This window comes from Hyperolius riggenbachi, chromosome 4 (genome assembly GCF_040937935.1).
Source record: "Hyperolius riggenbachi isolate aHypRig1 chromosome 4, aHypRig1.pri, whole genome shotgun sequence".
NCBI classification, from domain to species: Eukaryota; Metazoa; Chordata; class Amphibia; order Anura; family Hyperoliidae; genus Hyperolius; species Hyperolius riggenbachi.
The window spans coordinates 177,970,013-178,042,101 of record NC_090649.1 but is presented as its reverse complement, the minus strand read 5'-3'; the positions used below and the strand labels follow the sequence as shown (position 1 = coordinate 178,042,101).

The following is a 72,089-nucleotide window of genomic DNA, read 5'->3' as shown; positions in this document are numbered from 1 at the left end:
TGTATGTGGGTGTAATTTTACTATTTGGCCACAAGATGTCCTCATGCATTACTTTCCTGTGCGTACTATTAGTACATTAACAGGAAGTAATGCAAGGATGTGTCACTTTTGTAATTACAATGACCACAGGCATCTCATTGATGCTGGCGATTTTTGACACAGGGACTTAGATTTATGAGTGGGAACTGTATTCTCATTTATTCATCTCCCCTCTAACGATCGGTAGGGGGGGAGAACGTGTGCAGGAGTGCACAGCGCCAATTGACTAATATATCTACGTCCCTGGGACTTCAAATTAGGTCCTGCAGGGCGTAGATATACTGCACACTGTGCCGTAAGTAGTTAACCTTTCCAGTAACTTGGAAACAATTTATATCTTTTTTGCTATTCGTTTTATGTTGTGACCATAGATGAGATTTGAGTTTCATTTCACTTTAAGGCAAACCTGATGGGAAACTACCACATTCAGTCGAGTGGCCACCCATGCAGGAATTACCAACCCCTATTGCAAACAGACACAGTCATCAGGGCCGGTTTAAGCAACAATGGGGCCCCAGGGTAAAATAAACCTGGGGGGCCCACCAACAGATAGGCCGGAACAAAAATCGGCATTAAGGGACCTTTCTTGCAGCTGGTATAGTCAGGGTGTGAAGCCCCAATCGGTCGGAGCTCCACATTCTGGCTACCCCAGCCTGCATGGGGGACAAGGGGTTAAAAAGTTTCAAGAGGGGGGACCCCACATAATTTTTAAAAAAAAAATTCCCACACTCTAAACATAAAAAAAAAATTCGGAAAATAGGAAAAAATGCCAGGAATCTTCATGCAGCCATATTGCGGCTGTATAGCGATCCCTGGCCAAAGCGATGCGGCTGCGTATGGACCCCCTGGAAACCCTGCCAGGAAATGTAATGCTCTTTCTTTTGATGCATGTAAAATTACACTACCGTTAGGTTTGCTACTAAAAGTGACATTTACCGCATTTAAAGAGACACTGAAGCGAAAAAAAAATATGATATAATGAATTGGTTGTGTACTATGAATAATTACTAGAAGATTAGCAACAAAGAAAATATTCTCATATTTTTATTTTCAGGTATATAGTGTGTTTTCTAACATTGCATCATTCTCTAATATGTATAGATTACACAACACTATGCATTCAAAATGATTCTTTCAGAGCAGTCTGTGAACCAATGACCTCTCCTCTGGCAGATAAAAAGAAAACTGTTCACTTACAGTTGAGATAATAAAAGTCAGAAGACAGCTCTCTCCACGACTTTGAAAGTCGTAGAGATTAATGGCTTTTTTGCATAGAGATAACAACTGGAGTTTCTTAACTCTTCCTGTACTGGAAACAATTACACTGATGTATCTGACCTTAATGGTTTATTTCTTAGCTGTGCTACACATACAAATCATAATATCATAATTTTTTTTTCGCTTCAGCGTCTCTTTAAAAGTATACTTTTTTTCCTTTGAAACTTTAAAATCGATTTTCTCAAAAACTATAAGGTCTTTTTGAAAAATTGTTTTTTTCCACGTATTCCCAATGATCTCCTTAACATATCCTGCAAATTTAGGGTTTCTAGCATTTAAGGTGGATTTGCTATTAACCATTAAAGTCGGCAGGTTTTTAAATGTGTATTTTTTTCCTTTGAAACTTTAAAATCGATTTTCTCAAAAACTATAAGGTCGATTTGCATTTTTTTTCCTCTTGTAGCCACTGGGGGCCCCTAAAAGCTCTGGGGCCCTGGGGCAATTGCCCTCTTTGCCTCTATGGTAGCGCCGGCCCTGACAGTCATAGCACTTACATCCAAATTGTGTGGTTACCTCCCTCTTTAGTGACTTTACCCCTTGTAAACCCCCTGGCTCTCCATGAACAGACAATATATAGTATAGTCTCAAAGAAATAATAATAATAAGGGCCACGTAGTGCATATATGGCCACTTGAGATTTCTCTTCGTTCCCAGTATTTTACCCGAGCAGTTATACAATGTCTTTATTAAATTATTTACACGTGTGCCAGTTTTAGAGCAAGTGTCCACATGTTTAACCACTTTACCCCCGCGCGTACGTATTTCTCCGCCCCTTTTTCCATCCTTTAAAAACCAGGGATGGAGAAACACGTACTTTCCGCGTTCCCGACGCTGCCCGCGCTCCCGCTCGTAAACACGCCGCCCGCCGCTAGTAAAACCGCCGCCGCCCGCTCGCCCAGAGATCAATGAACGGGAAAATCCATTCCCGTTCGTTGATCTAAGCCCGGCAATGATCAGCTGCTCTCCTATGGGCAGCGCGATCATTGTGAGAAAAAACTCACGTGTCCAGCCTCCTTATTCTTCCTCCAAGCTTCCGGAAGGAAGCTTGGAGGTCGCATTAAAACAAAAAGTTACTGTGGCCATCTTGTGGCCAAATAGTAAACTACACCCTACACATTTTTCACATACAAATAAATGACTTTTACACATAAAATTAACTCATTACCTCCCACACTCCCCATTTTTTTTTTTTTTGTAATTAAAAAAAAAATTAAAAAATTTACAATTAAAAAAAATACATAAATAGTTACCTTAGGGACTGAACTTTTTAAATATTTATGTCAAGAGGGTATAACACTGTTACTTTATAAACTATGGGCTTGTAATTAGGGATGGACGCAAAACTGAAAAAAATGCACCTTTATTTCCAAATAAAATATTGGCGCCAAACATTGTGATAGGGACATAATTTAAATGGTTTTATAACCGGGACAAAAGGGCAAATACGTTTCATGGGTTTTAATTACAGTAGCATGCATTATTTAAAAACTATAATGGCCGAAAACTGAAAAATAATTATTTTTTTCCCCACATTTTTCCTATTTTCCCATTAAAACACATTTAGAAAAAAATAATTCTTGGCATAATGTCCCACCTAAAGAAAGCCTAATTGGTGGCGAAAAAAACAAGATATAGTTCATTTCATTGCGATAAGTAATAATAAAGTTATAGACGAATGAATGGAAGGAGCGCTGAAAGGTGAAAAATGCTCTGGTGCTCAGGGGGTTAAACCCCTCAGTGGTGAAGTGGTTAAATATAATAGACTGCTTTAATGCAGTTCAAATTATAAGATTTATATGGATTTACTCCCTGTAGATCCGATCATCTGCCTCCAAACCTTTTTTTAAACAAGACACAAGAAAAACAATTCAAAGCTTATTGTAGATGTGTACTGCAGCTTTAAGACATTCCGCTTTCTCAGTTTTCTGAAATCCCTTTAAGTCTTTCTAGGCTTGCTGCTCTTTATTTTTATGATTTCCCTTTAGACCAGTGTACTGGGAATTAGCCTCACCTTCACAGGGAAAGCAAAAGAAGAAAATAAGATAATTATCATTTCACATGTTTAGCCCTAGAATACTGTTGACCTCCGTATAACACTGCATTTCCAATGAGACACTAGAGGATGGTTGTAATCCTTGTAAAGATACGCTTGGAGGTATAGAAGACTCACTTTACCAAACCTGAGCCTAGGTGCTCTTTAAACAGGTGTTACAAAAAAAAGGAAAAACTTGCTTGAAGATATGAATGTATGTATATGAAGGTGTTATACAAAATGTTACTCTATCCAAAATTCACTTTTGGTTTGAGGTTGATAATCACAGACTAAATAAGTGCACCTTAATTTTATTAAATTGTTTTACCTTATAAGAAAGAAGTTTCTTTTACTGACGCCTAACATGGTACAATACTCTACCTTTCCATTATAAAGAAGACAGATTTTAAAGTAGCCCATATTATGGGGAATTACCCCTATCACAAGTATTTCTACCGTCTAATTTTGCAAACATTTTAAAAAAAAAACTTATATTACTAAAATGTTTCCCCAAACAATTAAATGCCTTCAGACAGTATTTATGTATATAATATAAAGTGTTTCAATGTTTTCTGGGCTTAGCAATTAAACAACAAAAGAGTTATAGACAACTTAGTTCATGCCTAATTGATCTGCAAGTGTAAAATCATTATCACACAGCTGTCTGCCCATATAGCAGATAATTCAGGTCACTGATCCCTCTGGGAAAGAGGAGGTGCAGCAATGCAAAAGAGGGAGGGGCGAAGCTTCTCCACCAGCTTTCTGTGTGCTTCTGAAGAACACTGTCAGAAAAGACAGAAGCGTATCCTTCAGATCCAAATAAGCGGCTTTGGTTTCATCATATGCACTATAATGGTTTTATGACCTATTTAGATGTTATTAAAGAAAGCCTAAGGGGGATAGGAGGGAAACAGAAAATGTAGGCACCAGAGGTGGCGCAGAAGATTCGGCGCACCACAGGTGTCCATATAAATTGCAGCTATGAGGGTAAATTTCTGTGCTGCTATTTGTAGCTGCAGTTTCTATAGTTATTTTATGAAACACCTCCTGTGCCCCAATTTCCCCTAATAGCCACAATTAACATGGGTACCTAAGGGGTGTCCAAACTTCCGTGTCGTCTGGTATTTTATGTTTTCTTGCAGCATTATTGTGGCAAAGGCAGTGCAGGTATCAGGGAATTTGCGGTGAGGGACAGTGTGGTAAGGCACGGGGGGTCGAATAGGGTTAGGCATCGGTGTAAAGGATCGGTTAGGGTGATGCATCATGGAAAGGGTGGCAGTGAGGGTTAGGAATCGGTGGGGGATTGGTTAGGGTGTGGTGTAATGGGGGCAGTTAGGGTTAGGCATTGGTGGGGGATTGGTTAAGGTGAAGTATCATGGGAAGGGTGGCAGTTAGGGTTAGGAATCGGTGGGGGATCGTTTAGGGTGAGGCGTCGTGGGGGTGGCAGTTAGGGTAAGGCATTGGTGGGGATCGGTTAAGGTGAGGTATCATGGGAAGGGTGGCAGTTAGGGTTAGAAATCAGTGGGGGATTGGTTAGGGTGAGGTGTAATGGGGGCAGTTAGGGTAAGGCATCGGTGGAGGATCGGTTAGGGTGAGGTATCATGGGAAGGGTGGCAGTTAGGGTTAGAAATCAGTGGGGGATCGGTTAGGGTGAGATGTAATGGGGGCAGTTAGGGTTAGGCATCGGTGGGGGATCGGTTAGGGTGAGGTATCATGTGAAGGGTTGCAGTTAGGGTTAGGCATCAATGGGAGGATCGGTTAGGGTGAGGAGTCGTGGGGGGGCATTTAGGGTTAGGCATCGGTGGGGTCATTCAGGGTTAGGCATCAGTAGATGGAGGGCTCATGTGAGATTAAAGTTGGGTTTAGTAAAGAGCAGACATGTTGATTTGTAACCAGAAGTCTTGTAAGATTTTGAGAAACTAAGCACAGAAACTGCTTCATGCCTGAAGAAATGCACATGAACACTGTGATAGATGGACATAATATTGTACATTTACTTAGCTAAAAGGACACTGGGCTTGATTCAATTGTACACATAACAAGTACTAAACAGGTGCATATGGAGTTTGATTGGAAATACAGTTATCCAGAACCAATTGTAAAAAAAAATGTCTGTATGGAAGATGAATAAACATTTAAAAATCGAAGTTTAAATTCTCACTGTCTCAGGCACATAAAGGTAATTTTTAAACTGTAACACCAAAATAAGACTGTAAAATACCAGGAAAGTACTATTTAGGATTAGGACTATAGATACAATTATTTATGTTAGCTGCTGAGTTCCACTTCAGGTTTGCTTTAAATGTAAACTTTTGGAGGATGAGAAAAGAGTCCTTTCTGTCTGGTATGATGAATTTCTTCATGCACAGATTAGAACCAGGAGGTAGTATTCAATTATTGGACATGCCACATTAACTCCAGGAGAGTTGTGCCCCCCCCCCCCTCAAAAATGAAGTAAAATGTATGGATTTGGAAACAGAAGTGTTGTGTATATACAGTAATCTTACATTCCTATTAGTATATAGCAATTTAAAACAAGCATTAAATGAAGAATCTATGATTCCCTAATAGTACTATCTAAGAAAAGGGCATGCATGGCTACCTCAATACTACTATCTGGGGGGAACACCTAACTACATAATAGTACTGTCTGGCAAAAACACATACCTGGCTATACAATAATGCCATCTAGGTGAACGGCATACCTGGTTATACAGTACTACTATCTGGGAGAAGAGGAACCATGGCACTCATTGCTGTTTTCCATCACCTGCAGAACTGGCCCTGTATGGTATTGATCTGGCTCTGCTAGGAAAATGCAGATCATTCACATATGAATATGAAGCTTGTATGAGATCTAACAAGTAGAGGTATATTATTATCTTTATGCACTTATATAACGCTAACAATTTCCACAGTGCTTATCAGAGTATAGTAACTATGTCATAATCTCACAATCTAATCCTTACGTACTAGTCTGAAGTTTTTAACATAGTATAAAGCTAGTTTTGTGGACAGCCAATTAACCTATCAGTATGTTTTTGGGTTGTGGAGTAAACTGTACTGTTCATCCTATATTATATGGTAATAATTAAGCAAAATGAGTGTGTAATCTGTACAGTATTATTTCATTATTTTGCACAATCTGAACTGTGTCTGATCACAGTAACTGAGATGCTGAGGCGTATCTAGGTAATATGGTGCCTATGGCAAACACCTCCAGATAAAATATTTAAGCAACCAGGTGCCTCAAGATAAACAAATTAAATAGCCTGGTGTATCAAAATAAAATAATTAAGTAGCCAAGTCCATCCTATATACATAAATTAAGTAGTCATGCTCACCAGATAACAGAATTAAGTAGCCAATTGCCCCAATTTAGCAGTATTAGGTAGCCAGAAGTGCCCCTAGATATTAGGTATCCATAGTTGTCCCTGAATTAGCAGTTATCCTCTGACTCCCCTAATTAGCAGTATTAGGTAGACAGATGTACCCATCATATAGTATTAGGTCACTAAAATTACCCTCAAAAGTATTTTGTACACAGGCCCACCAATACCCATAGGTAGTCAGGTGTGATCCATCAGTATTATGTAGCTAGAGGTGTCCCCAGTAGACGCCGTCCATCCCCTGTTTAGGCAGTTACAGGTGCTTCCCCAGGTTAAGTAGAGACAGGGCCAGCCAGTTTAGGCAGTGACAGGTGCCTACCCACCTTAAGTAGTGACAGGGGCCCATCAGTTTAGGTAGTGACAGGTGACCCCCCCCCCAGGTTAGGTAGTGACAGGGATGCCCAGTTTAGGCAGTGATAAGTGGCTCCCCAGGTTAAATAGTGACAGGGACCCCCTAGTTTAGGTAGTGACAGGTGCCCCCAGGTTAAGTAGGGACAGGTGCCTCCCCAAGTCTGGTAGTCATGGGGACCACCCTGTTTTAAGTAGGGACAGGTGCCTCCCCAGGTGATGTAGTGACATAAACCCCTGGTTAGATAGTGGCAGGTACCCCCAGGTAAGGTAGTGGCAGGGACCTCCAGGTTAGGCGGTGACAGGGACCACCAAGGTTAGGTAGTGACAGGGACCACCAAGGTTAGGTAGTGACAGGGATCATCCAGGTAAGCTAGTGACAGGAACCCCCTAGGTTAGGTAGTGACAGAAACCCCCTAGGTTTGGTGGTGACAGTGACCCCCTAGGTTAGGTAGTGACAGGGCCCCCTAGGTTATGTAGTGACAGGGACCCTCTAGGTTAGGTAGTGACAGGGACCCCCATGTTAGGTAGTGACAGGGACCCCCTAGGATAGGTAGTGACAGGGACCCCAAGATTAGGTAGTGACAGGGACCCCCTAGGTTAGGTAGTGACAGGGACCCCCTAGGTTAGGTAGTGACAGGGACCCCCTAGGTTTGGTAGTGACAGTGACATGGACCCCCTAGGTTAGGTAGTCACAGGGACCCCAAGATTAGGAAGTTACAGGGACCCCAAGATTAGGTAGTGACAGGGACCTTCTAGGTTTGGTAGTGACAGGAACTCCCTAGGTTAGGTAGTGACAGGGACCCCCTAGGTTTGGTAGTGACAGGGACCCCCTAGGTTTGGTAGTGACAGGGACACCTAGATTAGGTAGTGACAGTGACATGGACCCCCTAGGTTAGGTAGTGACAGGGACCCCCTAAGTTAGGTAGTGACAGGAACCCCCTAGGTTTGGTAGTGACAGGAACCCCCTAGGTTAGGTAGTTACAGGGACCCCCATGTTAGGTAGTGACAGGAACCCCCTAGGATAGGTAGTGACAAGGACCCCAAGATTAGGTAGTGACAGGGACCCCCTAGGATAGGTGTTGTGAGGAGTGGTGCGGTGCCCCCTACTCACAGTACTAAGTAACTAAGTGCCGCCGCCGCCTCCGTCATCAACCGCCACCCGTCCATGCTGCCTTGATGTTATCTGAATTAATCAGACGTCCGATAGGCAGCGAAGTAAGGACTGAGGAGAGGACGTGTGGTGCACATAGTTCGCACACACTCGGCTGTGCTCCACATACAGGAAATTATTAAGGACATCACTTCCGCAAGTGCAGTCAGTGCTTTGTTTGCATGCCATGTGCCCTCTCCTCACTTCGCCGCTGATGATCGGAGGTCTGACGGAAGGCAGCGGGACGGGATGGGACGGACGGGCAGAGACTGCAATGGTGGTGGGCGCAAGAGGAAACAGCGGCACAGGATGGGTGCAGGCATGGCGCCCATGGGTGCTATGGTGCACATGGCTCTAGCCATGCCTACACCCCTTAAGATACGCATCTGCTGAAATGTCAACTATGGCATATCACCTCCCCAAGAACTGTACAGCCTGTTCACACTTGCGTTTCTGTAAAGAACGGACCGGATGACCAGACCGGATCCGGATCGGAACCGTACGGTTCCGATCCAGATCCGATCCAGATCCGGTCCGTTTGCATATGTATTGATACGGCTGCGATCCGGATCCATTTGGTAAAAGAGATAACAAACTATATAAATATTGTTGGGGTCTGGGAGGTCAGCAGAAGGTGCACATGTAGAATCAGGTCCTCCGCTGTGTAGGGCCTCAACTCCACGTCCGACATACTGCCAAACAGCTCCAGCACAAAGTCACTGCTGGTCCACTCCAGAAATGCTGGGCCCATGTGTCCCCATCCAAAATGGCCGCTAGAAAACGCATAGGAAGTGGGGTAGAACGTCAGGTTTTTATAGGCAGTGTGTTCTGTGCTTTCCGTTTCCCATTGGTTTCTATGCATGGATGGTGCAGTCAGGCTCCGGTCCGGGTGCGTCGGCCGGATGATCCGGACCCAAAAATAGAGCATGTTGGAAAAATGTCCGGAGTCAGGATCCGATCCGGCTCCGTTCCGTACGGAACGGACGCGTGTGAACGGCCACATAGACTTTGCATTGCTATGCGGAACGTCCGTTCCGTTTGTACAGTATACGGTCCAGATCCGATCAGGCGAATCCGGACAGCGAACGCTAATGTGAACCGGGCCTAAATGTCATAGGTTATGTTTAATGATCAAGACACATACTTTCAGTTGTGGCATTTACAGCAGAGAACTCAATAACCTGAGAGTTCAACAATTCCTTATACCTGCACATAAGCCCACCTACAGGAGCTAACATTGCCCTCCACCTTTAGTGTTTCTTCAGATGAAAGCCCACACTGTATTATATACTTTTTAAAGTGCTAGTGTATTCATGTTGATTAAATGTCTTTTTTATGTCCATTATTATTATTATTATTATAATATGTTGTCATCGTTATGAAAGTAATGATAAGTGATATCTTTGTGCAAGCAGTCTGAGTAGCTTGCTAGTATATTAAAACAGAGCTAAAATTGGTAATACAAGAATACTACATTACTAATCAGAACATCATTTTAATATAAGTACTGTAGCAGTTATTGGGGAAGAGAGTCTGGAAAAACTGGATCATTGATATAAATGTATGTCCCAGATTTCTCTCATCTGCACTGTTCGGTATGAAGCTAGCACCCAGGAGAGAGAGTTGGTTGATGTGCCCCTGACTCCCAATATCTCCACACTCCGATATTCCAGTCACCAATCCACAGTGGAGTCGGCACCATCAAATGTATTAAAGCTCTTTATTTAAAGCAGCATGATAAGCAATCTGTAACAGCGACAGCCCTGCTGTTTCGGTCTATGCGACCTTTCTCAAGCCGTTCAGCATCACATCTACTGACAACTAAAATCATTCCTCCTTATATACTCCACCACCTTTAAAACACCAATCAATTCAAAGATCCTTCAGCCAATCAGGAGTTGCAGAGGTGTCCACGGACCTGATAGAGAACTGCAACACCTAACATGCTAATTCAGTACCTCCCATAGCGCTGTCACTCAAGCCCTTCTATCTTACAGACTTCCCTCCCCCGCATGCAATATGCCTGGGAACCTCTCCATTAAACAAACATCTGTGTATAAGGCTTCCTTACCCAATCACCATGACGCAAGGAGCAGCCGTATGTTCTCCGCCCCCAGCCGCCTCTCCTTCCGTCCATCTCACTACGGTGTTAGCATGCGTGTGTAGTCATGTGACTAACCAGTCACATGACCTCCAACATCATCGTCGAGCAAGCGTGCAATAGTCACACCCCCATCTCCATAGCGACGTTTGTATGTGTAATTCCGGCATCCATGCCAACATAATCACGCATCTTACTCATTAAACTTCGCTATCATGCTTTCATATAAATATAAGTAAGCGGCTTTGAGGGAAAAGACTCACCAACTGCCCCCCGCTGCACGGTAATGGTACTACACCTTCGCTTGGGATACCAATTTCTCTATGGGACAACCAATGTAATCCTTCAAGCTTCTGGATCTCTTGATAATGTGCAAACTGCAAAATATAAATACAATATTATATTACAATCTTATGTATTCACAAGTAAATCAGCAGCAAGAGCCTTTTCATCAAACCCCCTTATATGCAAGGTAATAAGTCATATTCCTTATTTAATCCCCCCCTCCCCAAAGTACCCAATCTCCGTATCCATCCTGCCTCCTTAATCAGTAACATTTTGTTTCTATCGCCCCTTCTCATATTAAAGGGGACATGATCTATTACCTGTACCCTCAATTGTGCAACTGAGTGTCCAAATTGTTTAAAATGTAGGGAGACCGCTTGATCCTCATCCCCTCCCCTTATAGCAGTTTTATGCGACGAGATCCTATCTTTTAGTGGTTGGGTGCTTTGGAAAGGGGAATTATTGACCATGAGTGTTCTCGTTTTTTGATTAAGTCATGCCCTAGAACTCCAATACTGTACACTCTATCAAAGATTCACAAAAGTTTAGAGGCTCCCCCGGTAGACCTATAGTCTCCGGGGTGGACTCTGTCTTTGTACCCCTTGCGCAATTTGTGGACAGACTTTTACAGCCATTGGTTCGATCCATTGATTCCTATCTGAGAGATACCAATATGTTCATAGAGAAATTAAATGATTTATCTGCATTGACAATGGACTCATTGTTGGTGACATTGGATGTAGAGAGCCTCTACACCTCCATCCCACATGATGGAGGTGTAGAGGCTGTGGAGTGGTACCTTATGGTATATACGGATCTCTCTGAACCCCAGAGGAAATTTGTGGTCTCACTCTTGCGGATCATCCTGCAGGATAATTACTTTCTTTTTGAGGGACAATTCTATGTGCAACGCCGTGGCACGGCGATGGGGTCGAACGTGGCTCCTTCCTACGCAAATTTGGTTTTGGGCCAATACGAAGAGGCTTTTGTATATAATAGTGCCATATTTAAAAAGTATGCAAAATGTTGGCTTAGATTTATTGATGACATATTTTGCGTGTGGGCGGGGCCGCGTTCGACCCTAGATGATTTTATAGCTGAGTTGAAAATAAAGTGTCCATGTATCGGACTGACTGTAGAAGAGAATGTGTAGCACTTCCTCTTAGTATTAGATTAGTCTGACGTGCCAGGCCAAGATCCAGCAGCACTCCGGATCACACTGCATGAAATGGAGAGACAGCCGGCACCATCCAAGTCAATAATGCTCTTTTATTGAGATAAAAACATCTCAGCAGGTCACAGCGACGTTTCGAGGAAATCACCTCTTTATCAAGCTCATGCTGAGGACAAGTCACAAATGAACAATACAAGTTGGCGCTTATATATCAAACATGGAAATGCAGCAGCCAATCACATACACTTTACATAATGCCCAATCATAATAGTCCGTAAGTTGCCGGACCTGATGGGGAACTTAGAGGCTGCTGCCTCATAGGTACATTCAAATGGGGTCCCTCCCATCCCCCGACACCCACCTTGGTAAACCGCCGCGGCCCCTTCCGCTCGTCAATCACCACAATCTCCTTCCATCCATCCGCCCATGGCGGACCTGACAGGGGACTAAGTGGGATGGACGCCTGTGTGTCCGCGCTCATGCGCAGACACTCTGCATCCAGACGGGCGGATGGTGACGTAGGCGGCTAGAAAAGCCGCCATGCGTCACACGCTGGTAGGGCGGGGCAGCGGTGGCGACCAATAGGAGCGCTCAAAATTCAATGCATAGTGCAATACGTGTCCATGGCGTACACGGCGCATTAGCATATGTAAACAGTCATACTGTAAGGCACAGTGCATAATATATATGTAGCAAAAGAACATACATAGGGCACTAAGATCCATATACATATAAGCACTATCGTAGAGTCACATGCTCTCCCTACTAAGTACATGCCCAGGGTGAAGAGAATGCAATAACGTTATATGAGCCCAATAAAAATGGTATGGACATATGGAGAAAGATCAAACAGGGGAAAACAGGGGGGCATAAGGGAGGGGGAAGGGGGGGGGGGAAGAAAAAGGAAAGAATAACCCAACAATACTAAATTGTAGAGACAATCAGATGCTAGCATTGGGCAGGACACAATGGAGCCTCATGAAAGCTTTTCATGAGGCTCCATTGTGTCCTGCCCAATGCTAGCATCTGATTGTCTCTACAATTTAGTATTGTTGGGTTATTCTTTCCTTTTTCTTCCCCCCCCCCTTCCCCCTCCCTTATGCCCCCCTGTTTTCCCCTGTTTGATCTTTCTCCATATGTCCATACCATTTTTATTGGGCTCATATAACGTTATTGCATTCTCTTCACCCTGGGCATGTACTTAGTAGGGAGAGCATGTGACTCTACGATAGTGCTTATATGTATATGGATCTTAGTGCCCTATGTATGTTCTTTTGCTACATATATATTATGCACTGTGCCTTACAGTATGACTGTTTACATATGCTAATGCGCCGTGTACGCCATGGACACGTATTGCACTATGCATTGAATTTTGAGCGCTCCTATTGGTCGCCACCGCTGCCCCGCCCTACCAGCGTGTGACGCATGGCGGCTTTTCTAGCCGCCTACGTCACCATCCGCCCGTCTGGATGCAGAGTGTCTGCGCATGAGCGCGGACACACAGGCGTCCATCCCACTTAGTCCCCTGTCAGGTCCGCCATGGGCGGATGGATGGGAGGAGATTGTGGTGATTGACGGGCGGAAGGGGCCGCGGCGGTTTACCAAGGTGGGTGTCGGGGGATGGGAGGGACCCCATTTGAATGTACCTATGAGGCAGCAGCCTCTAAGTTCCCCATCAGGTCAGGCAACTTACGGACTATTATGATTGGGCATTATGTAAAGTGTATGTGATTGGCTGCTGCATTTCCATGTTTGATATATAAGCGCCAACTTGTATTGTTCACTTGTGACTTGTCCTCAGCATGAGCTTGATAAAGAGGTGATTTCCTCGAAACGTCGCTGTGACCTGCTGAGATGTTTTTATCTCAATAAAAGAGCATTATTGACTTGGATGGTGCCGGCTGTCTCTCCATTTCATGTATCGGTCTGACTGCGCATGTGGCATTGGACGAAATATCCTTTTTGGATACTTTGGTGTACAGGTCTGGTGATAGGTTACTCACGGACCTGTACACCAAGCCTACAGATCGAAATTCTATTTTGGAATACGGTAGTTTCCACCCTAGGCATGTTAAGGATAGTATCCCTAGTAGTCAGATTAGGAGAGTGGAAAGGTTGGTGGTGGATCCTGAGAAGCGTACAACCAGAATAGAACAGATGCAAGAAAAATTTCAGAGGAGAGGCTATCCAAGGGAGATTTGCTTAGGAAAGAGGAAGCAGAGAAGTGGGGGGCCTAGTGGTCCAAGAATTCCATTTGTAACAACTTTTAACAGTTTAAGCCCACAAATAGGGATAGCGATTAAAAAACATTGGAAAATATTACAAAATGCCTTCCCCCATATTGAGGAGTTTAGACAACCACCATTAATGTCCTTTAAACGGCCACCATCAATAAAAGACAAAATAGTGCATACTTATGAACAGCCAAAAATAAGAAGTAATAGGAAGGGTACATACCCCTGTCTTAATTGCCACATGTGCAGTCAGGTTTCAAAAGGAGATTGCTTTACTCACCCCTCTAGCGGACGGAAGTTCTATATAGAGGGCAATTATCACTGTGAATCAACATATGTGGTATATCTAATCAAATGCCCATGTGGGTTAGGATATGTGGGAAAAACCACCCAACCACTAAAAGATAGGATCTCGTCGCATAAAACTGCTATAAGGGGAGGGGATGAGGATCAAGCGGTCTCCCTACATTTTAAACAATTTGGACACTCAGTTGCACAATTGAGGGTACAGGTAATAGATCATGTCCCCTTTAATATGAGAAGGGGTGATAGAAACAAAATGTTACTGATTAAGGAGGCAGGATGGATACGGAGATTGGGTACTTTGGGGAGGGGGGGGATTAAATAAGGAATATGACTTATTACCTTGCATATAAGGGGGTTTGATGAAAAGGCTCTTGCTGCTGATTTACTTGTGAATACATAAGATTGTAATATAATATTGTATTTATATTTTGCAGTTTGCACATTATCAAGAGATCCAGAAGCTGGAAGGATTACATTGGTTGTCCCATAGAGAAATTGGTATCCCAAGCGAAGGTGTAGTACCATTACCATGCAGCGGGGGGCAGTTGGTGAGTCTTTTCCCTCAAAGCCGCTTACTTATATTTATATGAAAGCATGATAGCGAAGTTTAATGAGTAAGATGCGTGATTATGTTGGCATGGATGCCGGAATTACGCATACAAACGTCGCTATGGAGATGGGGGCGTGACTATTGCACGCTTGCTCGGCGATGATGTTGGAGGTCATGTGACTGGTTAGTCACATGACTACACACGCATGCTAACACCGTAGTGAGATGGACGGAAGGAGAGGCGGCTGGGGGCGGAGAACATACGGCTGCTCCTTGCGTCATGGTGATTGGGTAAGGAAGCCTTATACACAGATGTTTGTTTAATGGAGAGGTTCCCAGGCATATTGCATGCGGGGGAGGGAAGTCTGTAAGATAGAAGGGCTTGAGTGACAGCGCTATGGGAGGTACTGAATTAGCATGTTAGGTGTTGCAGTTCTCTATCAGGTCCGTGGACACCTCTGCAACTCCTGATTGGCTGAAGGATCTTTGAATTGATTGGTGTTTTAAAGGTGGTGGAGTATATAAGGAGGAATGATTTTAGATGTCAGTAGATGTGATGCTGAACGGCTTGAGAAAGGTCGCATAGACCGAAACAGCAGGGCTGTCGCTGTTACAGATTGCTTATCATGCTGCTTTAAATAAAGAGCTTTAATACATTTGATGGTGCCGACTCCACTGTGGATTTCTCATCTGCACTGTCATTTTGATCCACTTTCAAAGTTAAAGGACCACTATCGTGAAAAACTAAAATTTAAAATACATGTAACTATATACAAATAAGAAGTATGTTTTTTCCAGAGTAAAATGAGCCATAAATTACTTATTCTTTATAAAGACATTCCCTGAAAAGGATTTATACAATGATGCTGGCAAGCTTCTCTGCACGCTACACACTTTTTTGGCAGTTGGACAGAGCAACTGCCATCCACTAAGTGCTTTTGAAACTAAACAATACCCTGAGAATCCCCCAAGATGAGATGGGCTAGTCCAAAACCTGTTGGTTCTGTCAGATTTCTACTACCTACTGTAAGAGACAGTAACAATTTTACGATTTTCAAGATAGTGGTGCTTTAATGTTCTCCTCAAGTGAGGAAAAAGATTCACACTAGGATTTGCTGTTCTCCCTGATCAATTACATCAGGTGGGAAATATAAGGCTGATTAGCTCAGTATGGAAGCAGCCTGATCTGGGAAAGCACATGCCAAGTGCTAGGCTGATAAACTTGCAAGTTTATGTTGGTAAAGACGACTGTTTTCTAAAGTTGCTTGTTCAGGGCAAGCATTGGGCTTGTTGTACCTTGTAGAGAGGAGTTCTCAACTAGCAAATCGTTTGTATAGTACAAATAAAGATTGGTATTAGTTAATCTTGAAGACTGTATGCAATGGTGCAAATTCCAGAAAGCAAGAAGCAAATGCTACCTATTTCCCTGTGTTTCAGCATAGGAACGAGATATTTTAGATACAGAATGTACTGTGTAAAGGTATGATGGGCACTGTTTTTCTCTTTTTAACAGAGTAAGAGATTGATCTGCAATTGCTGCTGTAAACAGAGATACCATGCAACCAGGAAACCTATACATTGATTCCTGGCCATATCTAAGGAGATTTATGCTCTAAGCGATGGTAGCAGTGATCACCAAAAATACTCTAGAAATATCAAAGATAAAACTATTTATACCCAGAACCAATCTCTGCATGATTAATGCCATACATTAGATCTCGTGCATAGGTTAAACAATCACTTCCTGCAAACAAGAACATACCTCACTTGATGCTACTGAAGTCACTGAAATGCATGGTGAATTACATATACCATTCATTCTTGCAGATGCAATTAATCACTTATAATTTATACAATGCAATAAATTAGAGGCAGTGTATAATTGACAGATTATTTCTCAATTATTCAGCTAAAAATCCCAGATGTAGCAGCTCTCATTTTAACCTAGGTAATCCAATCAAAATGATCAATCTGACAAGACTGAAATTTTGTGATTGAGCAATTAAAAATCACTCACGTAGCCTTAGGGTGAATATCTAAAGAAACTATAGCTGCGAAAATTTTCCTTATTTTAGGGCTACTGGGGCCTTTTTTAATTGTTCAGTTATGTGAGTTTAATCTCATGAGATCAATAATTTTGCTTGGACCCCATTGCTTAAAATGAGAGCTAGTTCTTGTGCAATTTTCAGTCTCAAAGTTGGCTGACTTTCGCCCTTGATTGAACACAAGTATTCGAGTATGTTCTAATAAATAATAATAATCACTTAAGCCCTTTTTAAAAAAATAAAATAATTATATATAGAGAGAGAGGCCATTCTCATCAAATGAATGAGCCACAAGGCCTTAAAGTAATATAATTGATAAATAAAATAAAAAATAATTAAAATAAATTATTAAGATAAAAATAAAAAAATAACATAATTGATAAATTGCTGATTTTTTAATATTAATGTATAAATTATTTAGTCAGTGTTTGCGCATTGCAAAATCTTTTCTTCTTCTGATTTACATTCTTAAATTTATCAGTGATGCCAGCAATTTAACTGCAGGCAAGATAAATCACTGTGGGATTTTTTTTCCTCCTCTTTCTGCATAGTAAGCAAGAACATCAGTTGATCTCCCAGAGCGCACTGGTGGAGAAGGCAGCATGACATCATAGCCTAGGCCCGTGATCTGCAAACTTGGCTCTCCAGCTGTTAGGGAACTACAAGTCCAACAATGCATTGCGGGAGTCTGACAGCCACAGTCATGATTCATAAAGGCAAATGCATTGTGGGACTTGTAGTTCCTTAACAGCTGGAGAGCCAAGTTTGCAGATCACTGGCCTAGGCTAAGCATTACTGGGAGGGGAGGGCTACATACCAATATAGAGCAATACAGTATATACTGTAGGTAAAAGAAGAATTTCTAAATGCTGAGACCAGGATAATTCATTGTGAATATGGATATGCTTATTATGTCATGTTCTGCTTACAGGTTCTCCTTTACCCTTTCTCTTTGGAAAACAGTAATTAATGGCAATGTCTTCTATGAGAAAATAATATACAAAAAGCAAGTTTCCACCACATTACACAAAATATGTGAAGGATTAATTTCAACAAACTGTATAAATGCTGTAAAGTTCCATAATAACCTATTCATGGTTTACCACTTATAATCCTAGCAACCAAGCTGTGTAATGATCATGTCACTGTGTTTACAATGTATTATGCTTATTGTTGGGTAACTTACCAATAAATAAAAAGTTAAAAAAATAATATTTTAATCCCAAATGGATAACATCTAGACAGTAGACACCCATTTCTACCGACAAATTTCAACATCCAAAACTTCTCATGCACAATATTATACTGGGACGGTATTCGTGTCGGTCGAAGCTAAGAGTTATTTACTGTTCATCAAAAAGAAACTAGAGATGTTCAATTACTCCTGCATGTGAAACCATGCAGGATAAAAAGTGAAGGTGACACATGATTATATGATCGATTTGAGAGTCACTCGTTTTCTGTCACCATGATGAGTAAGGGAAAATCTTCCCAGTGAGAACATAAACAGCAATAAAAGCCAGACAGATGTTTTAGATCTTCTCCATTCTACCAAAACAAATATTTAGCTGGGGATAGACTTGGAGGCACCTCTTACAAATAAATCAGGCTGGATTGAAGTATTTTCCATTTAGAAACTGAAATCTTTTCTCCTGAACGAAACAGACAATGTATGAGTCAAGACATCCAACTTTTGGCAGCAAGTTATCACGCTTGTCAAAACTACTGAGTGTAATTTTCATTTACAGGGATTTTCTGAGAAGCGTGACACTGGCATTCTTGCCTGCCATGTTCTGTTGATATTTTCTATTAAGTGACACTTTTTGTGTTATCACCCAATGTAAACAAGTCATTACATTAATTATCATGTGCTAAAAATGCAAACAACAGCATTTGTGAAGATGGACCAATGAAAGGGAGAGATATAAAAGGAGTAAGTGTCCATCGATTTTTGTTTGTACTGTTTTCATCCTCCGCTACAAAAAGGTGCTTCAGTGTTACTAATACTAAACACATTAGAAGGCAATCAAGTGAAGCTGGTACTTTGGTGCTAATTTGTCACAGAAAAAGCCAAACTTAAGGCAATAAAAGAAAAACTCTAACATTCTTATCCCCATACCCATACTTGAGGCGTAAAATATAAAGAAAAAAAACATTCTGAACTCCTAAAGTTCTGAACATGTTCTTTGTATTTCCCTCTTAATGAATAATTCTAACATTTGTATAGCACTTCTCTCCTGTCAAACTTAAAGCCCGTAAAGTCAATGGGAAGCTTTAAAAAAAAAAGCCAGATACTTACTAGGGAGAGGGAATGTCATTTGGCTGCTGGTAGTGGCCTAATCTATTTATTAAGCTACCTTGATATGTGTAATATGTGATGTTTTATAATGTATATACTTTAGCACTTTAGGCACTCTAGGCACTTAGCACTTTGGTTACCCCTGACGAAGTTTCCAATTAAGGTAACAAAACATATAGGGTTGTGTGTGGGGTTGTTAATAAACACGCCTTGTGAGTTTGGACAAGAGTCTGACAGACAAATGACCTTTATCCCCAAACCCAATGTATCGCTTTTTGCACTAAGGGGTAGTATAATCTGTCTGAATTATCTATTTTAACCCAACTTTATTAAAATTTACATTTCATTAACATTAACCAATCTCTGAATACGTTTTATCTAGTGTTTTTTCGTACTGCAAATCAGGTGTGTTTTTTCTTGTTGAATAGCAAGAGCCAAGATTCAAATCCTGGTCTCCTAAGCCAGAGGCTGTCCCCTCAACCAGTACACTATCCAGTAATTAGGTAACTTAATATTTATAAATATACACTCTCTCAACCAACCATTCCATTGCAACTAACAATAAATTTAAATGATATCCCCAAAACTTCAGCACCCCATCATGCTGCTATAGAGTCATTTTTGACTATTGTAAACTTCTCTTTTGTGGTTTAAAATCTTATAGACTGGTACAACTGCAGTCTACACTAAACTCAGCTGCAATATGTATCCACATTTAATGTGCCCAGTTTGCATCAAGTGGTTAAGAAAAAATGTGTTTTTTCGCATGCATGCTCATGAATTTTTGCGTACATACTAATTGGTGAGAAAATGTGTTCTCTTCTGCCCATAGACTTTATTGCATTTGGTGAAAATGTGTTTTCTTTTTTTATTTATTTATTTATTTATTTTTTGCAAATATTCTCATTTGTATGAAAATGTGACAATTACGTGAAAATTATGGTGAAAGGACAATTGCCAATATTTACTCATTACTAATGCTTAGCATTAGCTGTGTCACAAATGCTGAGTTAGAAGCAGGAAAGGAGGAGGTTCTGAACAGCTTTCTAACTTTTATTTAAACACATCAAAACACATATTTTATGTTATTCATCCTCTGCAATTAATTTTAAAATCAATTGTTTAGTTATGTGAAGTGCTCCACTTTTCTCACTACATAAAAAAAGATAATAATAATGTACACTGTTACGAACAATTACCAGCTAACAGCAGACAGTTAATTTGTTGCAGAAAATCATTCAAAATAGATTAGGGTTTAAATTTCCCACGCACAGAAATTAGCGTGCAAAAAGTGCCAGTTTGCTTTCAGAAAATGTTTGCATATGCAAGAGTGTTTTACGCAAAGCAAAATATACAACCGGACGGAGGCTGAGACTTATTCATGGTGTACCAATTGCTTCTGATCTTTTCTTTCTTTTTTTTTCTTTTCTTTTTTTTTTGAATCCCAAAACTGTTTATGTTTATGTATTGAAGTTAAAAAAAAAATAGCCAGACAGTCATTGTACAGTGAAAGTTTAGAAATGCAAAACTTTGGCTGGTTTTGAAGATGAGAAAGACAAAAAAATAAACTTTGTGATGCTGAAGGCAAAATTCCTTATTGAAAATACTTAAAATACTTAAAGGACTTCCGAGGCCAAAGAGATGAAAAATACACAATACCTTTTATATATATGGATCCACGGAGGACGTCCAGCGCGTCCTCCTCACCGTAGCGCCGTCATTGCTGCCTTTTCCTATCACCCCCGGCTCGGCCCGACCCCACTGAACGGGTCGCATAGGGTGCCACTACTAAGATGGCCGCCGCCTTGAGCCGCGGCTGCGCAGTACGCTTTGCCCTTAGTGCGACTGCGCAGCCTTCAGCCCGCCTCCCGCAGCGTACGGATTCCGCAATGCTGCCCCAGCGTATGTCGGGCGCGCTCACATCACTGCGAGCAGTGCATGTGAGGACGCGCCCCCTTCACAGTACAGTATACGGAGACACGCTGGGGGAGCGAGCATTGCATTATACTATTGCTAGCGTGGAGAAAGTAAGTTATTAGCCTTGTCAAAGTTTGATTTGTGGGGTCTGATTTTTATTTTACTTCCATAAAAATGCCTAAAATCATGTTTTTATTTTAAAAATGTAAAGGCAAAAATTTGAGAATATTTTTAAAGGGCCCATACCCAATTCACTGTAATCATACTGATAGCTGCCTTTCTATATATACATACACATATGTGTGTATATATATATATATATATATATATATATATATATATATATATATATATATATATATATACACACATATGTGTATGTATATATAGAAAGGCAGCTATCAGTATGATTACAGTGAATTGGGTATGGGCCCTTTAAAAATATTCTCAAATTTTTGCCTTTACATTTTTAAAATAAAAACATGATTTTAGGCATTTTTATGGAAGTAAAATAAAAATCAGACCCCACAAATCAAACTTTGACAAGGCTAATAACTTACTTTCTCCACGCTAGCAATAGTATAATGCAATGCTCGCTCCCCCAGCGTGTCTCCGTATACTATACTGTGAAGGGGGCGCGTCCTCACATGCACTGCTCGCAATGATGTGAGCGCGCCCGACATACGCTGGGGCAGCATTGCGGAATCCGTACGCTGCGGGAGGCGGGCTGAAGGCTGCGCAGTCGCACTAAGGGCAAAGCGTACTGCGCAGCCGCGGCTCAAGGCGGCGGCCATCTTAGTAGTGGCACCCTATGCGACCCGTTCAGTGGGGTCGGGCCGAGCCGGGGGTGATAGGAAAAGGCAGCAATGACGGCGCTACGGTGAGGAGGACGCGCTGGACGTCCTCCGTGGATCCATATATATAAAAGGTATTGTGTATTTTTCATCTCTTTGGCCTCGGAAGTCCTTTAATGTATGAGAGTATGACTAATCCCAACCGGTTTCTGCTCTCCTCTTGGTTAATTGGGCCATCAAGGCTTAGTTACTTTGAAATTACATTTTGACCTAATTAACTAATAGGATGGGTGTGATAAGGAAGATTTAAAAGGCCATTTTCTGGTTTCTTAGCAGGTTTTGTTCAGTCACCTGAAAAGAAACCTCTCTACACAGATGTTTAATATATTTTCTTTTGCTAGCCTCAAGCTTTTCCTAAGGGAGAACCCTGCACTTATTACTCTGGAACATAGACAACATTACCCAAGATAGACACAATCTGCTGGGCGTCTCTTGTCACTAAAAGAGCCAAACCATACCGGGACAGAGAAAAAGATGTATGAGGTCATGTTTCTCGAACCTGACCTTAAACATCACTCCCTCTGAGGTGGGGAAATAGTATCACCTGCTGTTACAGCTGCTGATCCAGGAGAGATTTAACCTATTTTTTTTTCTTGCGATGCTATATTTTACATGCTCCTCTCAGTTAAACAAACATTACACTGCATAATTTGTATTTTGCGAAAGAAAGTGCATTTAATTGGCTAGGTAAAAGAAAATAAGTACAAACACAGAACATTTGTATCGTGCTTTTCCACTAGCAGACTCAAAGCGCCAGAGCTGCAGCCACTAGGACATGCTCTATAGTCAGTAGCAGTGTTAGGGAGGCTTGCCCAAGGTCTCCTACTGAATAGGTGCTGGCTTACTGAACAAGTAGTTTGGAGTTTTAGAGTGGATCCTGAAGATGTCTAGGTAACCACCAAAGAATATATAACTGAAGAGAGTACTTTTTGTACTATTCATTATTATATTTTTATTTAGTATTTATATAGCTTTGACATCTTCCACAGCGCTTTACAGAGTCTTGTCACGAACTGTATCTCAGAGGAGCTCACCCTCTAATCCCTTTCATAGTCATATGTGCATTGTAGTCTAGGGCTAATTTAGGGGGAAGCCGATTAACTTATCTGTATGTTTTTGTGTGTCTGTTTTTCATGAATGTTTTTTATAAAGATTGGATGGGCATATAGCAAATGCCTAACTACAGCTTTACATAAGAGTAACAATGGCGTCATTTAGATGTGCTTGCTATTGAAGCCAATAGGATTGCAGGAAAACTTGAGCAAACATAAGCCACACCCACCCAAGGGGCTGTCCTGCAGTCAGCCACAAACCACCAATTTCTGTTTGGTCAGCCAGAAGATATGATATTTTAACTATTGTAAAACCCAAATGAGCCAAGTAGAGGCCGAAAGGAGAGGGAAGAACAGTGTTGCAAAGTGCAGAATTATTATTTCCTATCACAAATACCCTACAATCTTTTATAAGTAGGTCCAAACGTATATACCACACTGCTTTAATGAGTAGTGATCTTGTACAGTCATAGGGATTAACATTGCTAAAATCATTAGGAAAAAAATTCTAGTGTATTTTTCTCGAATTCTCATACCTCAGTTTCATTATCAAACGATATTTATCGTTTTAAACGTTAAAAAATGCTGCAGACTTTTTTGCCCTGCCTGAACGTTATTTATCGTTTTAAGCCCTGATTTGCTGCCGTTTGAAAATATGTCTGCCCGCCGACTTAAACATTTAACAGCAAAGCCCCCTTAAAATCTAGAAACACCAAATTTGCAGGTTATGTTAAGAAGAACAGTCGGTACAAGAGGAAAAAAACATTTTCAAAAAGACCTTATACTTTTTGAGAAAATCTGTTTTAAAGTTTCAAAGGAAAAAAGTTACATTTAAATGCAGTAAATGACAGTTCCTAGGGAACCAATTCCCGGCGAATTTAGTAGTTAATAGCAAAGGCCCCTTACATCCTAGCAACACCAAACTTGCCACCAAATTAACCTTTAAAATGATAAATATCGTTTTAAACAAATATCGGGTGGAAGCGTGCGCCATTATTTCACCAACGCCATTTTTCACTGGATGCCTAGAGGGGGCCTGCATCTACCACTGTGTGAGTACAGAGCTGCAAGGAGAAGGGAAGATGGCTGCCCAGCCAGAACGAGAAGAGAGTGAAGCCTGGACCTCTAGCAGCAAGAACAAAGCTGCAAGGGAAAATGGAAAGATGGCTGCTAGAGGTTCAGGCTTCACTGTCTTCTAATTCCAGGCAGTCATCTTCCCGTCTCCCATGCAGCTCTGTACTGGCTGCTAGAGGTCCAGGCTTTACTGTCTTCTCATTCTGGGCAGCCATCTTCCCGTCTCCCATGCAGCTCTGTACTTGCCGCTTGAGGTCCAGGGCTTTACTGTCATGTGACTGCAGTGTAGCCTGGACCTCTAGCAGCAAGTACAGAGCTGCAAGGGAGAGGGGAAGATGGCTGCCCGGAATGAGAAGACAGTGAAGCCTGGACCTCTAGCAGCAAGTACAGAGCTGCAAGGGAGAAGGGAAGATGGCTGCCCGGAATGAGAAGATAGTGAAGCCTGGACCTCTAGCAGCAAGTACAGAGCTGCAAGGGAAAAGGGAAGATGGCTGCCCGGAATGAGAAGACAGTGAAGCCTGGACATCTAGCAGCCAGTGCAGAGCTGCATAGAAGAAGGGGAGACGGCTGTCTGGAATGAGAAGACCGTGAAGCCTGGACATCTAGCTGTCAATACAGAGCTGCAAGGGAGAAGGGAAGATGGCTGCCCAGAATGAGAAGACAGGGATGCTTGGACCTCTAGCATCAAGTACAGACAGAGCTGCAAGGGAGAAGGGAAGATGGCTGCCCAGAATGAGAAGACAGTAAAGCCTGGACCTCTAGCAGCCAGTACAGAGCTGCAAGGGAGAAGGGAAGATGGCTGCCTGGAATGAGAAGACAGTGAAACCTGGACCTCTAGCAGCAAGTACAGAGCTGCAAGGGAGAAGGGAAGATGGCTGCCTGGAATGAGAAGACAGTGAAGCCTGGACATCTAGCAGCCAGTACAGAGCTGCAAGGGAGAAGGGAAGATGGCTGCCTGGACTGAGAAGACAGGGAAGCCTGGACCTCTAGCAGCAAGTACAGAGCTGCAAGGGGGAAGGGAAGATGGCTGCCTGGACTGAGAAGACAGTGAAGCCTGGACCTCTAGCAGCAAGTACAGAGCTGCAAGGGAGAAGGGAAGATGGCTGCCTGGAATGAGAAGACAGTGAAGCCTGTACCTCTAGCAGCAAGTACAGAGCTGCAAGGGAGAAGGGAAGATGGCTGCCTGGAATGAGAAGACAGTGAAACCTGGACCTCTAGCAGCAAGTACAGAGCTGCAAGGGAGAAGGGAAGATGGCTGCCTGGAATGAGAAGACAGTGAAGCCTGGACATCTAGCAGCCAGTACAGAGCTGCAAGGGAGAAGGGAAGATGGCTGCCTGGACTGAGAAGACAGTGAAGCCTGGACCTCTAGCAGCAAGTACAGAGCTGCAAGGGGGAAGGGAAGATGGCTGCCTGGACTGAGAAGACAGTGAAGCCTGGACCTCTAGCAGCAAGTACAGAGCTGCAAGGGAGAAGGGAAGATGGCTGCCTGGAATGAGAAGACAGTGAAGCCTGTACCTCTAGCAGCAAGTACAGAGCTGCAAGGGAGAAGGGAAGATGGCTGCCTGGAATGAGAAGACCGTGAAGCCTGGACATCTAGCAGTCAATACAGAGCTGCAAGGGAGAAGGGAAGATGGCTGCCCAGAATGAGAAGACAGGGAAGCCTGGACCTCTAGCAGCAAGTACAGAGCTGATGGTTGGAAAGACGATAAGACGGCTGCCAGGAAAGAGAAAGAACTATAGATACAAGCATGCTTCCAATGCACACTCTGCATCACTAACCGGGGGGGGGGGGGGGAGGGAGAGAAATTGGTGGTTCCGCTTACAATAGGGTCGCACATATTTTTTCGGTTTTTTTTTATGGGCAAAATACTCAGGATGCTTAAACTTCAGTTGTTTTGGAGGGTATAGCAATTGCACTTTATTAATTGTTGCATGACATTTTGTAATATAATTTATTGTGTTCAATAATTATCCTGTTTACATGCAACTCTGTAATTAAATATTACTTATGGCACATAGGAATTAGGGTGCAACCCCCTATATTTTTTTAACCATTTTATAGGTTGGTTCTGTCTTTCTTCTATTTTTTTTTTTTTTGTATACAGCAACAATAACTATTGTGTTTTTCACGCACATTATAAGAAGCATTTTATAGAGATGTTCACATGTATCCCCTGAAGATAAACAACTTCTATTTTATTAACCTCCTTGGCTGTAACCCCGAGTCAGGCTTGGGTGGAAAAAAGAAGCCAGGAGCAGTAATCCCGAGAACGATGGGAGGTATGGGGAGATAGCGCAGCTTTGGTGGTGTTTCTTACTCACCTACCCTGGGATCCAGACGCTGGCAGCCATTCTTCTTTCGGTCCTCGAAGGCTCTCAATCCCATTGGTGATATTGCCATTTGTCGTTGTGACAACAGATGTGACCACACTCTAGGTTTACAGCTCCACCCAGAGGACGGAGGGAGAATTGCAGCGCTGGATCCCAGGGAGGCGAGTCTGTGCAGGGGTTGCCGCAGATCTCACTGCGGTATGATTTTTTCTTTCCTGCTTTTAGGGTCTAAAAGCTTGTGAAAAAATTGTACTCCCTAAAATCCAAAAATAATCATACCATCAGGGTGGTTAATCCACCTCGCCTGTTTTTGCAATAAAATGATACCACATTTAGACACAAGCAGGGCAGGATTTACCAAAAGGCACTGTAGGCACGTGCCTACAGGAGCCTGATGTTGGAAAGGTGGCTCACTCTGCTCCTCGAGTGCCTCACTCACTCCCTCCCTCCTAACCTATGCAGAGTCCTGAGCAGAGTAAATGAGAGGTCACTCACACTGCTCTCTGCATTCCACTGATGAGATCTCCCTTCAGTCAGGGGCAACTAAATACTGAGGGTACCTCTGGCTATCTAATACTAAGAGGCACCCGTAGCTACCTATGACGGGCAAAGGAGGTAAGGGAAAGGTGACAGCTGGAACAGCCAGCACACTTGCAGCAGAGTTTGTAGGTTCATAAGCGTGAAGTCTAGGGTACCAGGACATCTGTGCCTATAGGCTCCTGTGATGTAAATCCGGGCCTGGATACGTGGATTTTTTGTCTTCTAATGTCACAGTGACGGCAAGCTAGTAATACTATTTCTGGCTCTATAAAGTATTCCGATCAATGTTTGCATTGCGCACTGCTTTAAACGTTTCATCTCTCATTTGCTATTTGAAAGAAGATTCCCAAACATAATCTAAATATTGAGTGGCCAAAACTTAAATAAGCAGCTGTCTTTTTTCCCTTGGTTGCTACTTTAAGACTTTTCAGAGAAGTAGCATCAAATTCATCTTTATTCTCAGAAAGATTGAAAGTATAAGATGATGACACAAATAATGTCTTAATCATACAAACAATTGTCCTAATGAGTGCTTATGATAGATAACTGTGTATCTGAACACTGCAATCAAGCGCTTTCTGTTCTCTTCTCTGTTGCAACCAAAATAACAGAGGTTTGAAAATTTGCTGTACACCTGAAATCAGTGAGATTGTTGCAGTACTGTGATGGATTTTTATTTTCCATGCTGTGACCAATGTATGACTCATCTTAGATTTAAAGAGAACCTGTTGCTATGGCAGATATATTTTCCAAGAAGTGCTTGATTCTGCCTTTGAGTAATGTGAATTGGTTGTGATTTTATATTGGTAGACCGACTTTAAAGGGAACCTGAAGTGAGTTGACTATGGAGGCTGTCATGTTTATTTCCTTTTAACCTCTTGCCGCCCGCGTCACGCCAATGGGCGTGGCCGCGGCGGCAGCCCCAGGACCGCCTAACGCCGATTGGCATAAAGTCCTGGGGCTCTGTTTTGCAGGAGATTGCGTGCAGGCTGCGCGCGCATCTCCTGCTTGAGGGGCGGAGTTCCGCCCCGCTTTCAGTCTCCGAGCGGCTATCGCCGCTCGGGAGACTGTTAGACGCCGTGATCGCCGTCTGTTTAGCCTGTGCAGCGCTGCGATCAGCAGCAGCGCTGCACTGGGGACAGCCGTGTGACACGGCTGTCCCCCTGGGGGACAAGAGAGTGATCGGCTCTCATAGGCAGAAGCCTATGACAGTCGATCGCCGTAATTGGCTGGCTGTGGGGAGGGAGGGAGGGAGGGAGGGAGGGATGGGGTTTAAAGAAACAGACTTTAAAAAAAAAAAAAACACAAACGAAAATATTGATGGAAAAAAAAATAAACATGGGGGAGCGATCAGACCCCACCAACAGGGAGCTCTGTTGGTGGGGAGAAAAGGGGGGGGGGAGATCACTTGTGTGCAGTGTTGTGCGGCCCTGCAGCTTGGCCTTAAAGCTGCAGTGGCCAATATTACTCAAAATGGCCTGGTCACTAGGGGGGTTTAGCCCTGCAGTCCTCAAGAGGTTAAACAATACCAGTTAACCGTAAGCCCTGCTGATCTACCTGGCTGCAGTATTGCCTGAATATCACCAGAAACAAGCATGCAGCTAATCTTGTCAGACAGTCAGTAAAGTATTAGGGGCAGAGGATCAGTAGGGTAGCCAGGCAACTGGTATTGCTTAAAAGGAAATAAATATGGTTGCCTCCATATCTCTCTCACTTCAGGTGTCCTTTATAGCACATCCGAGGTGAAAATAAACTGATGAGAAAAACAATTGTATTTATCCTTCTTCTCCTAATTTTTTTTTTAGATATCCCACAGTTTTATTTTATAATTAAATCTAGTTTTTAAGGTTTTACTGTTTCAGTTCTCTGCTCAATGACACCATTGAAGTATGCCAGAGCTCAAATCTATGAATTATTGACCCTTTTTTATCTCTTTTCTGCTCTCAGAAGCCATTTAATGACAGGAAAGTGTTTTATGGCTGTAATTACTTACCAGTGAGGCTATAGTCTGACTCAGTCCAACCAGGTCCCGACCCGGACAGAAACTGTCACTTGTAGCAGGAAACAGAGGCGCCAACAGGATAAAAATCACTAAAAACTTTAAAATTGCTTAGGAGGAAGTGGTGGACTTACCTCCAAGAAGCTGACACAGTAACTGTCCATTTTGAACAAACATGAATTTATTGTATACTCCCAAAAAGCTGCAATGTGTTTTGCAGGTATAACCTGCTTCTTCAGGCAATAAACAGGGGTATAAACAGTCAGCGGTCGTTATCACACAAAGCGCCTCTGTAGACAAGCTCTCAATCTCACTCAATCCCTGAAAAGTAAATAGAACACAGAACACTTGTAACTAACTAAACAAGAACTGCTGATAACAGGACAGTGATGAAGAAGAACTGAAGAGTTCATTATTTCTCTTTGATGGGAGCAGGACCGGCGCTGCCTGCCACTGAGGCAAAGGGAGTAGTTTCCTCAGAGCCCTGACTGGTCCAGAGGCCCCCACACCACTGGACCTCCCAGGTGGTCTACCCTGACTGTTTCCCATGGCTCCCGCATGGTCTGTAGCTCAACTGCCTTGTAATTACTCACCTGTCCTGGCAGCTGCTCCGTCCCGATCTCTGCCTTCAGCCACACTGCTTGTGTCTTCTGTATGCCTGGCACAGGCAATGGGGCTGAAGACTGAGATCAGAGCGGACAGGGGAGTTATTAGAAGGCAGCTGAGCTATAGTAGTAGCAGTTAGTGAGAGACAACCTGGAAGGTCCGGTGGCATTGGGGGAGCTGACTTTACTGGCTGGAGGGCCCAAGTTACTTTTGCCCTGGGTCCCTGATGTGGCTTAAACTGGCCCTGGATGGGAGCGGAATAAACCAGATTTCATGTCACATTGCTATATTATATATGTATACATTTCAGAGTTAAAATTGCAGACCTTACTTTCATATGAAGAAGATTCTATTTTCCATTAGTACGGCACATATAAATAATTATCTATTACATTTTTTTATTTTTTTTTGAGATTTGCATAGAGCCTTGGTTTTCTGAGCAGAGTAGAAAACAAATTCTATAGTGGGCTCAACTTAAATAAGTTGCTGTTTCAGTGTCCTGGGCTGAGAGCTTCTGGGGACACTCTTCCAGTGCTCTGCCAGCTATATGAACATGCCTGTAAGTACATCTAGGTGTCTGCATGTCACAGATGCGGACAAGTTAGGCAGCACGAAGGGAACACAGATCCACTTTTAAGTGACTTATTACAGCATAGCTACCAGCACAGGGTGCAGAGACATAATATAACAAATGAGCAGACATCATTTTCAGCTGTTGCTAGTATTAGCTTAGCCGGTGTTTGTTATTTATACTGACAGGTCCCCCAAAACAGGCCATAGATCCCAATTCTCAGTGTGAGAGCGAGGGCTCTAGCAACGGGAAACTGCTGGCTGGAGTGTAAACAAGAATGGATTTACGTAAGATAAGAGGATTTAAATTAGAGGGAAAAGAAAGATGAGGAAGCGAGAGCAGCAGTAGAGTGCAGTGACAAGAAAGCAGCAGGGGACTATAAAAAGTGCTCTGTATCAGAGCTCTGGTAAACTGATCACAGTGCTGTGCATGAGTTCCCACAGTGAGATGGCTTAATCCAGCTATTGTGAAGCGTTTTGTTCAACGTATTACTTGCTTGTTACAGATGACAGCTATGCCTTATCAATTCTATATATGACTATCAATTATCAAAGGTAATTTCATATATCTTGGTGAAACAATATTACTGCATTTTCAGTGTTACGAATACTGAATAGGAAAATGAACAAAATTGTGCTGTAATGAAAAATCTCTCATCCCTAAGAAGTTGTATCCTCACAGCTTGCTTTCTAGGACTTAAAGTGAACCCTGGGTGAAAATAAACTGATGAGATAAACAATTGCATCTATCCTCCTACTCCAAAAAAATTACTTCTTTTTTTTGTTTTTTTGAGATTCCATGTTTTTATTTTATGTTTGAACATTTACAAAGTAATTTTAATGTTTTATTGTAGCTGCTCAATTAAAGTCTCTCAAGAGTCTCAGAGCTAACGATATGAAGTATAACTTTTTTATCTATCCCCTGCTCTGTGATCCTTTATGCTAAAATCCGACAAGGTACAAACAATAGAGAAGCTGTCACTTGCATGCCTGAAACTCTTTCCGGCAGTAAATAAAAAAAAGGGACCACGGCCTAGTTATTAATATGCTTGGCACTGTACATACGCATGTTAATCTCATGTCACACCTCAGGTCCACTTTAAAAATTATTGTTTATGTTGTACCTCACTGTCTGAAGATCCACCCATTAAGCTGCGTAGTGAAGCTAACTTGAACTATTGGTTGCAGTTTACAGATGGTCAGGCATGTCTGTTGGATAAAAATAAAATCTCCTATAACAAGTTTTAAAGACTTAATTATAATTCAAAAAGGAAGTTTCCGTCCAAAGTCAAAGGGCCTGATTGTTTAGATCTGTTATCAGCAAATTCCAATCTCAGATTTACTAAGTGAAACAGAATACATACATTACCTCTTTCAAGTTACATGGGCCTCACAACAGCCCAGCAGAAATTCTATGTTATTTTTGGTCACCACAAATGAAGCAGGACTATTCACTTTTAAAGAGAATCTGTATTGTTAAAATCGCACAAAAGTAAACATACCAGTGTGTTAGGGGACATCTCCTATTACCCTCTGTCACAATTTCGCCGCTCCTCGCCGCATTAAAAGTGGTTAAAAACAGTTTCAAAAAGTTTGTTTATAAACAAACAAAATGGCCACCAAAACAGGAAGTACCGTATTTTTCGGACTATAAGACGCTCTGGACTATAAGACGCACCCAGGTTTAGAAGACAAAAATCAGGGGAAAAAAAATTCTACTAAACCTGGTGCCTCCATGGTCCAGGGGCGTCTTATGTTTAAGCCCTGGGTAACGTGCATAGTGTGTGGAAGCCAGTTATTACTCCACAGTTTCAGCTGACTGGGATGGAAATGGGAAAGTAGGAAAGGGAGACCCACAGCACAGAAGGATTAGTTGAAAAGCATACTAATCAGCATATCAGCTGATCAGCATATCAGCATAGTATACAGTATGACTGAGTGATCAAATACTATATATATATATATATATATATATATATATATATATATATATATATATATATATATATAGTAAAGCCCTACAAATCATGTTCAAAGATGCTGCAGTATAACAAATGAAAATACAGTGCACATAATAGAATTGAAAGTATCCAGTAAAAGTGGTAGGGTGTACTGTGCAGTGTGAGAGTCACCCAGCCAGTCCTAATTGCACTTGTTTGCCATTATTATTGCTATAAAAAATGTACGGTAAGTGTAGCAAAGGTGAGGTGGGGAAAGAGGACAGGATCCTTTTGTTACTCACAGCTTCCCAGATTATTCTGGCGGTGGAGTGCGCCGCGGATCACGTGGTGTGGGTCCGTTAAGGAATCGGCATGACCATCGGCTTATTTCCTTCATCCCCCTGTGTCCTGCTCCCGGTGTCTATGGGTCCCCCTTCCTGTGTCGTGCTGCTCTCGGTCCCCATGTCCGCGTATATACAGTATACACGCTGCAGCCATGCGGCCATCAATAGCAACAAGCCACGCATGTTTGGGTGCCATCTTCCAATCAGGTGCGGGGGCGCTGCCCCAGACCGCCAATCACACAGCTCATTGTTCCCTTCTTCCGGCCCGCTGGTCTCGAAGGCAGGACCACAGGTCCATCATTGCGGCGAATCACTGTACAGTGAAGGGAGCAATGAGCTGTGTGATTGGCGGTCTGGGGCAGCCAGAGAGAAGAGAGAAGCTGCCCTAATCTAAATAATACACAGGCAGTGTGCATAGAGGGGCCTGGAAGGGGGAGTTCACAGCAGAACCAGAACACTGAAGAACTTGGCAGCCTTCCAGACACAGACGCATAGCTTTTGGAACTTGTAGGATGATAAAAAACAGGATGCAATTTTTGTTACGGAGTCTCTTTAACATTCAAAGCCAGATGCCCAAAGAGATTGGCTGTTGTGCAAGGTCTGAGGGCTGCATTAATTACAGGTGCATGCTATTGGCACCATCATGAAAAGCACCTTAGAATTTGTTGTTGTAGCAGATCATATTGGATCATCAAGCCAAATGTGATTGTCAAATGTTTGGAAGATGATTAGGAGGGTTGGGATTAGGAGGTTAAGTGTTTGGGAAGTGGTTTACGTTAAGAGGAAGGTAAAGAACAGGCATCAGGAAGGGTTTAACATAAAATGGTGAGTTTAAGAAAAGATGCCAAGAAGAGATTAATATTAAGGAAAAAGGTTATGGTTAAGGTGGCCACTAATGATCCAATCTTTTTCAAATTTTGAATAGATACCAAATCTATGTTGTATAGGGTAAAGTGAGTGAATATATTGAATGGATAATTTAGGCAGTCCTTTATATTACATAAAAATGAAAAAGATTGGATCATTAGTGAGCACCATAAAGGCTGGTTTACACTAAACCAGTTATAACTGTATGGACAACTAATGTGCAGACCAGATTAAGTAAATGTCAACGGTTCAATTCACATCTATGCATTTTTATTAAAAGTTTTTTCACAATGCACTGGTGCAGAACAACTGATCAGTTACAATGTATAAGTTTTACAGCCTATGATATAGACTCTGTTGAATTATATGGCAATGGGAAATTCAAATATATTCCTAGTATCTGCACCTTTTTTTTATGGACATAGTAGGTATACCTATTGGTAACGTATAGGCAAAAACCATTGCTATAATGGGGGGAAAAGATTGCTTAGAGGTAGACTTCAATTTCTCCCTAGTTCCTTATCATAATTTTTACCATAGCAAGTCAATGCTTGTTAAATACATATTTTTCATACATTGAATGACTATATTTGGTCCTCATTTGTGCACCAATTTAAGTATTGAGAACATCAAAATATTTTAAAATAAATCCATATTTTTTCTTCTAAATAATTTCAATGCTCAAAAAAACATTAGCAAGAAGTTCACAGTAAATAAAGTCTAGGAATTTACATTTCCTTTTCATATTTATAGCAGTCTTTTCAGCTGTTCCGAGTTGTTTTAAGTGAATGACTTATATTAATATCATTAGACATGATTAAAAAGATCAACTACATAAGGTGTACACGACACTGGCTTTTTGCTGCTTTTCATTAGTAAATATTTACTGTTTGTTCTGCATTAGCAGTGCTAAGAACAGAACAAAGATTTGTTTTTAGGTCACGCCATCAAATGTAATGATGCCTTTAAGACATCCTTAATTACCCAATTACCCTTACTCGACATCCTTAATTACCCAAGATACCCTTTCTGAGATCCTTGGTTGCACAAACGACAACACAAGAGAAATGGAATGGCAAAAACATATTTAATTGCAGTTATTGAATTTACTGCAGGACTTGAATATCTCATTATTTGCAGGTGCTGACTCTGCCTGCTGGGCTAACATATCACCACTGATATTTTAGTTTTAATAATTGTAATTTTCTTTTTTTTTTTCAAGTTTGACTGTGAAAAATACACATTTATATATTTAGTAAAATATTTATATGTACCACATAATAATATCATCCTCATTTCTGAATTTACATGGCCATACCCTGCTCTCATTCAGCCATGTGAGATACTTTTTGGTCAATTATTTAAAAATAAGCCTACATTGTTCATAGAAAATACAATCCACTGTCAAGAGAGGGCCACCTGTTGGAACAGTTTGTGAAATAATCACCATCCCGACTTTTCTTTTTTACAGAGTTGGTAAGATTCCTATAATAAAACCTGGTCTAATTTTAACACACCGCCCGTGGTTATGGCTGATCCAACACGTATTTTTTTCTGCAGGCGTTTTTCTTTTTCTTTGGGATGGGTATTTGTTCCCTTTCTATATATGCTGATGACATGTTTTCCATTCACTATTATATCAGATCATTATATTATACTGTAAACAGATTTTTGTATGCAAAAGAAAAAGATGTTCCGCTGCACCGTGGGTTGGGTATAAAGCAATCTTCAGTTTATTGACACATCAGTAGATACACATAGGGCTCACGCGTATCGGAGCTCACACTGGCTCCTTAATCATAGCCATTAAGGGCTATGATTAAGGAGCCAGTGTGAGCTCCGATACGCGTGAGCCATATGTGTATCTACTGATGTGTCAATAAACTGAAGATTGCTTTATACCCAACCCACGGTGCAGCGGAACATCTTTTTCTTTTGTTTGCATTGAGACCCGGTATTCCTGCTCCCCTGGGACATGCACCGGTGGTGCCAGCATCTCCATTCTTTGTCTATTATCCAGATTTTTGTATGGTTAGTTTTTGTATGGTTAGTTGTGTTAACTGTGTAAAGATGTTTCTGCCATACTTTTATTTCAGTTCCATGAAATGTTCATTTAATTAAAAAAAAAAACGTATATTTGGGTGGGGGCAGAGAAAATACAGTCCATAAAACATTTGTGTAAACGTAACCAGGGAAGATAAACAAACTCCCACTTACTACTTATCTATATTCTGTAGCTATATGTATATTTTTTATTTTTGTTCAGTTAAATGAAAAAAGGAAAAAAAAGAAAGTGCAGTCATAGGCAGATAGCTTATGTTGATGGTTCCCCAGGCTTCTCAATGACAAAGGGAGACTAGGAGCCCAATGGTGCAGAATTGTGTAAGATTCAGGAAAAACAAAATGCTACGAATGTATATACTCACAAAGGTGGGCTGCAAATCCTTGCAACCACCGTCAGAGCAAGCAGGAAATGAACCATCCCCGCTCGGTTTTCCGGGTCTGTGACAGGAACTAGGTGGTCGCACTCCGGAAGTTCTTTAGGACAACTAAAACAGACAAGACAAGACACTTAAAACAGGGGTGGAGGCGTCCAATGCATAAAAGATAGGCTAAAAAAAATTGTTGGTCTTATAAACAGAGATCTGTTTACTTACTTATGCTGTCTTTTGACACCACCATGCATTTCACCTCTGTAAGACTGGAATAACCTGCACAGAAGAATAGCTCTGTTTTACTGCCTGACTACAATATTTTAGTTTTTTCCCTTGCTCTACATATTTGATACGTATCAAAGTCTTTACTTTTCTATTTTAGATATACAGGACATCTAAAATAGAAAAGTAAAGACTTTGATATGTACAACAAGGGAAGAAAGTAAAATATTGGAGACAGGCAGTAAAACAGAGCTCATCTTCTGTGTGGGTTATTCCAGTCTTAAGGCCCATACACACGTCGGATTTTTGCGAACGACCCGTCGTTTGAACGTTCCGTCGTTCAGTCGTTCGCACGTCAAATCCGACGTGTGTACAGACTATCGTTCGGGTGATAAGACTGGTTTCCAGCGATCCGCCGGGCGGATCGCTGGAAACCAGTCTTATCACGCGAACGATAGTCCGTACACACGTCTGATTCCGCGTGCGAACGACTGAACGACGGAACGTTCAAACGACCCGTCGTTCGCAAAAATCCGACGTGTGTATGGGCCTTTACAGAGGGGAAATGTATGGTGGTGTCAAAAGACAGCATAATTAAGTAACAGGACAGAGATCTGTTTCAAGAGTTGGTAACTGTTGTATTTGCAATGTCAGAATAAAATTGATTATTATAAAAGCCTGTTTCTGATTTATTCCTTTGCGTTCATGTAAATAGGTTTTAGCATTCAGTCGGATACCAGTCTCTGATACTTTTGCTAAACTAACAAATGTCATGTTGTTAAAATACTACGTACAACACCCCTGCCTATGCCTGGGCATAAAAACATAAAACCGTTCTTTTATTTGAGCACATAAAATTGACAACACGTTTAACAGGTGCTGCTTTTAAAAAAAAAACTCAGACACAGAAAGTTTTTTGGTTTCTGGATCCAGAGTCAGTATGTGGTGGGGGAGTATGCCCCTTTAAAAACGTTTTTATGAAAAGGTCCCTTAGCAAGCCATTTCTACAAGTGGTTTTCAAAGCCTGTGGAACGTGAAAAAATGAAAGTGTTTCCTAATTTTCACAACTTTTTAGGAGAACAATGGGATCATGAATAATCAGGAAGAGAACCAAAAACACAACTAAAGAAGATGACAGATTTTAAAATGTCCTCTCATATTGTCTGTGATTATGTTGCATTTTGAATAAAATCCTGATTCAAATATGTTGCTTTGCTCATTTGTCATTTTCTAACCAGGAAAGAGTTTTGAACATGTGAAAATCAATTCCAAATTGTCTCTTGTATAATCTAGCAACACAGCTTGTGGTAAAACTCTTTAAGGTCAGAAACTAACAGCGAACTGCGCAAGTATATTGTATTAAATAAAATAATTTGAATTCACTCAAACACTGCTGAAGAAGATTTCTCCGCTGTTACTTCTGTCCTCACACATACTCATTTTAATACCTGTTTACTTCGATTACACAGACTCTTTGGCCTCAATTCACTAAGCTTATCTCCTGTCTTTAATAGCTCTTCTAGAGTTGTTACCATGGTGATAAGGCATGTAGTATCCAGGAAACATTTTACCTCAGGCAAGCCTAAAGTTAACTCTTCTGTCTTTAAGTTAACTCTCCAATCCTTAAAATAACTCCAAAGTTAAAGACAGGCTGTTAATTAACTGCATGTGAAAAACTACAGAGGGGGTAAATTAACTACAGAGGAGGTAAATTAACTACAGAGGAGGTAACTTAAGGAATGAAGAGATAAGATAACTCTCTCACTGTGTGGAGGTAAGTTTTCTCTTGCCTTATTATCTCCAGCATGAGCTTAGTGAATTGAGGCCATTGTCCCAGTTAATTAGGTATGGTAACAGAACCATAATTCTTTGAAAGTAAAATGTACACTGGCCCATGCCAGTTTGATTGAGTTTAATGATTATGTCCAGACAGGATCACGTCTGAAAGAAAGGGTTATTGTTCATTTATGTTTTACAACAGTAATATGCTTTGCAATTTTTTAAATGTGTTTTTTGGTTAGGTTTAGAGATTTGTTTTTGTTTTTCTATACAGGTTTATAAATTGTTTATATATATATGTATATATATATATATATATATATATATATATATATATATATATATACAGTAGATATATAGAAAAGCACACACAGACACGTACAGATAGATAGATATACATGCAATCTTTAAAGGACAAGAATATGGATGCTGCCATATTTATTTCCTTTTAAACAATACCAGTTGCCTGGCAGTCCTGCTGATCTATTTGGCTGCAGTAGTGTCTGAATCACACACGAAACAAGCATGCAGCTAATCTTGTCAGATGTGACAATAATGTCAGAAACACCTGATATGCTGCATGCTTGTTCAGGGTCTTTGGCTAAAAGTATTAGAAGTAGAGGATCAGCAGGAGAGCAGGGCAACTGCTATTGTTTAAAAGGAAATAAATATGCCAGCCTCCATATCCCTCGTTACAGTTATCCTTTAAGCAACAGTAATGGCGGATAGCATTCTTTCCCTTCTCACCTGCCAGAAGCCGCAACATCATATCCCACTCCTCCCTTCAGCAACAGTAGGCATCACTCAGCTGTAACAGAGGGAAGCATCCCTGTGAGCACATGGCAGTTATAGTGTGTGACCGCACCTTTACACTACTGGTCAGTGATGGGCAGATATTTTCCGTGATCAGGGAATAGCAGTGATTCACAAGCATTTTTTCACTATTCGGCTTTGGTATTTGACGCTGTGATCGATTCTGGATCACGGAAATCGGCCACGGAAATTCCGTGATTACAAATATTCGGAATGCAATCACAGTGGTGATCGCGGAGATCACGGTAAAAATGAATTTGTGATTATCTCCCACCGAATTTAGCAGTTAATAGCAAAGCCCCCTCACATGGTAGGATCACCAAATTTGCCAGATATGTTAAGAACAGTGGGAACAAGAGGTAAAACATTTTTTCCAAAAAGACCTTATAGTTTTTGAAAAAATCGATTTTAAAATTTCAAAGGAAACAAAGAATACATTTAAATGCAGCAAATGACAGTTCTTAGTGAAACAATTCCTGCAGACTTTAGCAGTTAATAGCAAAGGCCTCTGCGCGGTGAGCAGCGCTGTGTGTCGGCGGGGGCGCTTCTTTGATCTTCAATCAAGATGAAGCTCGCAAGAGAGAGGATACTGGTGTGGGACCTTTTTGAGGATATTGGCGTGGGAACTTTTTCTTAAAGGTACAGGCAAGTATTTATGTTAATTAAGATTAATAAAGGAATTTTCTCGTCATTGTGTTTTTATTTCACTTAACCCTTTGTGGAAATGGGTAAGGAGTACTTCATTCCTCCTGGGAGGGGGATGGGCATCTGGGGTCCCCTTTTTAAAGGGAACTCCCAGATGCCACCATGAACCCCCCCAGGGAGTCATCACCCCACCTCCTCCTGGGGCACCAGAGGTGGGGAAGAGCCCCTTGCCCATGGATTGGACAAGGACTCCGGAGGAGAGGGGAAGGCTTGGCCGCCCCTCTCCCCCCCATACCATGGACCATACAGGCTGGTATAGCTCAGGGTGCGAAGCCCCAGTTGGCCGGGGCTCTGGATTCTGGCTATCCCAGCCTGCATGGGGACAAGGGGTTATGAGGCTCGGGAGAGGGGACCCCACGTCATTTTTTTATTTATTTACCACTATCAGCACAAAAAAATGTTTTTCTTGTTTAAAAAAAAATATTGTTTCCCACTATCATTTTAACATATCCTGCAAATTTGGTGTTGCTAGGATGTAAGGGGCCTGTGCTTTTAACTGCTAAAGTCTGCGGGAATTGTTTCACTAAGAACTGTCATTTGCCGCCAGTGGTGCTCAACAGAGCTCGAATATTCGAGTAGCTCGAATATTCGAGCTCTTTTTCAGCTATTCGAGCTCGGTATTCGAGCTCCGAATAGCTGGAGATATTTGAATGGGCTATTCGAGTGAACTCGAATAGCACATTCACTATTCGCGCTATTCGAGCTAACAGCGCTATTCGAGCTCGAATACCGAGCTCGAATAGCGTCATAGCCCAGATTGATGTCCTCAGAGCCAATCAGAGGGCTCCCAGGCCCTCTGACGGCAGCCAATCACTGAGGGGGACCCTGGCCAGCCCCTACCCTATAAATAGCGGCCGCCATATTAGGTTTTTCCGTCCTTGCCTGACTTTGTACAGAGAGAGATCTGCTCCTTTGTGCTTTGGCTTAGCAAGAGCTTTATTGTGGTCATTCACCTAGCGTTTTTGCTCACATACACCACCTATATACACCTATATTGTTGTTAGTTAGATAGACATTGTATTTTAGTTAGTAGCTTGTGTGTTACTAGAGAGCCAGCTGCTGCAGGCCTGCCTCATTGACTGCCTGCTGCCACACAATCATCCTCCTCCTCCTGCTGCTGAATTTACCTCCTGCTGTCGGTGTGTTTCCACTGCCAGGGAGCACATACAATGGCGCTTCCAACATGCGTGCGCCACCAGCTATTTATTACGCTCAAAAATAGCTGCATTTCTAAAAAAAAAAAAATATAAAAGAGAAATAAGTGAAGAAGAAGAAGACGATATAGAAAAAGAAGGAGAAGAAGAAGAAGAAGAAGAAGGAGGAGAAGAAGAAGGAGAAGAAGAAGAAGATGAAGATGAAGAAGAAGATAAAGAAGAAGAAGAAGATGAAGAAGAAGAAGAAGAAGATGAAGAAGAAGAAGATGAAGAAGAAGAAGATGAAGAAGATGATGAAGAAGAAGAAGATGAAGAAGATGAAGAAGAAGATAAAGAAGATGAAGAAGATGAAGATGAAGAAGAAGATGAAGAAGAAGATGAAGAAGAAGAAGATGATGAAGAAGAAGAAGATGAAGAAGATGAAGAAGAAGATGAAGAAGAAGAAGATGAAGAAGAAGAAGAAGATGAAGAAGAAGAAGAAGAAGATGAAGAAGATGAAGATGAAGAAGAAGAAGATGAAGAAGATGAAGAAGATGAAGATGAAGAAGATGAAGATGAAGAAGATGGAGAAGAAGAAGAAGATGAAGAAGAAGATGATGATGAAGAAGATGAAGATGAAGAAGAAGATGATGATGAAGAAGATGAAGATGAAGAAGAAGATGATGATGAAGAAGATGATGATGATAAGAAGAAGATGATGATGAAGAAGATGATGATGAAGAAGATGATGATGATGAAGAAGAAGAAGATGAAGAAGATGATGAAGAAGAAGAAGAAGAAGAAGAAGAAGAAGAAGAAGAAGATATGGAAGAAGAAGAAGAAGATATAGAAGATAAAGAAGAAGAAGTATATACAGTACTGAACAACATTTTGGACACAACTTCTCTTTCCACCTTTTTTTTTTTAAAGGAACATCCCCACATACTCACTTGCTGTTGTTACTTGGAAAAAAAGATGTTTCTTGCATCATTCACCCTCAAAACAAGTGTTGGAAGCTATTTAAGGCCAATTCGAATAGTCAGCTCGAATAATGAGCTCGAATGCCGACTCGAATAGTGAGCTCAAAGTCCGAGGTCGAATCGAATAGTAAAAAAAATTCGATTTGAATATTCAACCGAACGCGAATAATTTACTATTCGAATTCGACCAAACTCGAATAATAAAAAGGGGTATCCGAGCATCACTATTTGCCGCATTTAAATGTATACTATTTTTCCTTTCAAATTTTAAAATCGATTTTCTCAAAAACTATAAGGTCTTTTTGGAAAAAAAAACCCTCTTGTTCCCACTGTTCTTATTAACATATTCTGCAATTTTGGTGTTACTACCATGTAAGGGGGCTTTGCTATTAACTGCTAAAGTCGGCAGGTTTTGGCGGCTTTTTAATCACGAATATTTTTTTGTTTGAAAATTTTAAATTGATTTTCTCAAAAACTAAAAGTTATAGCCACATCTCACCTTTATAATCCATGCAATTTTGGTGATTGTAGCATGTATGGGGGCTTTGCTATTACATAAACCGCTTTTCCATGATTGCCTCATTCATGGTAAAAAATCTGGGTCGAATTCATGAGTCCGTTTTAAATTCGGAAATTAATCACGCCATTTCCGGATTTTTTTTCAACCACGGCTGAATAGTCGAATCCGTGATTGGGGGGTATCCGAGCATCACTGCTACTGGTATGCTTAGCAATTCACGATTGCATATGTCATGCAAGAACATGTTCAGCATTACATTGCAAGATGCGGGAAGGCACTGCTGTATGTGGATCACACACCAGGCATGATTTACTAAACCGTGATTACTTAAATATCACACCTTATCAAAGATATCACACCTTATCAAAGTTAACATGCCTTATCAGAGTAGCATAGCGAGCGCTACAAACTTATGCCTGCTAATTGGCAATGACACTCGTCCTACCCTGAGCCCCTGCAGGTTCGTAGTGCTCGCTATGCTACTCTGATAAGGCGTGTTAACTTTGATAAGGTGTGATATCTTTTCATAAGGTGTGATATCTTTTCATAAGGTGTGATATTTTTTCATAAGGTGTGATATATTTGATAAGGTGTGATATTTGAGTTATCACAGTTTAGTGAATCAAGCCCACTATGTTCAGCGAACCAGCTAATTTTAGCACAGCGCTGTGCAGATTGTTTTAGCACAGCGCTGTATGTCTGATTTAAATGCCTGGAGTTTCAGCCGGGCACCGCACATATTAGTAAAAAAGTAGTTTGGCTACTAGCAATGGCCAGTGCCTGAATTACGTGCCATACGAGTTGCTACAACTCAGAGCGGGAATAGTAATCAGCACAGGCGCAGAGTTTCTGCATGAGCAGGGCGAGCCATTTTTCAGCTTCACCCTGCACCAAGATGGCCCGCGCTGAGAATAAATAGACCCATCTAGGGTGTGTCATGACTGACAGCACCGCCCATAGAGCTTGATTCACTAAACCGTGATAACCCAAATATCACACCTAACCAAAGATATCACACCTTATCAAAGTTAACATACCTTATCAGTGTAGAATAGCGAGCTCTACGAACCCGCAGGGGCTCAGGGCAGGACGAGTGCCATTGCCAATTAGCAGGCATAAGTTCTTCACTGTGCTACTCTGATAAGGTGTGTTAACTTTGCAAAGGTGTGATATCTTTGATAAGGTGTGATTTGAGTTATCATGGTTTAGTGAATCAAGCCCATAGTGTGAGTGAGCCCTAAAAAGGTAATGCTGGACTTTGCAGTAGTTTTAGTAACGTATCTATGGTTTCCTTTTAGCCTATTACACAAAATGTTGGTGGTTCTCTACAGCAGAAATTAACGAATGCCCTGTTTGGCTAGTGATTCAATGCTAAACATCCACAAAAATGTATTCACCAGTATGTATGTGGCATACACAGTACAGTACGGTGATGTCCAAAGGTAAAAGACAGAGACATATTTTATTATATTATATAATTTGCATCTTAATTACTATAGAAAGAAATTACCTTTTTATTTATTTTTAGATAGTTATCAGAATTTGTATTATTTCATAGTCCTGGTGGTTCCCGAGATAGGATTTGGTATATGAAGCTATCTCGGGAACCAGCAAGGTTCAGAGGTACCTGGTCTTAAATATCAGCAGCATAATTTATTCTGAAACAAAGGAGGAGCTTCATGTGATGGAGTGCTGTAACGATAGCGCAGTAGATTTGGGCACAGCCGTCACCGCCAGCAATAGCTGAAAGCTAAACTATGTCTTTCCCCCACTATCCATGGCAGCTTGGAGGGGGAATAGTAATTAACGCTGGGACTTGTGTAGGAGCAGGGTAAGCGGTTTATCAGCTTTACCCTGCGCCCAAATCTCCCGGCGGCTGAATAATAGGTATGCGCATGTGATATCATTACCCACAAGGCTGTCCATCCTAGGCTGAATTTTAACCTTTGTGCCTTCTTCTGTCTTCCTGTGCCTCCTTCTGTCCCCCTTTATGCCTCCTTCTTAGAGTTGAGCCGAAATTTTCGTTATTTCGCATTACTATAATTACGCATGCGAAATTTGCGATTACGATGCAAAATTACGGTAGCGTAATTGCCATTAAAATCGTAATTGAAAATACCGTAAGCGTAATTTTCAACGCGTAATTTCGCGTTTCGTTCATGCCGTAATTTCGCATTAAACGCTACCGTAATTTCGCGTTAAACCGTGACGCTCCGTATAATGTAAAAAAGCCGCCGACTTTAAGGGTTAATAGCAAAGCCCCCTTAAATGCCAAGAGCCTCAAATTTAGGGAATATATTAAGGAGATCAGGAGGAATAAGAGGAAAAATTTTTTTTTCAAAAAGACCTTATAGTTTTTGAGAAAATCGATGTTAAAGTTTCAAAGTAAAAATGTATACATTTAAAAACCCGCCGACTTTAACGGTTAATAGCAAAGCCTGCTTAAAGTTTAGGAACACCAAATTCCCAGGGTATATTAAGGGGATCAGTGGGAATAAGAGGAAAAAATTTTTTTTCAAAAAGACCGTATAGTTTTTGAGAAAATCGATTTTTAAGTTTCAAGGGCAAAAATGTCTTTTAAATGCGGAAAATGTCAGTTTTTTTTGCACAGGTAACAATAGTGTATTATTTTCATAGATTCCCCCAAGTGGGAAGAGTTTTACTTACTTCGTTCTGAGTGTGGGAAATATAAAAAAAAATGACGTGGGGTCCCCCCTCCCAGACCTCTTTAACCCCTTGTCCCCATGCAGGCTGGGATAGCCAGAATGCGGAGCACCGGCCGCGTGGGGCTCTGCACCCTGACTATACCAGCCCGCATGGTCCATGGATTGGGGGGTCTCGGAAGGGGAGGGGCAGCCAAGCTTTCCCCTCCCCCTCCGAGCCCTTGTCCAATCCAAGGACAAGGGGCTCTTCTCCACCTCCGATGGGCGGTGGAGGTGGAGGCCGCGATTTCCTGGGGGGGGGGTTCATGGTGGAATCTGGGAGTCCCCTTTAAAAAGGGTCCCCCAGATGCCCACCTCCCCTCCCAGGAGAAATGAGTATAGAGGTACTTGTACCCCTTACCCATTTCCTTTAAGAGTTAAAAGTAAATAAACACACAAACACTTAGAAAAAGTATTTTAATTGAACAAAAAACATAACCACGAAAAAAGTCCTTTAATATTCTTAATTAACCATTAATACTTACCTGTCCCTTTAAATAAATGATCCCTCGAAATAGCCTCGGAAATGTTCTATCAGTTACAATGTAACAAAGTTATTACAATGTAACAACTTTGTTACATTGTAACTACGCCGCACCCGACGTCACTCGCCGCTCAGTCGCCGCATACGGTTCCTTCAAATCAGAAGGAACCCCATTGGTCTGCTAAGGACCAATGGGGCTCCTTGGAGCCCAAATTCAAAGATGCTTCTCAGAGCTCTGAGCTATATAGCTCAGAGCTCTGTCGGGTCCGTGCAGCGCAGACGCGTATGCGGCGGCTGAGCAGCGAGTGACGTCGGGTGCGGCGTAGTTACAATGTAACAAAGTTGTTACATTGTAATAACTTTGTTACATTGTAACTGATAGAACATTTCCGAAGCTATTTCGAGGGATCATTTATTTAAAGGGACAGGTAAGTATTAATGGTTAATTAAGAATATTAAAGGACTTTTTTCGTGGTTATGTTTTTTGTTCAATTAAAATACTTTTTCTAAGTGTTTGTGTGTTTATTTACTTTTAACTCTTAAAGGAAATGGGTAAGGGGTACAAGTACCTCTATACTCATTTCTCCTGGGAGGGGGGGTGGGCATCTGGGGGACCCTTTTTAAAGGGGACTCCCAGATTCCACCATGAACCCCCCCCCAGGAAATCGCGGCCTCCACCTCCACCGCCCACCGGAGGTGGAGAAGAGCCCCTTGTCCTTGGATTGGACAAGGGCTCGGAGAGGGAGGGGAAAGCTTGGCTGCCCCTCCCCTTCCGAGACCCCCCAATCCATGGACCATGCGGGCTGGTATAGTCAGGGTGCGGAGCCCCACGCGGCCGGTGCTCCGCATTCTGGCTATCCCAGCCTGCATGGGGGACAAGGGGTTAAAGAGTTCTGGGAGGGGGGACCCCACGTCGTTTTTTTTTATATTTCCCACACTCAGAACGAAGTAAGTAAAACTCTTCCCACTTGGGGGAATCTATGAAAATAATTCACTATTGTTACCTGTGCAAAAAAAACCTGACATTTTCCGCATTTAAAAGACATTTTTGCCCTTGAAACTTAAAAATCGATTTTCTCAAAAACTATAAGGTCTTTTTGAAAAAAAAAAATTTCCTCTTATTCCCACTGATCCCCTTAATATACCCTAGGAATTTGGTGTTCCTAAACTTTAAGCAGGCTTTGCTATTAACCGTTAAAGTCGGCGGGTTTTTAAATGTATACATTTTTACTTTGAAACTTTAACATCGATTTTCTCAAAAACTATAAGGTCTTTTTGAAAAATAATTTTTCCTCTTATTCCTTCTGATCTCCTTAATATATTCTCCAAATTTGAGGCTCTTAGCATTTAAGGGGGCTTTGCTATTAACCCTTAAAGTCGGCGGCTTTTTTACATTATATGGAGCGTTACGGTTTAACGCGAAATTACGGTAGCGTTTAATGCGAAATTACGGCATGAACAAATACCCATTGTAATGCAAAAATTACGCTTACGCGAAATTTCGCGAAATCCTTCTTCATTACGATTATGTACTTACGGCCATAATCGTAATTACACTAATTACGCGAAATTTCGCGAAATCGTAATTACGTCATTACGCTCATCTCTACTCCTTCTGGCCCCATGTGCCTCCTTCTGGCCCCATGTGCCTCCTTCTGTCCCTTGTGCCTCCTTCTGTCTCCTTGTGCTACCTCTTCCCTCCTGTGCATCTCTTTGCCCCACTTTTCCTGGGCTCCTTCTGTTCCAGGCAGAAGCACAGCACTGGTGAGCGCACAGCTTCTGCGGCGCTGTACTCTGCATTTACACACTAAGCTGAGGGAATGCAGGAAGGGTGCATGCAACAAAATGTAACAAGGATCAGTGGGATGTTTGTATCTCAGGGACTCCCTGTATTAAGCATCCACCTTATACACCACATGGTTCATATATTCTTTAGTGTATGCATGTTTTTTTCTTCGGAGGGAGGTGACGCAGGACTTCCAGCCTGGAGTGACTAAAAGGTTAGAAACGGCCCTGTATCGTGGTAACGGAGTAAATGCTGCTGAGCCATTATAAAGATGCAGAACATTTTAAAGAGCTTTTAAATAGCCGCTTATATATTTCCACCGTTAAGATGGATTAATAAGTTGTTTTCAGTGAAAGCACAATGTGAGTGAAATGACCTCCGTGTGCATGCCACCAAGTTACTGTTATTTTGCTACTTTATTGTTGCTAGTTTGTCATTATTTTAATGCTAAAGGTGATAAAGTTATTTCACTACTCTGCACATAAACATTGCAGTTAGCATGATTTAATTAGATTTTTATGAATAAACAAATGAACACCTGAGAGGTTTATGTGGAAAACTGCAAAATAGCTTTCGATTCCAAAGTCAGGTTTTGCCTTCCTTTAACTGTTTTGTTTCATAGCACAGGCATGAATAAATTATTTTTACCACTTGCAAATGCAGAAACTATTACATTATATACACTGATCAGTGAATGCATCAAAACCACCCACCTAATATTGGATGGGATTGCCTTATGCTTCAGGAACAGCTCTGACCCAGTACAAGGCGTCTGTAGATCTTCTGTAGTATAGCACTAGGATGTTAGGAGCGTTGAGCAAAAATGTCAAAAAATGTTTTTGCATGTATTTTCCCCGACACATTTACTTATATATTTATTGAATTAATTATTATCATTGTCATCATAGTGTATGATCACTATCAGGGCAGATTCTAGGCTAAATTTCCCCCAGGGCGAGGGTGTAAAAATCCCCCCCCCCCATATGGAGCCAGGCATAGGTGCCCGCAGTACAGGTTAGCTACGTAGGTGCCTCCAGTATGGGGTAGCCCGTATAGTTGCCACCAGTGTGGGTTAGATAGGTAGGTGCCCCCAGTATGGGTTAGATGGGTTGGTTCCCCCAGTATATGTTACATAGGTAGGTTCCCCCAGTATGGGTTAGATAGGTAGGTGCCCCCAGTATAGGTTAGATAGGTAGGTTCCCCCAGTATGGGTTAGATAGGTAGGTTCCTGCAGTTTAGGTTATATAGGTAGGTTCTCGCAGTATAGGTTCGATAGATAGGTTCCCCCAATATGGGTTAGATAGGTAGATTCCCCCAGTATGGGTTAGAAAGGTAGGTTCCTGCAGTTTAGGTTATATAGGTAGGTTCCCCCAGTATGGGTTAGATAGGTAGGTTCCTGCAGTTTAGGTTATATAGGTCGGTTCCCACAGTATAGGTTCGATAGGTATGTTCCCCCAATATGGGTTAGATAGGTAGGTTCCCCCAGTATGGGTTAGATAGGTAGGTTCCCGCAGTATAGGTTAGTTAGGTAGGTTCCCCCAGTATAGGTTAGTTAGGTAGGTTCCCGCAGTATAGGTTAGTCAGGTAGGTTCCCCCTTATAGGTTAGTTAGGTAGGTTCCCGCAGTATAGGTTAGTTAGGTAGGTTCCCACAGTATAGGTTAGTTAGGTAGGTTCCCGCAGTATAGGTTAGTTAGGTAGGTTCCCGCAGTATAGGTTAAATAGGTAGGTTCCCGCAGTTTAGGTTATATAGGTAGGTTCCCACAGTTTGGGTTAGTTAGGTAGGTTCCCACAGTTTAGGTTAGTTAGGTAGGTTCCCCCAGTATAGGTTAGTTAGGTAGGTTCCCGCAGTATAGGTTAGTTAGGTAGGTCCCCGCAGTATAGGTTAGTTAGGTAGGTTCCCCCAGTATAGGTTAGTTAGGTAGGTGCCCCGCAATATAGGTTAGTCAGGTAGGTTCCCCCAGTATAGGTTAGTTAGGTAGGTTCCCCCAGTATAGGTTAGTTAGGTAGGTTCCCGCAGTATAGGTTAGTTAGGTAGGTTCCCACAGTATAGGTTAAATAGGTAGGTTCCCGCAGTTTAGGTTATATAGGTAGGTTCCCGCAGTTTGGGTTAGTTAGGTAGGTTCCCGCAGTTTAGGTTAGTTAGGTAGGTTCCCCCAGTATAGGTTAGTTAGGTAGGTTCCCGCAGTATAGGTTAGTTAGGTAGGTTCCCGCAGTATAGGTTAGTTAGGTAGGTGCCCCACAATATAGGTTAGTCAGGTACGTTCCCCCAGTATAGGTTAGTTAGTTAGGTTCCCCCAGTATAGGTTAGTTAGGTAGGTTCCCGCAGTTTAGGTTAGTTAGGTAGGTTCCCCCAGTATAGGTTAGTTAGGTAGGTTCCCGCAGTATAGGTTAGTTAGGTAGGTTCCCGCAGTATAGGTTAGTTAGGTAGGTTCCCCCAGTATAGTTTAGTTAGGTAGGTGCCCCGCAATATAGGTTAGTCAGGTAGGTTCCCCCAGTATAGGTTAGTTAGGTAGGTTCCCCCAGTATAGGTTAGTTAGGTAGGTTCCCGCAGTATAGGTTAGTTAGGTAGGTTCCCGCAGTATAGGTTAAATAGGTAGGTTCCCGCAGTTTAGGTTATATAGGTAGGTTCCCGCAGTTTGGGTTAGTTAGGTAGGTTCCCGCAGTTTAGGTTAGTTAGGTAGGTTCCCCCAGTATAGGTTAGTTAGGTAGGTTCCCGCAGTATAGGTTAGTTAGGTAGGTTCCCGCAGTATAGGTTAGTTAGGTAGGGGCCCCGCAATATAGGTTAGTCAGGTACGTTCCCCCAGTATAGGTTAGTTAGTTAGGTTCCCCCAGTATAGGTTAGTTAGGTAGGTTCCCGCAGTATAGGTTAGTTAGGTAGGTTCCCGCAGTATAGGTTAGTTAGGTAGGTTCCCGCAGTATAGGTTAAATAGGTAGGTTCCTGCAGTTTAGGTTATATAGGTAGGTTCCCGCAGTTTAGGTTATATAGGTAGGTTCCCGCAGTTTAGGTTAGTTAGGTAGGTTCCCGCAGTTTAGGTTAGTTAGGAAGGTTCCCGCAGTTTAGGTTAGTTAGGTAGGTTCCCGCAGTTTAGGTTAGTTCGGTATGGGCGCAGGAGCAGGAGGGAGTGGACACAATAGTAATAACTCACCTGCTTCCGCCGAACCCGCGCTGCTTCAATGTCCTTCCTTTCCCGGCATCTATCTCTTTAGTAACAGCGCTTCCTGTGATGACAATCGGTACGTCATCGCGGGGGGCGCTTTTACCAGGTGACGGACACCGGGAGAGGAAAGACATTGAAACTCCGGGGGAACGGATAAGGAAGGTGAGTATCTATTATGTCCGTTCCTCCGCTCCGGCGCCCCCCTCCTGCCGCACAATAAAGCGCCCCGGGCGATTGCACGTATCGCACGCCCATAGAAACGGGGCTGATCACTATAAACACTTTGTGGCTTTGTATTCTCAGCAGTGGTGGGCCGAAATTTTGCATATGCAAAATTTTGCATCAAAATTCTCAATTACGTATCGTAATTGTAATGCAAAATTCCAGAGAAATTCGTAATGAATTTCGTATGTAAGAGTAGTATTTCAAAATTTAGCATAATTTTGTGCCTACTTTAGAGGTTAATAGCAAAGCCCCCATACATGCTATTGCTACCAAAATTTCCACAATTTTTCAAAAAGACTTTGTAGTTTTTGAGAAACTTGATTTTAAAAATGCAAAGAATGTTTTTTAAACTGTCCTTTTTCTAAGTTTAAAAACCATTTTTTACTTGCATTTTTAAAATCCAGTTTCTCAAAAACTATAAGGTCTTTCTGCTAAAATGACTTGTACCCACGATTCTCCTTAACATATGCAGCAATTTTGGTGTCAATAGGGGGCTCTGCTATTCACTGCTAAATTCGGGAAGAAATTACATGAAATTTCACAAAATTTCACAAAATTGTATGCAAAATTACGAATGACTACACGAAACCAATTGAATTTGCAAATCGTAATTACGTGTAAGTGTAATTGTGAAAATTTACATGAAATTTAGCGAAATCATAATTTGTTGATTACAATCATCACTAATCCTCAGTTTTGTATTTTGTTATGTCCTTTATATTTTATCCATCATTCCTTGCAACCTCCCATTTTAAAATCCTCCCTAGTCCTCGACAGGGCTGTATTTAGGGTTTGGGCTCCCCTAGGCACCCCAAACCTAAGGCCCCCCCCCCCCCCCCCCCAGGAGGAGGACGTTGGCGGCGCGCGAAGCGCGCCTCGGCGAAAATTGGGCGTGGCCACAGAATGCAGTGGGCGTGTCCATAACACAGTGGGTGTGGTCAATTAAAATTTCCTAGTAAGAGTGCAGCCCAAAGTCGGTGGGGCCATGTTTTCTCCCCAGGTATGAGTAAAGTGACCCTAAAAAAGCAAGTAGGAAATGTCCCCCCCCCAAACCCGCCCCCCCCCACACACACACACACATTAGCCAGTGTTCTCTCGCACAAAATAGTGGTAGGTATTAGATTGTGAGATCCCCTGAGAAAAGTCAGTAACATGACTACGTTCTCTTCAAAGTGCTGCAGAAGATGCCAGTGCTATATAAATACATAAGAATATGGTAGGACATTAGACTATTGTAGGATTAGATTGTAAGCTCCTCAGAGGATAGTCAGTGACATGACTACATACTCTGAAGTACTGCTGAAGATGGCAGTACAATATAGTACAGTAGTATGGCAGCACGGTGGCGTAGTGGTTAGTGCTCTCGCCTTGCAGCACTGGGTCCCCGGTTCAAATCCCAGCCAGGTGAACATCTGCAAGGAGTTTGTATGTTCTCCCTGTGTGTGGGTTTCCTTAAGACACTCTGGTTTCCTCCCACATCCCAACAACATACAATACAGATAAGTTAATTGGCTTCCCCTAAAAATTGGCCCTAGACTACGATACTTACATACACATATGACTATGGTAGGGATTAGATTGTGAGCACCACTGTAGGACAGTTCGTGACAAGACAATATATACTCTGTACAGCGCTGCGTAATATGTTGGCGCTATATAAATAACTAGTATAAGTACAGTCAGTGGCGGCTCCAGGTTTTTTTTGGGAAGGTGCTATGCAGGGCTGGACCAGTTTTTGTGGCTATAACCTGCAGCGCGCGAAAAAATGGGCATAGCCATGACCAGATGAGGGCGGAGCTAACTGTAATTTAAGGTGAACCTGAGGTGAGAGTGATATGGAGGCTGCCATATTTATTTCCTTTTAAAGGGACACTTAAAGAGAATCTGTATTGTTAAAATCGCACAAAAGTAAACATACCAGTGCGTTAGGGGACATCTCCTATTCCCCTCTGTCACAATTTCGCCGCTCCCCGCCGCATTAAAAGTGGTTAAAAACAGTTTCAAAAAGTTTGTTTATAAACAAACAAAATGGCCACCAAAACAGGAAGTAGGTTGATGTACAGTATGTCCACACATAGAAAATACATCCATACACAAGCAGGCTGTATACAGCATTCCTTTTGAATCTCAAGAGATCATTTGTGTGTTTCTTTCCCCCCTGAGGGGGGAGTGCAAAGCAGAACCACAACACTGAAGAACTTGGCAGCCTTCCAGACACAGGCTGACAAGTCTGACAAGGGAAAGATACATTGATTTATTACAGAGACTGTGATAGTACAAAGTGCTGCAGTAAAGGTGGCCATACACTGGTCGATGTGCCATTAGATCGACCAGCTGACAGATCCCTATCTGATCGAATCTGATCAGAGAGGGATCGTATGGCTGCCTTTACTGCAAACAGATTGTGAATCGATTTCAGCCTGAAACCGATTCACCATCTGCTGAGCTGCTCCTGCCGCCTGTCCCCCCCCCCGTATACATTACCTGATGCTGGCTCCGGGTCCTCTTCTCCGCATTGCACGGCTCTGTTCCGGCTCCATTACGGCGCTTCCTGTGTTACTCCGTGACCAGGAAGTTCAAATAGAGCGCCCTCTATTTGAACTTCCTGGTCACTGCAGTGACACAGGAAGCGCCGGGATGGATGGAGCCGGAACAGAGCCGTGCAATGCGGAGAAGACGCCCGGGAGCCAGCCTCAGGTAATGTATACTTGATCGGATCGGCCGCCGCTAGCGACGCGCACTTTACCCGCGGGCGATCGAGGGTAATTTCCCGCACGGCGCGATCGACGGACCGATCCGATTTCGTGAGGAAATCGGATCGGCGGCTGCGTTTACCGCGAACGATTGGCAGCAGATTCGATCCCAGAATCGAATCTGCTGTCGAAACGGCCGGGAATCGAGCCAGTGTATAGCCTGCTTAAGCCAGAACACCTTAGAATAGCTTTTAGAACTTGTAGGATGATAAAAAACAGGATGCAATTTTTGTTACGGAGTCTCTTTAAGCCAAATAAAAAAAATAGTTTTACTTACCTGGGGCTTCTACCAGCCCTCTGAAGCTGTCCGGTGCCTACATAGACTCGCTCCGATGCTCCTGGCCCTGCCGGCAGCCACTTCCGGTTTTGGCGACAGGAGCCGACAGGCCGGGAACGCGAGTGATTCTTCGCGATCCTGGCCATAATAGCACCCTCTATGCTGTTATAGCATATAGCATATATCATATAACAGCATAGAAGGCGCTATTACGTCCAGGAATGCGAAGAATCACTCGCGTTCCCAGCCTATCGGCTCCTGTCGCCGAAACCTTAAGTGGCTGCCGGCAGGGCCAGGAGCATCAGAGCGAGTCTACATGGGCACCGGACAGCTTCATGGGGCTGGTAGAAGCTCCAGGTGAGTAAAACTCATTTTTTTTATTTGGCTTAAGTGACCCTTTAAACAATACTAGTTGCCTGGCAGCCCTGCTGATCTATTTGGCTGCAGTAGTGAACTGAATTACGCCAGAAACAAGCACGCAGCTAATCTTGTCAGTTCTGACAATATTGTCAGAAACCCCCGACCTGCTGCATGCTTGTTCAGGGTCTGTGGTTGAAAGAATTAGAGGCAGAGGACCAGCACGGCAGCCAGGCAACTGGTATTGCTTAAAATATTACTCTCACCTCGGGTTCCCTTTAAAAGTGCAACGCAAAGACAGTGGGCCCAAGTTTTGGTCACCCTTTCCCCAGAAAATTCACATAATTGTGCAGGTTTTCTCAAGAAAATACACGTGATGTGAACAGATTTGATCAGAAATACGAGCAATAATGTCAGCACAGATTTGATCAGAAATACGTGCAATAATGTCAGCAGATTTGATCAGAAATACGAGCCATAATGTCAGCAGATTTGATCAGAAATACGTGCAATAATGTCAGCAGATTTGATCAGAAATACGTGCAATAATGTCAGCAGATTTGATCAGAAATACGTGCAATAATGTCAGCAGATTTGATCAGAAATACGAGCAATAATGTCAGCAGATTTGATCAGAAATACGTGCAATAATGTCAGCAGATTTGATCAGAAATACGAGCAATAATGTCAGCAGATTTGATCAGAAATACATGCAATATTGTCAGCAGATTTGATAAGAAATACGAGCAATAATGTCAGCACAGATTTGATCAGAAATACGAGCAATAATGTCAGCAGATTTGATCAGAAATACGAGCCATAATATCAGCAGATTTGATCAGAAATACGTGCAATAATGTCAGCAGATTTGATCAGAAATACGAGCCATAATGTCAGCAGATTTGATCAGAAATACGTGCAATAATGTCAGCAGATTTGATCAGAAATACGTGCAATAATGTCAGCAGATTTGATAAGAAATACGAGCAATAATGTCAGCAGATTTGACCACAAATACGAGCAATAATGTCAGCAGATTTGATCAGAAATATGAGCCATAATGTCAGCAGATTTTATCAGAAATACGTGCAATAATGTCAGCAGATTTGACCACAAATACGAGCAATAATGTCAGCAGATTTTATCAGAAATACGTGCAATAATGTCAGCAGATTTGACCACAAATACGAGCAATAATGACAGCAGATTTGACCACAAATACGAGCAATAATGTCAGCAGATTTGATCAGAAATACGAGCCATAATGTCAGCAGATTTGATCATAAATACGTGCAATAATGTCAGCAGATTTGACCACAAATACGAGCAATAATGTCAGCAGATTTGACCACAAATACGAGCAATAATGACAGCAGATTTGACCACAAATACGAGCAATAATGTCAGCAGATTTGACCACAAATACGAGCAATCATGTCAGCAGATTTGACCACACATACGAGCAATAATGTCAGCAGATTTGACCACAAATACGAGCAATAATGACAGCAGATTTGACCACAAATACGAGCAATAATGACAGCAGATTTGACCACAAATACGAGCAATAATGTCAGCAGATTTGACCACAAATACGAGCAATCATGTCAGCAGATTTGACCACAAATACGAGCAATCATGTCAGCAGATTTGACCACAAATACGAGCAATCATGTCAGCAGATTTGACCACAAATACGAGCAATAATGACAGCAGATTTGACCACAAATACGAGCCATAATGTCAGCAGATTTGACCACAAATACGAGCAATCATGTCAGCAGATTTGTCCAGAAATAAGAGCAATAATGACAGCAGATTTGTCCAGAAATAAGAGCAATAATGACAGCAGATTTGACCACAAATACGAGCAATAATGACAGCAGATTTGTCCAGAAATAAGAGCAATAATGACAGCAGATTTGTCCAGAAATAAGAGCAATAATCATGTCAGCAGACTTAACTAGAAATACATTACCTTGTGACCTCGTCCCTCGTCCACCGCAAGAGGGAAACTCTGCATGCCGGCGCCGCCGCGTGGTCTAGTGACGTCACTAACTAGACCACACCAGCGGCATGCAGAGATCAGGATGACGTCCCTGCTGGCCGCTGCCACTCTGCTGTAGGGCGGGGGGACCCTCTGTGTGTGTGTGTGCTCTTCGCCGCACCCCAAGCTCTCGCCCCCCCCCCCCCCCCCCGCAAAAAAAAAATTATAAAAAAAGAATTTTTTTTAACTAAATTTACTATAGGTGCCCCCCCCCCCCCGAGGACCCGCCCATGGCACCGGCCCACGGGTGCCTCTTAATAGATACGGCCCTGGTCCTCGACCCGCACATGGCCGGTTTAAGTGGCAAGGGAGCCCCAGGGAAAATGTGGTAACCTGAGGGCCCCCTAAACCCCTGCCCCCTACACCCCCACCAACAAAGTCAGCCATTGAACCAGCAACTGATGACAAGGTGACAGTTTCTTGCAGATTGTAACGCACAGAATAGGGGCCGCTACATGCAGAACATGGGACAGACTTAGCAGCACAGAGTAGAGGGATACAGGTTGTCGCTCTTACTTCCAGCTCACAGGGCCATGTTTGGAGTTCGGAGTTCTGGATAAAACAGTTGCACGGTACGAGGAGCACGGTGCGTAGCAGTGCCGTACACTCATGCTGTCTCCTGTCAGACACATGGGCAGAGTAAGAGGAGGTGCCCGAGCCTCTCTGCAGCCTCAATTCATTCACAGAGAGTGTTAGTGACACAAGGAGGAGCAGTCGGTGTGGGTGGGGAGGGAAGACCTTCCAGGGGTCTGGGGGCATGGGAAGACTTGGCAGCGGTTGGGGGCCCTGGGGCAATTTCCCTCTTTGCCTTAATGGCAACACAGGCCCTATACCTGCACATGGGGAAGCAGTCCCTTTGCTATAGCAGTATGGTACTTTTACATGGCTTCATGGACATGCGGTAGTATTATCCTTGTATTTCCCACTTCCCATCCTTCTCTCATAAACGGACTGCCTCTTTATTCTGGCTAATAGTGTGGGCAGAGTGCCTATGCAGGGTGCCCATGCCACGCATCAGGTCCTGGGAGAGCTCCTCTCTCTTACCAGCCTCACTAATTCACCATTACTAGGTATTAGTAAGAATGGCTCTAGCAGCCTCACAAAAAGTTCTTCACATGGTTCCTCAAATTTTTGGCAAACCAGTTCCACGAATTGCATTGAAGTCAATAGTGCTGACTTTAGCGGATGATAACGAAGCCCCTATACATGCTATAATCACCAAATTTGATAGGTATGTAAAGAATAGGAAAATAATGGAAAAACAATTAATTGACAAATAATGTATTTACTCATAAGTATTGCAAATTTACATATAGTCACAGAAAAATAACTAAATTGCCTGCTTGGGGCAAGTTGCAATACTTTTGCTGGGGATTGCTGTACAGCCACAATACTGCTGCATAAGCATCCCTGGCAAATATATGTATTATTGCAAATGATGTGGACTTGTCAACCACTCAGGCTGGTATTGCCACAATTCAGAGCCCGGACCGCATGGGGATGCGAGTTGAAATAGCTCTGGGTGTGGAGCCCCATGTGGTCTGCGCTTCAAAGTCTGAGTATACCAGCCAGCATAGGAGACAAGGGGTTAAAGAGGCTTGGAGCTAACATATTAGGGCTCATTCACACTAGAGCAGTTGCAAAATGGACACGGTAAGCACATCCGTCAGGTGGATGTGTTCCTTCCATTTTGCATCTGCTGTAGCAACCTTCACCTGTCCATTCTACTTCCACCCACCTGCTTTGATAACGTGTCCAGTGTCGATCACGTCCACCCGTACGCATCGCCACTCATGTGTCCTGCTGCTCAGTCTCTAGTTACACAGCCCAGAGGATGGTAGGGGCAAATAGGAGACATTAGACCAATTCTCCATAGCAACAGGGAGAATTTTCATTGGTATATATCATAGATTTAGAGGCAGATAAACTGTTTTCTACGGTGGCTATGGACATATTTTTTTGCAGCAGGATTTGCAGTTTCTAGGGATTTGAAAAAAAAGATGTCATTGTTTTCAAGCAATTAACAGAAGCTTATACACATTAAAAATCAAAGCGCCAATGATCAATTTGACATTAATTTGTGCACATGCCCTAACCAAAGAGGCAGATAATGAAAGCAAAGATGCCTTTTATGAAAAACTAAAAGAAACATTTTGGAAACTGCAGAAATATTATGTTAAAATTCTTCTGGGAGATATGCATGCACAGATCGGTGAGGAAAAAGCGTTTATACAGAAGAATGGAATAGAAAGTGCTCAGGAAGTAACAAATGATAATGGCGCTAGGCTGATTGATTTTGCAATGGGAATGAATATGACAGCGAGTAGTACTTATTTCCCCCACAAGAACATTTATAAAGTAACATGGAGATCACCAGATAACAGAACGGAGAACCCAAGTTAAGCACATCTTAATGGATAGATGGCATGTTACTGATACCATTGATGTCTGCAGTTTCCATGGTACAGATATGGATACTGATCATTACCTTATAAAGGTAAAGAACAGTCATAGAATTTGTGTTGCTAAGAAGAAATCTGGGAGTAAACAAAAGAAGCCTGACATAGGAAAGAGTGAAAAACATTAAATTGTACTGGAAGCGACATGTCACATGTGATAGGATGAGATAAACATGCGTATGTACCGTGCAAAACATATTAATAACCAGGCTGTTTTACTTGCTTTAGGGCTGGTTCACACGGGCGTCTGCTGAGCTTTCGCTTGGCATTGCGTTCAAACGCCAGCGTTTAAATGCCAGCGTTTAAAAGCTAGCTTTTAAAGGCTTTTGGGAAGCGTTCAAGGCTAGCAATTCTGGTCTCTGCTATAGTTTCCTGGCGTTTACCGCCTCTGAAAGCAACATGTTGCTTTCGAGACTAGACGCAACGCCAGGATCTACCGCCAGGCTTTCATGAAAGCCTGCAAAAGCCAGCTCTAAACGCTCCCATTCACTTGCATGGGATGGCAGTAGATCCCAAAAAACGCTGCGTCTGAAACGCTGCGTTAAACGCCACAAAATTGCCCATCTGAACCAGCCCTTATTTTGTTGCCTGAAAGAGGCAATTTCTAGGTATGGATGTGACAGCTTCTGTCTTGTTGTCTTGTTCCCTTGTTAGGAATATAGTAAACATCACTGATAAGAACAATACAGCCATAAATGTTTGACTTTTGACCTTTTTTCTAACTCTGGGACACTAATTAGGCTGCCACTGAGCAGAGGCAACAAAACATGCAATCTACTTTGTAAATGTTTACATGTAAAATAAAACCATGGGATATCTAAACATAAGCATAAATACAATTGTTTATCGCATCAGTTTATTTTCACCTCGGGTTCACTTTAAAGAATGTATTATGGGATAGTCATGACAAAAATTGAACTTTTTGAAAGGAATTCTAGTTAAAACTGTGTTGGGAATTATCAGACCTACAAAAGCAGAAACTGGGGAAAAGAGGTGGGATAAGGAATTCCAAAATGCATTAGAAGAAAGAAACCAAGGGGATCCAAATGATTCAAGAAAGAACAAGATACAGTACTCAGAAATAAATAACCAAGAGAAGATATAGAAACAAAGTACTGGGAAATAAAGAAAAGAACTCTGGATTGGGGAAAACTGAAAGAAATTACAAGAAATGAGCAAATAAGAGTAGAAACCTTTATCTAAAAAAACAAAAGGCTCCAAGTAAGAATTTCAGCTGAGAACTAATATTTGCAAAGACTATGGGCTTGATTCACTAAGACAAATAGCATGCCTTATCAGAGATAACACGCCTTTTCAAAGTTAACACACCTTACCAAAGTTAAAACGCCTTATCAGAGTAGCATAGCGAGCGCTACGAACACGCAGGGGCTCAGGGCAGGATGAGTGGAGCTCTTGTCATTGCCAATTAGCAGGCATAAGTTCGTAGCACTCGCTTTGCTACTCTGATAAGGCGTGTTAACTTTGATAAGGCGTGTTATCTCTGATACGGCATGCTATTTGTATTGGTGAATCAAGCCCTAAAAGTGGTATAAAAATAACATTTCAGAAAGATTTACAGATTAAACAGCAAGCTCATGGTGATGCACTGTGGGACACCTCAGAGCTCACTCCAACCTGAATAATCATAAAACTGAAAGCGGTAGAAAAGTCAAACAACAGAGCACCTGGAGAGTATAATATAATGGCTGAGGTACTGAAACATGAGGGTAAAGGCTAGTCAAAGCGGGATTGTCAGCCACAAAATAAAATTTCATTTAAACACTGCACTGTGTTTACAATGCTGCCAGGAATCTCAGCCTGCAGAGCAAACTCTACAATCTATTCAGAAATGTCTCTGCTGTAATTATCTTATCTCTGTATACCAAGCTCTATTCTCTCGCCAATGCCAAAGACAAGGAGAGAAAGAACCTTGTCATTTCCCCTCCCACATTCCTGCTGCTCTCTGATTAGGCTGAGTGACAGGCTGAGGCTGAAATCGGATGCTTTGCTCACATGTGGTTAGAAAGCAAGCCAGAATGACGTATCTTGTAGAAAATAAAAGAACATTGGGAGCCCAATCTGGTGTAATATTGTCAGATATTGAGATGGTGTGTGTGAATTGTAAGAGATATACTCACAAACATGGGTTTCTTAAAAGCAACCACTTCTTAAGCAAGTAGGGAAAAACCGCCCCCACTTGGCCTTGCTTCCAGTTGAAGGGTTGGTCACTGCCCCAGAAAAAGGTTGTACCCTTGGACGTCGTCCAAAGGAGCACGCCCCAAGGTATGGGTAGTGAATGGCTAATTGAAACTTGGAGGCATCCGTAATTTCACAAACTGGCTTATACTAGTCCTAATATAGACTATAAGATGGAAAAATAGCAGTTCTCCTACCTTAGAGCAGAAATTCTCAAAGTCTGAGTAATGATAAAACTTCTTTAGCTTTTAATTATAATATACACTTGACAACATGTTTCACGGCTAGTGCCACTTCCTCAGGTCAATAAAGCTATGGAGCCCAGGACTGCACACGCACCTTACTAGGCACTTTATTTACCTGAGGAAGCGGCACTGGCCATGAAACGTGTTGTCAAGTGATAATTATAATTAAAAGCTAAAGAAGTTTTATCATTTTTCAGACTTTGAGAATTTCTGCTCTAAGGTAGGAGAACTGCTATTTTTCCACCTTATAGTCTATATTAGGCCTAGTATAAGCCAGTTTGTGAAATCACGGGTGCCTCTAAGTTTCAATAAGCCAGAATGACACAGCAGATTGGAGGAGAACTAAGGGAAGAAATTACATTAGGATTTAGCTTCAGACTGTGGGAAAAGACATGGAGACTTCCAGGAACAGAATTCTCTTCATTTACTATATAAAATCCACTGAAATCCAAACGTGGACAGTACAATGCATCTGTTATGTAAGTAGAGCAAGTATTGATCTACTTATATATGTGTTTTTTTTACTGGCATAATATGGCTAATCCTCCTGCTTCAAACAGATCTATTAAATAGTTCAGACATCTAGACAACATGAGCAAATGTCACAGGGATAGAAGGTAGGTAGAAAATGCTCAAAATTAAAAAAAAAGCTAAATTATACCAATTACAGAGGAATAACATTTTTGAACAATGCATACAAAGTTTTCAGGCAGGTACTGGCAATAAAGATGGAGAAAGATATGGATGAAAATGCTGGAAATTCTCAAACTGGATTTAGGTAACAGAAGTTCACCCTTGGTAATTACATTTAAACATTAAGGACTAAGAAAAATAAGTAAATAATAAACAAATCATCTGCAAAATATTGTGCACCATGTCAATCTATAACTTTTAATTTTTCAAAACAAAATTCCCTATGAGCAATACTAGAGTGTCACATACCTGTACTTAGAGATATGACACTCAGGTCCATACACAATTAATTCTCCTTGGTGATTTTTTTTTTCATTTTTAAAAAAAAAACAAAAAAAACTTGTGAATGAAATTACTTTAAAGCCACCAGAAAGCAAGAAAATACTCAAAATAATTTTGATAGTACCTTTTCATCCACTTTTTGGTACTTATTCAATTGAGAAGTGTTGTAATTTTATACTAAATAGAGGATAAAAAAATTATCTCCTAGGGGAAAACAAGGGAGAAAAAGTTAATTGATATCACTCAAACAAGATGACGTGCCGTAATCAACATTAATTCATTTTTCTTTTCAAGCAGAGGGGGCTGAAATAACTAAGGTTCTGTCATAACAGTCTCAAAATAATTGTAATTAACAAAATTGCTAACAAATTTGTATAGAAAACAAATTTGTCTGGATTTTTGGATACACAACTTAAACTTTTTTTATTTCCTTCACAAATGGCCTAAAATGCTTACAAGAATAAATCAAATCCAAGTGAATATATTCAGTTTGGTACACCATCTCTGGATAAATATATCTAAATCAATGATATTACTGTACTTTCTTTGCAGAAACTTCCTTGAACTTATGAGTTTGTGATGATTGTGATTAACACCTACAAATTCTTATTATTATCTGTCTGCTACAAAATTACAGACTTGATTCAGACAATATGATCCAATCTGTTGCTCTATTAAACTACGTGTCACTCTGAAATCAAAACCAGCAGTCATTGTCAGTGGCTATTATTAAAGCATTATTTTAATCTGTTACCATCTTGTACAAATAATATTGTTTACAGTATATGCTGCTGAAGTAGCACCAGAAATTACGTTGCTACATTTAAAGAGAAACTATTATGTTTTCCATGAGGACATGTTAATATTGCAATCCATTGCCAATCCATTGTTGTCGGCTGAGAATGATCACTGTTTTTGTTTAAAAATAGTGATCATTCTTAAATAGTACCGATGTGCTGCCTCCCCTCTCAGAGGCGTATCTGGGTAATATGGCACCTATGGCAAACACTGAATTTAGTTGAAAATGCCCCTGTAACATAAATTGAGTAGCCATGGTCCCCTATATATTAGATTTAAGTAGCCATGTGCCTTGAAATTAAATCTGGCTGCATGCTGGGGTGGGTGGCAGCATCTGACTGCTTGCTGGGGTTGGTGCGGTGGTAGCATCTGGCTGGGGTGGGTTTAGGGTAATGATAGCATATGGCTTTATGCTGGGGTGGGTGACAGAATCTGGCTGGGGTGGGTGGCAGCATCTGGCAGCTTGCCGGGGTTGGTGGGGTGTTAGCATCTGGCTGGGGTGGGTTTTGGGTGATGATAGCATATGGGTTTATGCTGGGGCAGGTGGGTGGCAGCAACTGGCTGCTGGCTGGGGTGGATGGGTGGCAGCATCTGGCTGCTGGCTGGGGCAGGTGAGTGGCAGTATCTGGCGGGGGTGGGTGGCAGCATCTGGCTGCTGGCTGGGGCGGGTGGGTTGCAGTATCCGGCTGGGGTGGGTACTCACAGTGTTCCAGCACTCATTACCCCACCACGTGTAGCACAGAAGTTCAGTGACTGCCAGATCGGCATCTCTCCCCTTCCAGCAGCTGCTCTGTACTCCTCCTGCTGGGTCTGTTCAGAGAAGCAGGAAGACAGAGCTGGAAATTGTAGAGCAGCTGTAAGGGCCCTTTTCCACCAGCGCGTTTGCGCTGGCTGAATCGCAAAAACGCAAACCGCTAGCGATTTTACAATCGCTACGGTTTGCTTTTTAACATAGGAATCGCGGTAGGTCATTTCCACTACCGCGATTCGTTTTTGCCGGGAACGCGAACGCGCGGCGGAGCGATATTTGCCGCGATTTTGCTATGCAGTGCATAGCATAGCAAAATCGCGGCCGCGAACGTCGGGGAATCGCCAGTAATTGCGATTCAGCAATCGCTAGCGTTCAGCATGAACGCTAGCGATTGCTAGTGGAAAAGGGCCCTAAGAGGGGAGAGATGCAGATCTGCCTGTCACTGAACTTTTCTGCATACCCGTGCTGGGGAAAAGGCTGCAGGAATGTAATCTGTCCCCAGCAGTTGAGCAGGGAGGGAAAGCAGACAAACAATACGGAGCGGAGCTGCAGCATAAGCATTCCCTAGTCCAGAAGCACTGAGCAGCCATCACTGATCTTCCGTGCTCAGGCGAGGTGATGGCTGCAGCACCTCCGGTAACACTGTTACTCAGCTGAAGGAAGGGAAGCTGTTAGCTGTAATGCTCCATCCCCTCCTGTGATACATTCACCTCTCTATTTACACCGCATGAGTGGAGGGCGGAAGCGAGCATTGATGCACACACAGCACAGAGAGGAGGACGAGGAAACTGCACTCCCCTAGTAGCTGGAAGGAGGCGGCGCCTAGGGCATTAGCCATGCCTGCACGTCTGTAGATATGCCTCCGTCCCCACTTGCTCGTTTCTGCCGCATCCGCTGCCGATCGTTAGATTAATGCATGGGGACAAAGTTCCCATTCATTCATCTCCCCTCTAGGCCACCGTGATCGCAGGCATGAATTGATGCCTGCGTCACTTCCCTAGTTACAGTGTAACACATTACTTCCTATTAAGCGTACTTAGGAAGTAATGCGCAATGACATATTGTGGTCAAATTACACCTACATATAATAGGGGCAAAAAAATAATAAGTATGTCAAGAGGGTATATATTTTTTTTTTTAATTATGGGCATGTTAGTGATGGATAGAGATGGGCCGAACGGTTCGCCGGCGAACGGTTCAATGCGAACTTCGGTGGTTCGCGTTCGCGTCCCGCTGGCGAACCTTTGCGGAAGTTCGGTTCGCCCCATAATGCACCTTGAGGGTCAACTTTGACCCTCTACATCACAGTCAGCAGGCCCAGTGTAGCCAATTAGGCTACACTAGCCCCTGGAGCCCCACCCCCCCTTATATAAGGCAGGCAGCGGCGGCCATTACGGTCACTCGTGTGCTGCCTGCGTTAGTGAGAGTAGGGTGAGCTGCTGCAGACTGTCTCTCAGGGAAAGATTAGTTAGGCTTAACTTGTTCCTGGCTGGCTGCATACCTGTTCTGTGAACCCACCACTGCATACCTGTACTGTGAACCCACCACTGCATACCTGTTCAGTGAACCTGCCACTGCATACCTGTTCTGTGAACCCATCACTGCATACCTGTTCAGTGAACCTGCCACTGCATACCTGTGCTGTGAACCCACCACTGCATACCTGTTCTGTGAACCCACCACTGCATACCTGTGCTGTGAACCCATCACTGCATACCTGTTCAGTGAACCTGCCACTGCATACCTGTGCTGTGAACCCATCACTGCATACCTGTTCAGTGAACCTGCCACTGCATACCTGTGCTGTGAACCCACCACTGCATACCTGTTCTGTGAACCCACCACTGCATACCTGTGCTGTGAACCCACCACTGCATACCTGTTCTGTGAACCCACCACTGCATACCTGTTCTGTGAACCCACCACTGCATACCTGTTCAGTCAACCCACCACTGCATACCTGTTGTGTTCAGTGAACCCGCCACTGCATACCTGTTCTGTTCAGTGGACCCGCCACTGTATACCTGTTTAGTGAACCCGCCACTGCATACCTGTTGTGTTCAGTGAACCTGCCACTGCATACCTGTTCTGTGAACCCGCCACTGTATACCTGTTCTGTTCAGTGAACCCGCCACTGTATACCTGTTCAGTGAACCCGCCACTGCATACCTGTTGTGTTCAGTGAACCCGCCACTGTATACCTGTACTGTTCAGTGAACCCGCCACTGCATACCTGTTCAGTGAACCCGCCACTGCATACCTGTTGTGTTCAGTGAACCCGCCACTGCATACCTGTTGTGTTCAGTGAACCCGCCACTGCATACCTGTTGTGTTCAGTGAACCCGCCACTGCATACCTGTTGTGTTCAGTGAACCCGCCACTGCATACCTGTTGTGTTCAGTGAACCCGCCACTGCATACCTGTTGTGTTCAGTGAACCCACCGCATCAGTGCGCATACCTGTCCAGTTAAGTGAACCCACATACCTACGTGAGTGCACGCAGTGTGATATACCACTCCGTGCATACCCGATATGGACAAAACAGGTAGAGTAAGAGGTAGTGCCAGAGCCAGAGGAAGGCCACCCGGCAGGTCTGTGCGAGGTCGTGTAAATGTAATTTCGTGTGGACCTGGCCCACAGTACAGTGCTCGGAAGAAGGCACGTCCCATCACCTCCCAAGATTGTCAGGACGTGGTTGAGTATTTAGCGACACAGAACACCTCATCTTGCTCAGCCACCAGCGCTACTACTAGCACCACTTCTGCTGCATTTGACACTTCGCAAGAATTATTTAGTGGTGAAATCACTGATGCACAGCCATTGTTGTTACAGCCAGATGATTTTTCACCAGCTCATATGTCTGCGTTACGCAGCAACACTATGGATGTAACGTGTAAGGAGGATGAAGGACCTACTGATGGTGCATGTTTGGATTTTTCTGAGGCAAGCGAAGCTGGGCAGGATGATTACGATGCTGACGATGATAGGGATCCTCTGTATGTTCCCAATAGAGGAGATGAAGAGGGGGACAGTTCAGAGGGGGAGTCAGAGAGTAGTAGGAGGAGAGAAGTTGCTGAAAGAAGCTGGGGCAGCTCTTCATCAGAAACAGCTGGTGGCAGAGTCCGGCACCATGTATCGCCATCTATGTACAGCCAGCCAACTTGCCCTTCAGCATCAGCTGCTGAGGTCCCCATAGTGCCCACATCCCAGGGTGGCTCAGCGGTGTGGAAATTTTTTAATGTGTGTGCCTCAGATCGGACCAAAGCCATCTGTTCGCTCTGCCAACAAAAATTGAGCCGTGGAAAGGCCAACACTCACGTAGGGACAAGTGCCTTACGAAGGCACCTGGAGAAAAGGCACAAACAGCAATGGGATGGCCACCTGAGCAAAAGCAGCAGCAGCACACAAAAGAAAAGTCACCCTCCTTCTCCTCTTCCTCCTTCAGGTGCATCATCTGCTTCTGCCGCTTTCTCCCTTGCACCTTCACAGGCACCCTCCTCCACTCCGCCTCTGCCCTTGAGCGGTTCCTGCTCCTCTGCCCACAGCAGCAGTCAGGTGTCCGTGAAGGAAATGTTTGAGCGGAAGAACCCAATTTCGGCCAGTCACCCCCTTGCCTGGCATCTGACAGCTGGCGTGGCGGAACTGTTAGCTCGGCAGCTGTTACCATACCAGCTGGTGGACTCTGAGGCCTTCCGTAAATTTGTGGCCATCGGAACACCGCAGTGGAAGATGCCAGGCCGCACTTATTTTTCGAGAAAGGCCATACCCCAACTGCACCGTGAAGTTGAGAGGCAAGTGGTGTCATCTCTTGCGAAGAGCGTTGGGTCAAGGGTACACCTGACCACGGATGCCTGGTCTGCCAAGCACGGGCAGGGCCGCTACATTACGTACACAGCCCATTGGGTGAACCTGGTGGTGAACGATGGCAAGCAGGGCGCAGCGGACCAAATTGTGACACCTCCACGGCTTGCAGGCAGGCCTCCTGCCACCTCCTCTCCTCCTGCTACATGCTCTTCGCTGTCCTCCTCCTCCTTGGCTGAGTGGCAGTTCTCCTCTCCAGCTACACAGCCCCAGCTCCGCAGGGCCTATGCTGCATGCCAGGTACGACGCTGTCACGCCATCTTAGACATGTCTTGTCTCAAAGCGGAGAGTCACACTGGAGCAGCTCTCCTGGCTGCTCTTAAGAAACAGGTGGATGAGTGGCTGACCCCGCACCACCTGGAGATAGGCAACGTGGTGTGCGACAACGGCAGCAATCTGCTTGCCGCTTTGCATATGGGGAAGCTGACACACATACCCTGCATGGCACATGTCATGAATCTAGTTGTTCAAAGATTTGTGGCAAAGTACCCTGGCTTAGCGGATGTCCTGAAGCAGGCCAGGAAGTTCTGTGGGCATTTGAGGCGGTCTTACACAGCCATGGCACGATTTGTAGAAATTCAGCGGAAAAACAACATGCCGGTGAGACGCCTCATTTGTGATAGCCCGACTCGCTGGAATTCGACCCTGCTCATGTTCTCCCGCCTGCTAGAACAGAAGAAAGCCGTCAGCCACTACCTCTACAACTACAGTAGAATGAAACAGTCTGGGAAGATGGGGATGTTCTGGCCCGACAACTGGACACTGATGAAAAATGCATGCAGGCTCATGCGGCCGTTTGAGGAGGTGACCAACCTGGTGAGCCGCAGTGAGGGCATCATCAGCGACTTAATTCCCTATGCTTACTTCTTGGAGCGTGCTGTGCGTAGAGTGGCGGATGAAGCTGTGAATGAGCGTGACCAGGAACCGTTACGGCAGGAACATGCATGGGACCAATTTTCATCAGACCCAGCTGTTTCCTCAACACCTGCGGCAGCACAGAGGGGGGAGGAGGAGGAAGAAGAGAAGTCGTGTGCAGAAGACGAGTCAGACTCAGAGGATGATGAGCAAGGTGTTTCTTTGGGGGAGGAGGAGGAGGAGGGGACGGCGGCAGGAGAACACCCGCAGCAGGCGTCGCAGGGGGCTTGTGCTGCTCAACCTTCCCGTGGTATTGTTCGCGGCTGGGGGGAGGAGGTTGACTTACGTGACGTCACTGAGGAAGAGCAAGAGGAGATGGAGGGTACTGGATCCGACTTTGTGCAGATGTCGTCTTTTATGCTGTCCTGCCTGTTGAGGGACCCCCGTATAAAAAACCTCAAGGGGAATGAGCTGTACTGGGTGGCCACACTACTAGACCCTCGATACAGGCACAAAGTGGCGGACCTGTTACCAACTCACCGGAAGGTGGAAAGGATGCAGCACATGCAGAACCAGCTGTCAACTATGCTTTACAATGCCTTTAAGGGTGATGTGACAGCACAACGCCAGCAAGGTACCACTGCCACTAATTCTCCTCCCGTGTCCACGCAGTCAAAGACAGGACGCTCCAGCGATCTCATGGTGATGTCGGACATGCGGACGTTCTTTAGTCCAACGCCTCGCCGTAGCCCTTCCGGATCCACCCTCCACCAACGCCTGGAACGGCAGGTAGCCGACTACCTGGCCTTAAGTGTGGATGTAGACACTGCTGTGAACAGCGATGAGGAACCCTTGAACTACTGGGTGTGCAGGCTTGACCTGTGGCCAGAGCTGTCCCAATTTGCCATCCAACTTCTCTCCTGCCCTGCCGCAAGCGTCCTGTCAGAAAAGACCTTCAGCGCAGCTGGAGGCATTGTCACAGAGAAGAGAAGTCGCCTAAATCACAAAAGTGTTAAGTACCTCACCTTTATCAAAATGAATGAGGCATGGATCCCGGAGGGCTGCTGCCCGCCCCAAGACTAAGTCAGTCCCCGCACACACAGCATCTCTGCCTGCACGCCGTGTGACTGGCTGCCTGGGCTGCCCCAAGAAGACTAAGTCGCTCCCAGTCCCTCCACACAGCATGTCTGCCTGCAGGCCGCTTGACTACCTTCTCCGCCACCACCAACAGGGTCCGGGACTCCAGGCGGATTGCTGAATTTTTTAGGCCGCTGCTAGCAGCGGCCGCTGTAATAATTTTTCTGGTGCGTGTACATGACTGCCTAATTTTTCTGGCTGCACTGCGGGCAGCTGCAACAACAAAAGAAAAGGCATGTACATGCGCCCATTCCCCTTCGTGATCATTACCTTGCCGTGGTGAAGGGGCTTGCGTATCACAATGAAGCAATGACCGGCGCCTAGATGAGTGTCTCGGGGGGCACACAAAAGATAATAAGGTCGTTGCTTCATTGTGGTCAGACCAAATTTGATCAGCTGGACAGTCACTGTTCTGTCATTCAGCTACATCAGCCAGGCGACCATATGGGCTGTAAAGCCACCAAAACCTGCACTCTCGCCATGGTGCGCACCAGTCCAGCACGACCATCACTACACAAACAGCTGTTTGCGGTGCGTTACACGGTGAGTTTGGTGTGTCAGTGTGAAGCAGTACCTTAATTACACTACCTGATTGATGTATACACATGCAAGATGTTTTAAAGCACTTTAGGCCTGTCATTTAGCATTCAATGTGATTTCTGCCCTTAAAACGCTGCTTTGCGTCAAATCCAGATTTTTCCCCGGGACTTTTGGCATGTATCCCACTCCGCCATGCCCCCCTCCAGGTGTTAGACCCCTTGAAACATCTTTTCCATCAGTTTTGTGGCCAGCATAATTATTTTTTTTTCAAAGTTCGCATCCCCATTGAAGTCTATTGCGGTTCGCAAACCGAACGTTACGCGAAAGTTCGCGAACCCGGTTCGCGAACCTAAAATCGGAGGTTCGGCCCATCTCTAGTGATGGATGTAAAGCTAAAGCAAAAGTTTTTACACAAATATTCAACCTCTCTCTGTTCTTGGGTGTAGTCCCATCATGCCTTAAATCTACAACCATTGTGCCAGTCCCAAAAAATCCTAGGATAACCTGTCTTAATGATTATCGACCAGTTGCTCTAACCCCTGTCATCGCCAAGTGCTTTGAACGACTGGTAGCCACACACATCAAGGCTCCCAGCAAATCTAGATCAACACCAGTTTGCTTACTGAACAAATAGATCGACTGAGGATGCCATCTGTGTAGCGCTCCATGCTGCCCTCTCACACCTGGAAAAGCCAAACTCCTATGTTAGGATGCTCTTTGTTGACTACAGCTCAGCATTTAACACCATTGTACCTAGCCAGCTGACCAACAAACTCCATGCACTAGGTCTTGCTCCCTCCATATGTACTTGGTTATTGGACTTCCTTACTAATCGCCCTCAAACTGTCAGACTAGGAAAACAGACATCCTCCACCCTTACCCTGAGCACTGGCGTGCCACAGGGCTGTGTATTAAGCCCTCTCCTCTATGCACTTTTCACCCATGACTACCAGCCTATCCATACCTCAAACATAATTGTTAAGTTTGCAGATAATACGACTGTCATTGGGCTTATATCAGACAATGAGGAAGCTGCATACAGAGAAGAAGTTAGGAACCTGACTGCATGGTGCGACATTAACAACCTGTTATAAAATACAAAGAAGACCAAGGAAATTATTCTGGACTTTAGGACCACCAAAAAGACCACTCACCTACCGCTAATGATCAATGCAGAGGCTGTGGATAGAGTTTCCAGCTTCAAATTTTTGGGAATCACCATCGCAGAGAACCTGTCCTGGGCTGACAATGTTTTAACTCTAACTGGCAAAGCACAACAATGCCTCTACTTTCTGAGAAAACTAAGGAGCGCTAACCTCCCACAGAAGCTGCTGGTTAATTTCTACAGATGCACTATAGAAAGCGTTCTGACCAATTGCATGACGGCCTGGTACAACAGCTGCACGAAGGCTACTAGAGAAGCCCTGCAGCGAGTTGTTAAAACAGCAGAAGCCATTATTGGCACTGAACTACCATCACTGGAACTTTTGTATAAAACTCACAGCGTGAGAAGGGCCAAAAACATTATCAAGGACAACACTCACCCTGGAAATGCCTTGTTTGAGCTCCTTCCATCAGGTAAACGTTTTAGATCAATCCGCACACACACAAACAGACTGAAGACAGCTTTTTCCCATCCGCCATAAACTTGATGAACTCTGAATCCTCTCTGAAATAATTAACACTGTGTACAAATTGTTTAAACATCTGTAATACCTGGCATACTTGTATAATTTCTTCTCTTCCTTGTTACTATCACTATGTTCCCTATATGCACCGTGGGGTTGTCATGAAAAGTAATTTCGTTGTGTTACACAATGACAATAAAGTGAATTGAATTGAATTGTACTAGGGATATAATTTAAATGTTCCAATAACCGGGATAAATAGGCAGATAAAATGTGTGGCTTTTATCCACAGAAGAACATTTTTCATTTTAAAACTATAATAGCTGAAAACTGGGAAATAATGTTTTTCCATTTTTTTCTTATTCCCGTTAAAATGCATTTAGATTAAAATAATTCTTAGCATAATGTACCACCCAAAAAAGCCTAATTGCTGGTGGAAAAAAAAAGGTATAGATCATTTTGTTGTGATCAGCAGTGATAAAGTCATCGGAGAATGAAAGGGAGGAGCGCTGAAATGTGAAAATTCCTCTTGTCCATAAGTTAAAAACAACCTGGGGGCTAAAGTGGTTGAAGCAATGTTTACCGGTAATATGATTTTAAAATGTTCAACTGCTTATCATAAACCCATTTTGTATTATGTAATAATGAGAGGTAGAATTGGCTAATTCCAGTTTCATTGGAATTCTGACTTTACAACTCAAATTCCAGCTTTAAGTCTGATTTTTGTTTTACTAATCCAACATTTTGAATTCTGTTGAAAAGTTACAAGGTAGATATTTTATGTTTAAGTGTATGTTGAGTTATTGTACAAATGTGCAAGAAAGTTATATCTATTAAAATGTCATCTTTGATAAAACATCCATTGTCAACCTTTAATAAGAATAAGTAGCTAGAGTATGTTAAAAGAACGAATGTGAAAGAAAGTTCAGCTGTAGG

The 72,089-nt window shown here is 42.9% G+C and overlaps 1 long non-coding RNA gene across 1 annotated transcript; it reads right to left on the bottom strand.

Annotated features, from left to right (window-relative positions):
• Positions 1-29,241: 29,241 nt before the first annotated feature.
• LOC137570598 (uncharacterized) lies at positions 29,242-57,662 on the bottom strand. The gene is made up of 3 exons (XR_011031099.1): positions 57,447-57,662; positions 35,758-35,880; positions 29,242-29,325 (listed from the first exon to the last, which is right to left on the bottom strand). It is a non-coding gene; the product is annotated as an uncharacterized lncRNA (long non-coding RNA).
• Positions 57,663-72,089: the final 14,427 nt, after the last annotated feature.